Genomic DNA, 72,089 nt, shown 5'->3' with positions numbered 1-72,089 from the left:
AAATGGATAAATTTTAATATATGTGCAAATATACCATTGATTATTGAATATGTAATTCAAAATCCACACTAAAAATTTTCATTAGTATACAGACTGTTATGAGAAATGAGGGTCAGGTATGGGGGTAATTTAACTGAGTATTAAATTTTGAGTTGTTTTGTGAATATCTGTATATCAGGAAACATGAATATTCATAAAATATATGTATAAAAACATGTGAAAAGATATATAAAACTTTATATTCTAAAAAAGAGTAAGTTATCATGTGAGTCAAATAAATATACTTTTTAAAATTAAGGACGTATGGGATATATCATATAAATTTTAAATAATACATATGCAAATATATGTCATAATTGCATAAAATTTTCAAAATACACAAAGTTCACATTAGTATGCTTTTATGTAAAATGATGTTTAGGTATAGGGGTAAAGATAAGGTTAGTATTAAATCTGGGGTTGGTTTAGGGTTAGTGTTATAGAATTAACTACATCAAGAAACAAGAATGTAAGTTCATACATGTGAAAATATGAATGAAAACATATCTAGAAATATATGTTCTGAAATAGGGAAGAGTATAATGTGAGTAATGTGTGCACTATTTTTAAAATTGGAATTCGTGGATATATAAAATAAATGAATACATAATATTATGAATGTAAATATTCTATTGATAATTGAAAATATAAGTCAAAATACACATAAATGTGCATACTAAACTACATGATTTTATGTAAATTATTATTAGCTGTGAGTTAAGTTGAGTTACTTTTAGTTAAGGTTAGAGTCAAGGTTAGGTTTAGTGTATGAATTTGTGTATTGTGAGACATGAATATTATTAGAATGAATATTATTAGAATGTAATAACATAATGCATGTAATGCATGAAAATATGTATGAAAATATATGAACATATATATACATATTCTGAAAAAGAAAAGGGTATAATGTGAGTTATGTAAGTACACATTTTCTAACTTGACACACAGATATAGCATATGAATGAATATATCATAATATATATGCAAATATGCCATTAATTATTCAATATATAAATCAAAATACAGATAAATACACATATCACTATATGTGCTTGTATTATGAATGTCAGGAAGCACAGCTATTTGTAAGGATGTACCTGAAAATATAGCTATGAAATTGAATATAAACATATAGGTTCTGGAACAGGGAAGTGTATATTGTGAATCATATAAACACACTATTATTTTCTGTGTGGATGCATGAAAAGATCTTATAAAAGAATATATACTAATATATATGCAAATGTAGCATGGATAATTGAATATATGTTAAAATGCAGATAAATATACATGTGAATACTTATACTTTTTATAAAATTAGATTTTGGTATAGGACAATGTTTGGTTTAGCATTAAATTTTCAGTTGGGTTAAAATTAGGTTTAGGGTATGAATATGAATATCAGGAAACAGAAGAGTCATAGGACAGTGTGTGAATATATAAACAAAACATATACAAATATTTGTTATGAAAAAGAAAAGGGCATAAATGATTCATGTATTTACACATTTTTCATTAGGGGATGCATAGATATATCACAAATATAAATATAAAATATTACATATGCAAAATATGATTGCAAATTGAACATATGTCAAAATACACATAAATATTCATATTACTATAAAGGCTTTTATGTAAAATTAGGTTTAGTTATCAGGATAATAGGGTTAGTATTACCTGTTTGCTTGGGTTAGGATTAGAGTATATAGGGAAACATGAATATTCAAAAGATTATAATAATACACATTTTGTTAAGTTGAAGCTGAAATGGACATAACATATAACTGAATATGTAATGATGATATATGCAAGAAATATGAATATTCATAAGAATCATAATAATACACATTTTTTATGTGGAGGCAGCATGGATATAAGATATAACTGAATAGGTAACAATATATATGCAAATATGGCATTGATCACTTAATATTTAATATTTAAACCAAAATACCCATAAACATTCACATTAGCATATATGATTTTATATAAAATTATGTTTATTTATGGAGTTAAAATTACAGGTAGTGATAAATTTTGATGCCGGGTACAGTGGCACACACCTGTAATCTCAGCAGCTCAGAAGCCTGAGGCAAGAGGATCAAGATTTCAAAGCCTGCCTCAGCAAAAACAAGGCACTAAGCAATTCAGTGAGACTCTTTCTCTAAATAAAATGTGAAATAGTCCTGGGTATGTGGCACAGTGGTTGAGTCCCCCAAAGTTTGATCCCCAGTATGAAAAAAACAAGCAAAAAAATTAGTGTTAAATTTTGAGTTGAATGAATATGTATATAGTATAACATTAATATTTATAAGAATGTACATGTCAAAATATGTATAAAACCATATATAAACATATGTTCTGAAAATTGAAGTGTATACAGTGAGTCATATAATTTTTAAAATTGTGGTATGCCTGGTTATGTTATATAAATTAATATGAAATAGTATATATGTTAATATACCATTGATAAATGAATATACAAGTGGGAGAGTGAGGGCCTTTCAAGAGAGAACCCACCTTCAGCACCACACTCCTGTTCTTCCTAGGAGACTCTCTCTATATGGACTCTGAACTATGTTCTCAACATACTTGTTAAGAAGAGAGAAGAAGGGCTGGGGATTTAGCTTAGTTGGTAGAGCGCTTGCCTCCCATGAACAAGGCCCTGGGTTCAATCCCCAGCACCTCAAAGAGAGAGGAAGAGCAGAACTGAGGAGTTTTGTATAAGCAGATTCAACTTACTGGAACTCAGTTCTCTGTAAGCACATTGGGGTTTGTCACTGGTTGAACTAGTATGAAGAAGTACCACTTCTAAGCACGTGTAGGTAAGAGTTAAGATTGAAAACATCTGCATCTTTGGTAAGTGGCAGTCCCTTGCAAGCAGGATCTGGCACCTCAGTGAGTTTTCTGTGAAAGTTTTAGTTTGATTTCAATGAAACTCTCTCTCTTGGGGCACCTAGGTATAAGTGATCCCTCGGGTCCTCTATGTTTCTCTTCCAAATGCCTGAGGAGTGTGTTTAACAAATAGCAAGAGAACATCAAATTTCATCAGAGAGAATGTTTCAAGAGTGTTCTCACTCTTCAGTAGCACATTTTAATTTTTCCTAGAAGACTCTTGACATTGGGGCAAAATTGTGTTTTGAATGATCTTGGTGAAAATGGCTGGAAGGAGCGTAACTGAAAGAGATTTTACAATGAACTTTGGAAGAAAATAATGTTTTCAGTGAGCACATTTGGTTAGTCATGGTCAAACCAGCATGAAGCATTACCACTTCTCAGATCTTGCAGGCAAAATTTTACTTTTGAATCAAAGGTGCCGTTCATCAATGGCATTGGTAAACTAGGGTCACATAGGTACTAGTGCTTTCTGAAAACCTTCATCTTCATTTTCCAAAAGCTTTCCTGAGGCAAAGAAGCACATAGAAGTGCAGCTACTAAACAAGTGACAGAGGCATGTCCAGAGGTCATCCAGAAAGGACATTTCAATAGTGCACTCACACCTTAGCAACATAGTGAAATTATTCCTAACAACCTCTGGATACTGGGTCTGAACTGTGCTCCACACGTGTTTGCTGAGAACATTTAGGAAGGCAGAACTGAAGCAGTTTGTGGAAGCAGAAACTCATTTAATTGTGAGTGAGTACATTGGGGTTTATCTCAAGTTGACCCAGCATGAAAGAGTATTCCTTCTCAGGGGTTGCAGGCAAGGTTTCACTTTTGAAGTGTCTATGCCATAGGCAAATGTCGGTTCTTTGCAAAAGGGATCTGGTATTTTGGGGAGGGGGTTTGGGAAAGGTTTGTCAGTTCAATTTCAAGGAATCTTTCCAGTGCAGATTATTTTAGTAGTACCAGCTTTTCCCACTAACTTGGGGCACCTACCAGATTGGATACATGGTCTGAACTGTGTTCAGCATGCGTTTGCTTAGAAACAAGGAAGAACAGAAAAGAAGCACTTTGTGCAAGCAGTGTCAAGTTGAAAGAACTCAGTTCTCAGCACATTGGGGTTTGTCCAGGATTGAACAAGCCTGATGGATTACTGCTTTTCACAGCTTGGAGGTAAGGTTTCACTTTATAACTGTGTGTGTCATTAGTAAACAATAGTCCATTGTAAGTGGGATCTTCTCTTCAGGGGGATTATTTGAAAGAGTACATATTTTCATGTGTACATTCTTATGAATATTCATATTTCCTTATATCCATATACATTCCCTAACCCTATACCAAACCCAACCCTAAATATAATACTAATACTAAATGTATACCATAACTAAATTTATCTTTGCGTAAAAACATATATAGAAATTTGAATATTTGTGTGTACGTTTACTTCACTTTTTAATAATTAATAGTATATTTGTATATATATTTTATATTCATGTACATTATTTATCCATGCGTTCATAGTTTAAAAAGTGTATTTGTATGACTCACATTAAACCATTTGCTATTTCAATAGATTTTCAAGCATACTTTCTGATGAAAAATCATGTTTCCTTATATACAAATTCATTCCCTAACCCTAAACCAAACCCACACCCAAACCACAATTTAATTCTAACCTGAAATTTACCCCTATACCTATACTTAAATTTACATAAACGCACATATAGTAATAAGAATAATTTTGTGTATTTTGACTTGTGCCTTCAATTATCAATGGTATATTTATATACATTTAATTGTATATTCACATATATATTTATCCATGCATCTTCAAATTTAAAAAAATATGTATTTATATGTCTCACATTAAACCATTCCCTATTTCAAAACATACATACATTTTCACACATATTTCCACATGTAGATTTTTATGAATATTTATATTTTATGATATATATATTCCATCCATAAACATATATGGAAACCAATCAAAAATTTAATACTAATCCCAACATTCTGTGGATAGTTAAACCTATTTTTACATAAAAGCACGTGATAATGTGAAGCTTGATGTGTATTTTGACTGATAGGTTCAATTATAAATATTTGCATATGTATTATACATTCATGTATATAATTTATGAGTTTTTCCCTAAATTTACACAGTGAATTTATAAATTCACATTAAGCCATTCTCTATTTCAAAACTTTTGTTTATATATTTTCATACATATTTTCACAAGTATTCTTATTAATATTCTTTTCCAGATATACATATTTGTTCCCTAAACCCCAAAATGTATAACTAACTCTAATATTATCCCTATACCAAAATGTATTTTATGTAAAAGTTTGTATGGTGATATGATAATTTAAGTTACTTTGATTTACATGTTCAATTATTAAATGGTATATTTTCATATATATTATTATGGACTAATTTATATGATATATCCATGCATCTGCAATTTTGAAAATGTATATTCACATTTATCAGAAATATATCAGAAAAATATCTTCATATATGTTTTCAAAAATATTTTCACACATACATTTTTATGAAAATTCACATTTACTGATATACATATCAATTCCCTAACCCTAACCATAATCCAACCCAAAATTGAATTCTTACCCTAAGGGAACACAAAATTGAATTCTAACCCTAACCTCCCCTAATATCTAAACCTAATTTTACATAAAAGCACTTATACTATTTTGACATATATCTTAAAATACGAAATGTATATTAGTATATATTATTATATATTCATTGATAGTTTATATATAACATCCCTAAATTTAGAAAAGTATATTCGTTTGACTCACATTAAATCCCACTTGTTTCAAAAAACATGTTTATGTATGTCCTCATACACATTATCATCCAAAAATTCTTATGAATATTCTTTTGTTCTGATATTCGTATTCATTCCCTAACCCTAAACTTATTCCAACCCCTGATTAATATAAACAGTAACATCCCTATACATAACATAAATGTACATAAAAGTGATTATAATAACATGAATATTCATGTGTATTTTGATTTACATATTCCATTATATGGTATATTTGCATTGACATAATTACATATTCATTATGTGATATATTCATGCAACCCAAGCCAAATTTTAAAAAACTGTATTCATATAACTCACATGATACCATCCCCACTTTCAGAGCATATACTTTAGTGTTTTTACACATATTTTCACATGTACATACTTATGAATATTCATGATTCCTGATGTACATATTCATTTGCCAAAGCAACTTAAAATTTAATACTAACCTTAACCTTAATCCTATACCAATATCTAATTTTACATAAAAGCATGTATACTAATAGGAATATTTATGTGTATTTTTACTTGTATATTCAATTATCAGTGGTATATTCACATATATACTATGTCTTATATACCCATAAAATATAACCAGGCATACCACAATTTTAATCTAGAGAATCAGAACACATATGTTTATATATGGTTTTATACATATTTTCACATGTACATTAAATGAATATTCATGTTTCCCTATACACAAATTCATCCTCTAAACCTAACACTAACTCTAACTTTAAATATGTATCTCTAAACTTACTTTATAACTAACAATAATTTACATAAAATCATGTAGAGTAGTATGCATATTTATGTGCATATTGACTTCTATTTTCAATTACCAATGGTATATTTGCATACACATTAGTATATAATAATTTATTTGATATATTCATGCATTCCAGTTTTTAAAATACTGTACACATGACTCACATTATACTCTTCCCTATTACAGAACATATATTTTTATGTTTTCATTCATATTTTTACATGTACAATCTTATACTGATGTTTCTTCATGCACTTATTCATTCTCTAACACTAACCTTAAACTAACCCAAAATTTAATACTAACCTTATCCTCACCCCATACCTAAACATCAATTCACATAAAGGCATATTAACATAAATTTTATGTATCTTGAAAATTTCATGCAATTATGCATGATGTTTGCATATTATTATTTATAAATTTATATGGTATATCTCATATGTTCATCATTTTAAAATGTGTATTCATTTGACTCACATTATAACTTACTCTTTTTTAGAACAGTTTTATATATCTTTTCACATGTATATTCATATGTATATTCTAATGAATAATCATATTTTCTGTTATACAAATATTCCTCAAAAAACTAAAATTTAATAATAATCAATACTAAATTAAATTACACCCATAACTGAAACTCATTTCACATAACAGCCTGCATACTAATAAAGATATTTATGTGTATTCTGTATTATATATTCAATAATCAATGGTATATTTGCACATATAATATATTCATTTATATGGTAAGTCCATGCATATCCAAATTTTGAAAAATGTGTATTCAAAGGAATCACACTACAAAATTTCCTATTTCAGAAACCATATCTTGTCACATGTTTTTAAACACCTTTTCACAAGTATTTCTTGCAAATAGTTATGATTTCTGATATACATATTCATTCCCTAACCTTAATCCTAACCCAACTCAAAATTTAATACTAACCCTAACAAACCCCATAGCTAAAACTAATTTTACATAATAAGATGCATAATAATATAACTATTTATGTGGTTTTAATTATGTATTCAACTTGCCTGAATGTTCTTAAATATTCAGTTATATTTTATATACATGCACTCTCAAGTTAAAAAATGTGTATTCATTAATGCACAATATATTGTTACATGTTTACTACATATATATTTATATATGTTTCCATACATATTTTAATGTATATTTTTATGAATATTCATGTTTCCCAATGTACATATGCAATCCCTAACTCTAATCTTAACCCAACATAAAATTTAATACTAACTGTGGCGAGCCGCCTCGCCGCCATGATAAGATGGCGCTGGTTTCCTGAAGTGCTTTCTAGGTAAACAAGCCCATATTTGGTTGAGCCAACTGTTGCAAATGGGAGCACCTATGAACATAGGCCAAGTGGCAGGAGTAGATTGGTTATTGCAAGAGTATAAAAGTGTATGAATTCGGCTCAAGGAAAGAAGAAGAAAAACCATGGTTATATAATAATAAGGTCCTGATTAAACTGCTGAAGGAAGATTCCTGTGTCGTGCTTTCTTGCGGGCGAGGGACACGACACTAACCATATTATTATCCCACTAAATAAACCTAATTTTACCTAAAGGCATGTCTAATCCTCAAAATACTGATCCATGAAAAATAACTGACTTTAAAATCCTAGAAATGAGAAAAAACAAATATGAATACTTATATGAACTACTAAAGTCACAATTAAAACAAGAAATGTAATCTTAATGACAATTAGTGAATTGTTTCCATTGGCGTTCAAAAGATTCTCAGCTTCCCTTCTCATCAGTGTTTGGTGGTTTCATCTGGAGTAAGATGCTGCCTCAATCCTCAGGGTGTGGTTGCTGGAGTGAAAGAGGTCATCTCTAAGGAGGAACTCATAGAGGTTGGGTTTAGGCTTAGCTAGTTTCCAGGTTCTTGGCTGGATGCCAATTGTTCTGGCAGTTTTAAACCAGTGCTCCCCCAGGGCCCTGAAATGCAAGTCTGGAAGACTGCACATGAGGACTCTTCCCTTGATTTCATTCCTGCAGTGGAGGAGACAATTCTTAGTCCACTTTCTCACCTGTGGACCTCATGTTTCCTGATCTTGGGTTGGGTCTCCAAACTCCATCTGTCTCAGCCATGTCCTTTTGAACTCCTGGTCAGATGCATCTCTCCTATCCCATCCTGCAAGCATCTGAATCAGAGTGAGAAGTAGAGATCTGGGTAAGTTTCTATCACAAGTATTGGCCTGTGTGAACTCCTCTGCATGTTTGATTTTCTCCTCTTCATTAGGCATGGTCCCTGTAATCTATGTGGGTTTGCCAGACTTGTTTTCTGGTACAAAGTTGGGTTTCCAAGAATTAGCCTCCTAGGGGATGGAGCCTGCACCAGAGTTACAAAATGGTTCTTTCCTCTCCTCCACATCCAGCATGGAGAGATTGGGTTTTTTTCTGTACTAGAATATTGAGCAGCATGCCTTTCAGTTTATTTGGACAGTCTTTGATCTCTAAACTATCAGTACTCATAGTACTGTGCAACTGATGAATGGTGTTTCCTCACAAGTGAAATTCAGCACTGGTAGGAAATTATCTGATAAAGTGTGCCAGTTCAAATTCAATGAAGTTTTGGGGAACTGACTTTATTAAAATGCATGTTTCTTCCTCTAACTAAGGCACCTTGGCACAACTGCTCCCTTTCAACCTTCGTGTTCTTATTCAAAATGCCTGAGGAATAGAAGTGCACAGAAGTGCATTGGAACTTCTGAATGTCACCCAGAGAGAACATTTCAAGAGGGCACTCACACTTAAGAACAACACTGTAGTTCTTTCTAGAAGACTCTGGATACGAGTTCTGAACTGTGCTGCCAGTGTTGATTGCTGACAAGAGCTAGAAAGAGCAGAAGTGAAGCAATTTCTGAAGCAGCTTAAAGTGACAGGAACTCAGTTCTCAGTGTGCACATTGTGGATTCTCCTTAGTTGAACTAGCATAAAGATTTACTGCTTTTCAGAGCATTCTGGAATGTTTACAATTTTGAAGCCTCTGTACCATGGGTAAATAGCAGTTAATTGCAAGTGGGATCAAGCAATGCTAGGGGATTTCCTGAGAAAGTGTTCCTGTTAGGTTTCATGAGGATATGGAGAACTGACTATATAACAGTACCAGTTTCTTCCTCTTCTTTGGTGCAGTTAGGTACAAGTGCTCCCTATGAAACTTCCTGTTCCCGTTCTAAGCCAATTCAGAAATATGAAATTTCATATTCACAAAAAAAAAATATTTCCTGAGAAAAAGCAGCACACACGTAAGTGCAGTGTCTAAAGTTGCATTAGCACTTCCAACTGGGAGAGTGAGGGCCTTTACCCACACTTCAGCAGCACACTCCTATTCTTCCTAGCAGACTCTGTATATGGGCTCTGAACTGTGTTCTGAACGTGCTGGCTGAGAAGAGATAGGAAGAGCAGAACTGAAGCACTTTGTGGAAGCAGCTTCAACTTACAGGAAGGCAGTTCTCAGTGAACACATTGGGGTTTGTCCCCTGATGAATTAGTATGAAGTACTATCACTTCTAAGCATGTGCAGGTAAGGTTTAAGATTGAAAACATCTGAATCATTGGTAAGAGGCAGTCCCTTGTAAGCAGGAACTGGCACTTCAAGAAGTTTTCTGAGAAAGTTTTACAGTTTGATTTCAATGAAACTTTAGGGAATTGACCTTCTTTGCAATATTATTTTCTTCCTTTCTTGGGGTGCCTAGGTAAAATTTATCCCTCAGGACCTCTATGACTCTCTTCCAAATGCCTGAGGAAAAGCAGTTCAGAGAAGTGTGTGTAACAAATAGCAATAGAACATCCAAATTTTATCAGAGAGGATGTTTCAAGAGTGCACTCACTGCTCAGTAGCACATTCCAATTTTTCCTAGAAGATTCTTGGTATTGGGTCAGAACTGTATTTTAAATGATCTTGCTGAGAATGGCTAGGAGGAAAATAACTGAAAGAGAGTTTGCAAGCAACTTTGGCAGAAAATAATGGTTTCAGTGAGCACACTGGGGTTAGTCATGGACAAATGGACATGAAGCATTTCACATGTACGTTTTTATGAATATTCATATTACCCTAGATACATATTCATTCTCTATACAACACAAAATTTAACACTAACTTTAATTTTTTGTTTGTTTTTATGGTTCTGGGGATCAAATTCAGGGGCACTCAACCACCGAGGCACATCTCTTTATTTAGAGACAGTCTCACTGAAGGGCTTAGGGCCTCATTGTTGCTGAGCCTGGCTTTAAATTCTTGATCCTCCTGCCTCAGTCTCCTGAGCAAATGGGATTACAGGTGTGTGCCACTGCACCCGGCATCAAAATTTAACACTAACTGTAATTTTAACCCTAGAACTAAACCTAATTTTACATAAAATCATATATGCTAATGTGAATGTTTATGGTATATTGACTTAAATATTAAATTATCATTGCCATTTGCATATATATTGTTTTATATTGTTATATGTTGTATCCATGCAGACTCAACTTAAAAAAATATGTATTATTATGATTCTTAGGGATATTCATGTTTGCCAATATATATATTCATTTCCTAACTCTAATTCTAACCCAACTCAACTTTTAAAACTAACCCAATTATCCTTATAACTAAGCCAAATTTTTAAATAAAAATCTGTATATGGCATATGAATATTTATGGATATTTTGACATATTCAATTTTCAATAGTATATTTGCATATATATTATTTTATATTCACATATATGATATATCCATGCATCCCCTAATGAAAATGTGTAAATGCATGGCTCATTTTATGCCTTTCCTTTTACATAACCTATATATTCATATGCATTTTGTTTATATTTTCACACATACTTTCTATGACTCTTCAGGTTTCCTGATACACATATTAGTTCCCTAAACATAATTTTAATCCAACTGAAAATTTAATGCTAAACTCAATATTATCCCTATACCAAAACCTAATTTTACAAAAAGCATATGTTTATTTTCCTACATTTAACATGTACTCAATTATCCATGGTACCTTTGCATATATATTAGTATATGTTCATTTATATGATATATCCATGCATCTACAAAGAAAATAAAGTGTGTTCTTATGATTCACAATATACCCTTCCCTGTTCCAGAACCTATAATTTTATATAGATTTACATATCTCTTTTCTTAGGTACATCCATAGGAGAAGTTGTTTCCCGATATACATATTCAGTCCCTCACACTACCCTTAAAACAACCCAGAATTTAATACTAACACTAACCTTACCATGATACCTAAGCCTAACTTTATGAACAAGCATATACAGTGATATGTGTATTGATCTGTATTTTGATTTATATATTGAATTATTAAAGGTGTATTTTCATATATTATTACATATTCATTCATATGCTATATCCATGCTTCCTGAGTTTAAAAATGTGAAAAATGTGTACTTATTTTACATTATACCCTTTCCTTTTTCAGAATACATATATATGTTCATATATTTTATGCATACATTCTTATGAATATTCATGTTTCCCAATACACATATTCATACAATTACCCTAACCCTAAATATAACTCTAACTAAAAGTAACTCTAAACTTATCCCACAGCTAACAATAATTTACACAAAATCATGTAGTATAGTATGCATATTTATGTGTATTTTGACTTATGTTTTCATTTATCATTGCTATATTCATATAAATATTATTATACATTCATTTATTTGATATATTCTGCATTCCAATTTTAAAAATAGTGTACACATGGCTCACATTATGCTCTTCCCTGTTTCAGAGAATATATTTTTATATATGTTTTCATTCATATTTTCACATATACATTCTTCTTAATATTCATATTTCAAGATATACATACTTTTTCCTAAACAACTCAAAATTTATAACTAATTCTAATCTTACCCCTATACCTAAACCTAATTTTATGTAAAATTTTGTATAGTGATATGAATATGTATGTTACTTTGATTTACATATTGAATTATTAAGTGGTATATTTACATACATATTATTATAGATTAATTCATTTGATATATACATGCATCTGCAGTTTTTAAAAGTATATTCATATAACTCATTTTATAAACCTTCCTGTGTCAGAAAACGTATATTCATATATTTTTTCAAATGTATTTCCACACATACATTCTTATGAAAATTCACATTTACTGATATACATATTATTTTCCTACCCCTAACCCTAACCCAACCCAAAATTGAATTCTAACACCAACTCAATCCAAAATTGAATTATAACAAAAGAGGTGAAAGACCTCTACGATGAAAACTACACACAAATAAAGAACAAAACTGAAGAAGACCTTAGAAGTTGGAAAGATGTCCCATGCTCCTGGGTAGGCATATTTCATATTGTCAAAAAATGCCATAGTACCAAAAGCCTTATACAAATTTAATGCAATTCCTGTTAAAATATCAATGACTTTCCTCATAGAACTAGAAGAAGCAATCACAAAATTTATTTGGAAAATTAGGAGACCCAGAATAGACAAAGAGAACCTTAGCAAGAAAAGTGAACCTGGAGGCATTACAATATCAGAACTCAAACTCTGCTACAGGGCTATCATAATAAAAATGGCATTGGCACCAAAACAGACATGTAGACAAATGGTACATAATAGAAGATACAGAGACAAACCCATATAAATACAGGTATCTCATGCTAGACAAAGTGCCAAAAACATTCACTGGAGAAAAGATAGCCTATTCAACAAACGGTGCTGGGGAAAATGGAAAGGCACATGTAATAAAATGAAATTAAATCTTTATCTCTTATCCTAAAAACATATCACCTACCTGAATTGAACAAATTGAATGTAGAAAACCTAAAGAAATCAATATCAAGCTAAAATACTGAAGCAATAATACAGATTTTCAATGAAAAAAAGGTAAGTAATATCAGATTCTCAACTACATTCTACCAGATCTTTAAAGAGCTATTGCCAATCTTCTTTCTAATTATTACAGAAATAGAGAACAAATGCTCTCAAAGTCATTTTATGCAGTCAGTATTACTGTGCTTCCAAAAGCAGATGAAGACACATCAATGAAAGAAAATGATAGGACAATATTCCTGATGAACATAAATGTAAAAATAAAGCATTGGTGATGCAATTTCAAAGTCACATTACAAAGTTTGCACACTAGGATGAATTTGGATATATCCCCAAAATGCAAGGTTGGTCACTGTACACAAAGCAATAATGTAAGTCATAATATAATAAGTATTAAGAATAATGAACACAGGGCTGGGGATATAGCTCAGTTGGTAGAGTGTTTGCCTTGCAAGCACAAGGCCCTGGGTTCAATCTCCAGCACCACAAAAAAAAAAAAAAAAAAAAAAAAAAAAAAGAATAAAGAACACACGATCATTTTAAGAGATACAACAGCATTCAATGAAATCCAGCACCCATTTATGTTAAAAACACTGAAGAAATTAGAAATACAAGTAACTTAGCTGCACGTTTGGAGACTATATGCAGAAAACAAGAAAAATTTGTACTGAATGGAGAAAAACTGAAATCATTGTCCCAAAAATCAGGAACAAAAAAAGAATGATACTCTCACCACTCCTTTTCAATATAATACTTGAATTTCTTGCCAGAGTAATTAAGAAAGTGAAGGAAATTAAAGGTATGCAAATAGGAATGAATCTATGTTTAGAAGACCAAAAACACTCCACCAGAAGACCTGTTGATTTGATTTTAATAATTCAGCAAAAAGTAGCAGCATGCAAAATCAACATACAAAAATTGATGTCTTTCCTATACTCCAATAATAAATCTGGAGAAAGAAAGAAGTTGGAGTAGAGAAAGGGTAAGATTTCCAGTTGCTTCTTGGCTCGTGATTCAAACAGTAGGAATACTGCTTCCAAGTGAGGTGGGTGGCAGAGGGGATACACTGAAGTTCAATATCAATTCAAGAATCATAGACACAGATATTTGAGTACTTTGAACACAGAACAGGAAAGAATATCACAGGAATCAAGCTAATAACAACATAGCCCTCATTCACTCTGCAGGGACATGCAACCCAGGCAAAAACAGAGACGACAACTGCAAATAAAATTTGTCACAAAACCTTCCTTAAATGGGAGGGTGGTTAGTCTGAACTTGAGTGACCCAAAGACAGAGCAGCAAGGTGGAGTGTGAGGGGTGCTCTGTGCTTCTTAGAGAAACAAATATCTGAGGTTGAAAACATCCTTGAGGTGGCCATGCAGTGGCTTTCTGTTGTGGGATCCTAGAAGTTCTTAACAAGTGTTAGTCAACTGTCCCTGCATACACCTGAATTGAGATTGAGTCTTCCTGGAGGGTTGTAACTGAAGAGATTACACTCAGAGGAACTCAGGAAAAGAATACAAAGAAAAGTGTAACTAACTTTTCCCTTTGGTTTGACAGCTTGCAGGATTAACCAGAACCCAGAAACCGGAGAGGCAGGCACATTTGTGCTCAATTGTGATCCTGGGAAGACCATATTTGTGAGCAGTGGAGTGTGTGAGACCAGGATAAAGTTGATTGCTTTGCCCCAAAGTGGAGTTCTCAGGAAACCCCTCTCCTGACCAGCAGAGATCTAGATACCCAGCAGACATCAGCAACTGTCTAGCCACTGGGTGGGTGGATTTATTCTCTCTAGAGAAGATACTGATCACAGTTTGAAAGATTAGCAGAACTAAAAACCCGTTATCTGAACTTCAAATTTATATTTGCTGCATGTGCCCTTCTCTTGGAGTGCATGTATACACAGACAAAACTCCAATAGTCATAACTTCCCATTCTCTCCTAACCTAAAGTAGTGCTAAGGGAAGCTGAGAGACTTTAAACCAGTTTTAGTTCCAGGCCACATCTGCTGACACCCTAAGAAGCAACTGAAATAAGATGCTTAAAACATCCCCCATCCCTTGCTAACCCTAAGGAGTACACAGCCCGAGAAAAAACAGAAATACAGTGAGACACAGAAAGTGAACATGAATTCTTATTTACAATTTGATCACCTCAGCAAAGAAAAATCCTTTACATTTTATTAAGGTTTTTATTCCTTTCTCCTTTTTCCATTGAGCATGGGTGTGAATGAATTTGCATGTGGTTAACTTCATGTATGCCCCATGGGAACATTTATATATATGTGTGTGTGTGTGTGTGTGTGTGTATGAACAGGTATATATTACATATTATAGCTAACATGTATTATATGTATGTATATACTCTTCTCTTTACTTTTATAATTTCTCCTTATGTCTATTTATTTTTTTCTTCCCACCCACTTGTCATTTTTGCCTTTTTTTTTTTTTGACTACATAGGTATAAGGTTTTCTGTTTATTTGCTTTTGATGGACTTTTGTTTGTTTTTGCCCGTTTTTGTTTCTGTTGTTACATTTTCTCCCAATTTACCTCCTTAAATAGCCAAATTAAGTTGCACATTCAGACATTCAGAGCAATGTTCTGTCCTGATATCACATCTGATAGCAAGAGATCCCTTGTACCAAGATTCTACAAAATGATGAAGGAAAAGTGATAAAAATAAAGAGTAAAGGATATATAATCTTCCCATAGAGGAATCATGCAGTTAACCCCCATGAATATGCATTCACACTCATAAACTACAGATAATAAAATACTGTTGTGTTATTGGGTCTCCTTGAGCACACAAGGAGTTGCGGGTGGGGCACGTATTCTCCAGTAAAAAATCTAGATCTAGGGACAAGGATGGAAAATAGATGTCAAACAAGTTCTCTTTACCTTCAGAGTTTTATCAAGAGGAATTTGTGGACTCCTGCATTCTTTAATATTTGGTTCTGATTCAAAGGTTAACTCTCAAGTACACTTGAAAAGAAAATAAATCATCTGCTTTAAGTATTCATAAGCAGAAAAAATAAACAGTGCCACCACTGGTGGGAGTAGTAAGTAGGTAAGTGGAGGGTAAGTAGCCACTTGAAGCTTGCTTTTCAGTGTCTATCATGGCTGACAGCCAGTACTTCCAACATGCCTCAGAGAACAGGTCCTTCACATGTCTGAGTCACACCGTGAAAATCTGTGACAGGCTTTATTTTAACTTGCAAAAAGTTAAACATTTTTGTTTAATGTCACATATATGTGTGTGTATATATCTGATCATATAGGTCAAATATTGCTCATAAATTTTTTAAAAAGAGTGAATCCAAATGTCCGTCATGTCTTGTGACTTAAATCATTTAAACAGATATGAGTAAAGATTTCTTTAAGGTTACTAATGTGCCAGATTCAGTGGCAGCGCACCTATAATCCCAGTGGCTCAGGAGTCTGAGACACAAGGATTGCAACTTCAAAGCCTATCTTAGCAAATTAGTGATGTTCTAAGAAAATTAGTGAGACCATATCTCAAAACAAAAAATTAAAATGTGCTGGTGATGTGGCTCAGTGTTATGGTTTGGATATGGGTTGTCCCCAAACAGCTCACATGTGAGATACTACAAGATGTTTCAGAGGAGAAATGATTGGGTTCTGAGTGCCTTAAACTAATTACTTAATTAAATTTGGTGAGATTAACTCAGTGGTAACTGGAGGCAGGTGGGTATGGCTGGAGGAGGTGGTTAATTGGGGGCATGTCTTTAGGGTATATATCTTGTGTCTGGAGGGTGAAATCTACCTCCTCTGCTTCCCGATCACCATTTGAGCTGCACCCCTCTGTCACAGTCTTGGGTCATGATTTTTCTGCCTCTCCTGGAGCCCAGAGCAATGGGGTCAGCATTCTATGGATTAAGACCTCTAAAATTGTGAGCCCCCAAACAAACCTTCCTTCCCTTACAGTTGTTCTGGTTGGGTAAATTAGTCACAACAGCAAAAGCTCCGAAACATTCAATGAAACAAAAAAAGTAAAACACTCCCTGGGTTTGATCCCTGGAATAAAAAATATTGTTAACCCACAGGTTTTCTACATAGTCAGATAATCGAGAGAGGATAGGTTTCTATAAAATATTTAAAGTACAATGTCCATTGCTTTTAGGGATTTTCTCTGGCAGGAATTATTATCTTAAACTGTTGACTAGACTTTTCTGATATCTTCGTTTCCATGGGCAACCTAAGTAAAAAATGGGTTAATTTTTAAAATATATATCAGAGTAATCTTCATAAATGTGTTTGTTAGAAGTGACATCTAGCTAATTTGCAAAGTTAAAATATTAAAACATCAACTTCTAGATATAAATTCATGTATTCTGGCTTTCTGAATTTCATAAGGTAACATATTTGGTTCTATTAAATGTGTTTTATTCATTGAGAAATTAAAAGCACAATTTGAGTTCTTGCTTTTGGGTCATAAGCAAATAACAAGTTTACATAAAGAGTTAAAATTCTGACAACTGTAATTCAACTTGCAAAGAGTGCAAAACTTTTTAGTTTGTTTATATGAATGAACTATGGAAAAGGGTAAAGTTTTTCATCTTATGATAAAAGAGTAAGTATTAAATTAAGAGATTTCATAAGGAAGGTTTCAGAATATAAACTTAAGAAACAGCAACTAGAAAAAGATATAAAAAAGTTATAAGTATGGAAATATATTTTAGCATAAAAAATTAGAAGGAATTGGTGTTTTTGGATGATACACTATTTTGTATGGTGAGTGCTTTAGTAAGTAGTACAAGGCTAGTAGAGGTTCAATGTCAAAAAAATTGTATGTGATTAAGTTGATTAAAAGTAGCATAGTCAGCTAGTTAAGGTTTTTTCCTGAAGTGAAATATTAATGTATCAATATAAATCAGAATATAATTCTCTATGTGTTGAAGTAACAAGGGTTTCTGAAAACATGCGTCTGCTTATTTCAAGATAATTTCTTTTGCCTGTTAGGTTTATTTTTCCAGTGAACTAGTATTAAAGGAATTAGTTTTTGTACCTGTTTAAAAGTACTTTAAATGATTGCTTTATAATTCTGGTTAAGTAAACATAGTTATTTTAGGTTATTACAATATGTTTGATACCTAAATATATGGACTAGAGATATTTGTACATGTGAGAACTAAAATGTTTGTCTCAGCTCCGTACAAGTATTAGGCAAATGCTTCTAAAAGTGAAAGCTTTGTAGGTTTAACACATACAAGATAACCAAAAAATGTCCTTTTATAAATTGTATCTGACATAAAAGGGGTCATGCAGTCCTTTGAAAACCTACTTTATCCATCAGATAATAAATTTATTTCTAATCGACACCAGTTCTTAAAAATAGAAGAGATTCAATGCTGATATAAGAACATTGGTGTAATATGTAACATTTCTCATTCTTTAAACTGGGATGGAAATGGAAATGTATTTTTGGAAGACAATGAGGAGAACCTCATTCGGTTAAAGGTTGATAATTTTGAACACTGAAGGATTTTGTCACTTTTTCTACAAAAAAAAAAAAGGATCAGGAGCTCTCTTAGCAGTCATTTGATGCATGTTTCAAATGAAATGATTTCTTGTGTTAACTGACATTAATATTGACTCAGCAAACCATATATGAGAACTTTGTAAAATGACACTTAATAAAGAGGCAAATCAGCTGCAGAACCACTTCACTTCAGATGTGTCAAGAACCCAACCTCACCTGAGATAAGAGTCTGCCTCTTATTCCATATTAAGATGGCTCCAGTGTAGGCCAGAAAAAAACTCATATTCAGATATGTTTAAAAGATTGATAATTTGGAGTCAAGAGTACTGTGATCTCAAAGCAGTTTTCTTCCTTCATCACCATTCAACAAACTATTTTTGCTTTTGTTAATTTCTTTTTATGTTTTCCTTGCAAAACATTTTACCTGTTGCCTGTAAGTATTTTGTGGAAGAACTGCTACTAACAGAAAAACTGAGTTATTTTGAGACAATAATCCATCATTTATAGGACAGAGGAGATATAAATCTGTCTTCCAGCACTAATATTGACCCCAATTAAATGGAAGGAGTATCCATAAATATTAAAATTAAATTGCAATTGCAAGAATAAAATTAAAAGTAATACTCCTACTTCATGACTGTTGAAGCTGGCCTGGATGCTGTTTAAAAACCAAAACTTGAGGATCCAAGATGACGGACTAGAGGGTGACTGCATCTCCCGTCACTCCAGAACCCAGGATTCAAGAAGGGGAGGCATTGAGAGACTCGGACTAACATAGAGCTGCGGGGTGAGTCTCTCCCACTGGGTGAAGCTCGGCCTGGGCAGTAGCCCAGACAGGAGCAGCTTCTCAGAGCACAGCAGGGCGCTAGAGTCTTCCCCAAGCAGCCATGCTCCCTCCGGCGGCAGGCTCGTTCCATAGCCAGCTTCATGGAGCAAGTCGCCCAGTGAGAGCTTTTGTGCAAAGAGCCAACCCCCAAGCCCCGGACCTGGCAGTGGACCCTGGCCCGCAGGTGGCTTCTGGGACCAGGGCAGGGAAGCCAGAGACTTCCCCGAGCAGTCCTGCTCCCTCCAGCGACAGGCACGATCTACAGCCAGCTCCTCATAGCAGACCAGACCAGTAAGAGCTTTTCCCCACAGAGCCAGCCCCCAGCCCTGGAACCAGTAGGGGGCTAGGGCAGCTTTCTTCAGAAGCACTGCATTATCAAGTTCCTCCAAGACTTCAGGCTACTGAAGGCTGGGAGGTGATATACTGGAAATCTACAGGGACACTATAAGTCAATAGAGGAAATCTACAATATCTCAGAGTCCCACTGATATCTGACCAATATGAGAAAACAAGAGAAGAAAATGCCCCAAACAAACCCAGATACTATATCAATAAAACCCAATGACAGCATGGCAGAAGAAATGTCAGAAAGGGAGTTGAGAATGTACATAATTAAAACAATCAGGGAAACAAACGAGGAGATGAAAGAGTAAATGCAGGCATTGAAGGAGGAGATGAAAGAGCAAATGCAGGCATTAAATGATCACACCAATCAACAGTTAAAAGACCAAATATGGGAAGCAAGAGATCATTTCAATAAAGAGTTAGAAATACTGAAAAACAAAAAATGGAAATCCTTGAAATGAAGGAAACAATAAACCAAGTTCAAAACTCCATAGAAAGCATAACCAATAGGATAGAACACCTGGAAGACAGAACCTCAGACATTGAAGACAAAATACTTAATCTTGAAAACAAAGTTGACAGAACAGAGAAGACGGTAAGAAATCATGAACATAATCTACAAGAACTATGGGATATCATGAAAAGGCCAAATTTAAGAATTATTGGGATTGAGGAAGACTTAGAGAAACAAACTAAAGGAATGAACAATCTATTCAATGAAATAATATCAGAAAATTTCCCAAATCTGAAGAATGAAATGGAAAACCAGGTACAAGAGGTTTATAGGACTCCAAAAATACAAAATTACAACAGACCCACACCGAGGCACATTATAATGAAAATACCTAACACACAAAATGAAGACAGAATTTTAAAGGCTGCGAGAGAAAAGAATCAAATTACATTCAGGGGGAAAACAATAAGAATATCAGCAGATTTTTCAATCCAGACCCTAAAAGCTAGAAGGGCCTGGAACAACATTTACCAAGCCCTGAAAGAAAATGGATGCCAATCAAGAATCTTATACCCAGCAAAACTTACTTTCAGATTTGATGATGAAATAAACTCCCTCTATGATAAACAAAAGCTAAAAGAATTTACAAAAAGAAAGCCAGCATTACAGAATATTCTCAGCAAAATATTCCATGAGGAAGAGATGAAAAACAATGATGCAAATCAGCAACAGGAGGAACTAGCCTAAAGGAATAGCCAAATAAAGAAGAAACCAAATCATCTCAAAAAACAAAAATGAGTCAAATGACTGGGAATACAAATCATATCACAATAATAATATTAATGGCCTGAACTCATAATATTAATGAATATTAATGGCCTGAACTCATCAATCAAAAGACATATACTGGCAGATTGGATTAAAAAGAAAAATCCAACAATATGCTGCCTGCAAGAGATTCATCTCATAGAAAGAGATATCCATAGACTAAAGGTGAAAGGATGGGAAAAAACATACCATGCACATGGACACAGCAAAAAAGCTGAAGTATCCATTCTCAATTCAGATAATGTGAACTTCAAGTCAAAACTAGTCAGAAGAGATAAAGAAGGACATTACATACTGCTTAAGGGAAGCATAAATCTGCAAGACACAACAATCACAAATATCTATGCCCTGAACATTGGCTCATCCATGTACGTCAAACAAATCCTTCTCAATTCCAGAAATCAAATAGACCACAACACAATAATACTAAGTGATTTTAACATACCTCTCTCACCACTGGATAGATCTTCCAAACAAAAATTGAATAAAGAAGCCATAGATCTCAATAACACAATCAACAATTTAGACTTAACAGAGATATATAGAATATACCATCCAACAAAGAATGAATACACTTTCTTCTCAGCAGCACATGGATCCTTCTCTAAAATAGACCATATTTTATGCCACAAAGCTACTATTAGCAAATACAAGAAGATAGAGATACTACATTGTATTCTATCAGATCATAATGGATTGAAATTAGAAATAAATGACAGAATAAAAAACAGAAACTTCTCCAATACCTGGAGATTAAATAATACACTATTTTATGATGAATGGATAACAGAAGACATCAGGAGGGAAATAAAAAAATTCTTAGAAGTAAACGAGAACAAAGACACACCATTTCAAAATCTCTGGGACACTATGAAAGCCATATTTAGAGGAAGATTTATTTCATGGGGCACATTCAACAAAAGAAGTAAAAATCAACAAATAAATGACTTAACCCTACAACTCAAAGCCCTAGAAAAAGAAGAGCAGATCAATTCCAAAAGTAGTAGAAAACAGGAAATAGTTAAAATCAGAGCCGAAATCAATGAAATTGAAACAAAAGAAACAATCAGAAAAATTGACAAAACAAATAGTTGGTTCTTGGAAAAAATAAACAAAATTGATAAACCCTTAGCCACACCAACAAAGAGAAAGAGCGAGAAAACTGAAATTACTAAAATTCAGAATGAACAAAGAAATATCACAACAGACACGAGTGAAATACAAAACATAATTAGAACTTATTTTGAAAATCTATACTCTAACAAAACAGAAAACCTCGAAAACATCAACAAGTTTCTAGGGACATATGAATTACGTAAACTGAAAGAGGAGGACATACACAACTTAAATAAATCAATTTCAAGCAATGAAATAGAAGAAGTCATCAAAAGCCTACCAACAAAGAAAAGTCCGGGACCAGATGGGTTCTCAGCCGAGTTCTACAAAACCTTTAAAGAAGAGCTCATTCCAAAACTCCTCAAACTATTCCATGAAATAGAAGAGGAGGGAACCCTCCCAAACTCATTCTATGAAGCCCATATCACCCTGATACCTAAACCAGACAGACACACATTGAGGAAAGAAAATTTCAGACCAATATCCTTAATGAATATCGATGCAAAAATTCTCAATAAATTTTAGCAAATCATATACAAAAACATATTTAAAAGATAGTGCATCATGATCAAGTGGGTTTTATCCCAGGGATGCAAGGTTGGTTCAACATCAGGAAATCAATAAATGTCATTCACCATATCAACAGACTTAAAGTTAAGAATCACATGATTATTTTGATAGATTCAGAAAAAGCATTTGATAAAATACAGCATCCCTTCATGCTCAAAACACTAGAAAAAATAGGGATAGTGGGAACATTCCTTAACATTGTAAAGGCCATCTACGCTAAGTGCATGGCCAGTATCATTCTAAATGGTGAAAAACTGAAAGCATTCCCCCTAAAAACTGGAACAAGGCAGGGATGACCTCTTTCACCACTTCTATTCAAAATCGATTGTCCTTGAAACTCTAGCCAGAGCAATTAAACAAACCAAAGAAATTAAAGGGTTGCGAAGAGGAAGAGAAGAACTCAAACTATTCCTATTTCCTGATGACATGATTATGTATTTTGAGGAACCTGGAAACTCTACCAGAAAAGTTTTAGAACTCATAAGTGAATTCAGTAAAGTAGCAGGTTACAAGGTCAATGCTATAAATCCAATGCATTTTTATATATAATTGATTAATTTTCAGAAAGAGAAGTTAGGAAAACTGCCCCATTCACAATAGCCTCAAAAAAAATAAAATACTTGGGAATCAATCTAACAAAAGAGGTAAAGGACCTCTACAATGAGAACTACAGAACACTAAAGAAAGAAATTAAAGAAAACCTTAGAAGATGGAAAGATCTCCCATGTTCTTGGATAGGCAGAATTAATTTTGTCAAAATGGCCATACTACCAAAAGTGCTATACAGCTTCAATGCAATTCCAATTAAAATCCCAATGACGTACCTTACAGAAATAGAGCAAGCAATTATGAAATTCATCTGGAAGAATAAGAAACCCAGAATAGCTAAAGCAATCCTTAGCAGAAAGAGTGAAGCAGGGGTTATCACAATACCAGATCTTCAACTCTACTACAAAGCAATAGTAACAAAAACGGCATGGTATTGGTACCAAAATAGACAGGTAGATCAATAGTACAGATAGAGGACATGAACACAAACCCAAATAAATTCAATTTACTCATACTAGACAAAGGGGCCAAAAATATGCAATGGAGACAAGATAGCCTCTTCAACAAATGGTGCTGGGAAAACTGGAAAACCATATGCAACAGAATGAAACTAAACCCCTATCTCTCACCCTGCACAAAAATCAAATCACAATGGATCAAGGACCTTGAAATCAGACCAGAGACCCTGCATCTTATAGAGGAAAAACTAGGTCCAAATCTTCACCTTGTTGGCTTAGGATCAGACTTCCTTAACAGGACTCCCATAGCACATGAAATAAAAGCAAGAATCAATAACTGGGATAGATTCAAATTAAAAATCTTTCTCTCAGCAAAGGAAACTATCAGTAATGTGAAGAGAGAGCCTACAGAGTGGGAGAAAATCTTTGTCACTCATACTTCAGAGAGAGCGCTAATTTCCAGAATATATAAAGAACTCAAAAAACTCTACACCAAGAATACAAATAATCCAATCAACAAATGGGCTAAGGAAATGAACAGACACTTCACAGAAGAATATGTACAAGCAATCAACAGATATATGAAAAAATGTCCAACATCTCTGGTAATAAGAGAAATGCAAATCAAAACTACCCTAAGATTCCATCTCACCCCAATTACAATGGCTATTATCAAGAACACAAGCAACAATAGTTGTTGGCGAGGATGTGGGAAAAAAGGTACACTCATACATTGCTGGTGGGGCTGCAAATTAGTGCAGCCACTCTGGAAAGCAGTGTGGAGATTCCTCAGAAAGCTTGGAATGAAACCACCATTTGACCCAGTTATCCCACTCCTTGGCCTATACCCAAAGGACTTAAAATCAGCATATTACAGAGATACAGTCACATCAATGTTCATAGCTGCTCAATTCACAATAGCCAGATTGTGGAACCAACCTAGATGTCCTTCAGTTGATGAATGGATAAAGAAACTGTGGTATATATATAGAATGGAATATTACTCAGCTATAAAGAATAATAAAATTATGGCATTTGCAGGCAAATGGCTGAAATTGGAGAATATCATGCTAAGTGAGATAAACCAATCTCAAAAAACTGAAGGATAAACGATCTTGCTGTTAAGCGAATGACAACACATTATGGGGAGTGGGAGGGATTAGCGTTAAGGTTAGAGTTAGGTATAGGGTTAGGGTTAAGGAGGGTGGCAAGGATGGAGGAAGGAAGGACTGTATAGGGGGAAAAGAGGGGTGGGAGGGGTCAGGGGAAGGAAAAAAATAACAGAATGAATCAAACAACATTACCCTATGTAAATTTATGATTACACAAATGGTATGCCTTTACTCCACGTACAAACAGAGAAACAACATGTATCCCATTTGTTTACAATAAAAAAATAAAATAAAATGCAAATAGTAATCATATAAATAAATAAAGCACACACATTTAAAAATGCAAAAATGATTCAAATGGTTGTAAATTCCCTGAAGGAAAGAAATAGGGTACTTAATAATGAGTAGTTGAGGGAGAGGGGCTGCTCTGGAGGGACTTCTCTGAGTTACTTTCAAGATGAGATTTGGTGGATAAGGAAGACCGGTTATGAAAAAAATCAGGGGGAAGAATTGAGCAAGCACAGACCTTTTCATATTGCCATATCACACACTTTCTTGCACAGGACTTAGTGTGTACCCAGAGTTATTCCACATGCCATGTGTACATGTGTGTGTGTACATTTGGTATATGCCAACTGGGTTATACTGGAAGGAAGCATTAAGCATATCATGTTTAGAACGTCACCAACCTAACACATTTGACCTAAATCCTTCCCTGTCATACCTCAGTCATTATCCTCTGTTCAGATGCCACTCTAGTTTCTAATAGTCTTAAGAAAATCAAGCCTACCTGTTCTTCTTCCCTTTACTATATCTCCAATTCAAAATAGTTCAAAAACCAAAATATACTCTTCCTGATGACCAAGTCATGTCTTATATTCTACCGATTCAACCTCCTTTGTTTCTCACAAGATACAAAGTGAAGCACAACACATTACATAATATGTACGTCCACCTACAGAACCACCTAGAAAGTACTTTTGCCAAAATATTAGTCAACCTATCAGCAACTCTCTATTGCTGTACATTTTTCCCTCAGATCAGGGTCATCCATGCTTCCCACCTATTCCATGTCTTCCTAAATTTGCCTTCTAATAAGCTGAAAAAAACTGTATTTCTTACATTTTTTACTCGGGACCAATGTTATAATAAAAAGATGCTTACATCACAGTTAAAAAAATTAAAAAAATAAAATAAAAACCAAAACTTGGAAAACAAAATCAAGAAGGATAAATGGTTAAGCAAAAAGCAGCCAATGTTTTGCTCCTTTTATTAAAAATTTATTTTTATTGTAAACAAATGGGGCACATCTTGTTTCTTTGTTTGTACATGAAGTAGAGGCATACCATTTGTGTAATCATACATTTACATAGGGTAATGGTGTTTGATTCATTCTGTTATTTTTTCCCTCCCTCCCACTCCTCCCACCCCTCCCACCCCTCTTTTCCCTCTATATAGTCCCTCCTTCCTCCATTCTTGCCTCCCTCCAACCCCCCATTATGGGTCATCATCTGCTTATCAGCGAGATCATTCATCCTTTGGTTTTTTGAGATTGGCTTATCTCACTTAACATGATATTCTCCAATTTCATCCATTTGCCTGCAATGCCATAATTTTATCATTCTTTATGGCTGAGTAATATTCCATTGTATATATATATACCACAGTTTCTTTATCCATTCATCAATTGAAGGACATCTAGATTGGTTCCACAATCTGGCTATTGTGAATTGAGCAGCTATGAACATTGATGTGGCTGTATCTCTGTAGTATGCTGATTTTAAGTCCTTTGGGTATAGGACAAGGAGTGGGATAGCTGGGTCAAATGGTGGTGTCATTCCAAGCTTTCTGAGGAATCTCCACACTGCTTTCCAGAGTGGCTGCACTAATTTGCAACCCCACCAGCAATGTATGAGTGTACCTTTTTCCCCACATCCTTGCTAGCAACTATTGTTGCTTGTGTTCTTGATAATCGCCATTCTAATTGGGGTGAGATGGAATCTTAGGGTAGTTTTGATTTGCATTTCTCTTATTACCAGAGATGTTGAACATTTTTTCATATATCTGTTGATCGCTTGTAGATCTTCTGTGAAGCATCTGTTCATATCCTTAGCCCATTTGTTGATTGGATTATTTGCATTCTTGGTGTAGAGTTTTTTGAGTTCTTTATATATTCTGGAAATTAGTGCTCTATCTGAAGTATGAGCGGCAAAGATTTAATGTTTTGCTCCTTAACCTCTAAGGTCATTCAGAGTCTAGGGTATAATGGGATCTTTCTCAGGGCTTTGCAATTCAAGTGTGTCACCTGACCTCCTGATCAGGGGGATCCAGAATGTCCAGAAACCAAACAGTGCACATTTTCCAAAGTGGAGGGTCATTGGAGAGGAAATTGACTCTATGCATGCAAAGGAAGCCACATGTTGTTATCAAGACTCTGACCTTTTCTGGCACAAATGGTAGAGGAAAAACTAAGGGAACCAAGTTTGGAAACTCACAAGCTTCCAAGTGTAATCCCTGATAAATCTCAGCTGACTCTGTTGATAGAAATAAGGTGAATTTTGACCAGCTTGGTCTTGAACACCTTGCAGGAAAGCATAAACAGGGAACAACCATATATGGCCTTTAGAAGAAAAGACAATAATTATTTTGTTGTAACTTGAGATATACATTTGTGTCAGTCCTCTCAAAAGTAAGTAAAATTTGGAGGATATAAAAGAAGGAGTGCTTGCCAAATATTACAAAAATCTTTGTCAGAGTCAACAGTTTGTTCTAAGTCAATTTGGAAAAATATCTCCTGGCCATATCCTCAATTTATCATCCCTCAAAATAATGGGACTCCATACTCAAAATCCTCCTGGCAATTTGCATTTTAACTTTTTCATCCCAGCAACTTTATTTTAATCAATACCTGTACAGAAGGCGAACTCACCTTACCAAGTGAGTTCGTGCAAGTGTCACTTTGTCTCTCATCCACTACTGGGCTTGGGGTTGGTGGAACCTTCCATTTTAACTTTTTTTAAAAATTTATTTCTATTGTAAACAAATGGGATACATGTTGTTTCTGTTTGTACATGGAGTAACATCATACCATTTGCATATTCATACATTTACATAAAGTAATGATGTTTGATTTATTCCGTTACTTTTTCCTTCACCCCACCCCTCCCACCTCTCTTTTCCCTCTATACAGTCCCTCCTTCCTCCATTCTTGCCACCCTCCCACCCCCCATTACGTGTCATCATCCACTTATCAGTGAGATCATTTGTCTTTTGGATTTTTGAGATTGGCTTATCTCACTTAGCATGATATTCTCCAATTTCATCCATTTGCCTGAAAATGCCATAATTTTATCATTCTTTATAGCTGAATAACATTCCATTGTATATATATACCACGGTTTCTTTATCCATTCATCATTTGAAGGGCATCTAGGTTGGTTCCACAATCTGGCTATTGTGAATTGAGTAGCTATGAACATTGGTGTGGCTATATCTCTGTAGTATGCTGATTTTAAGTCCTTTGGGTATAGGCCAAGGAGTGGGATAGCTGGGTCAAATGGTAGGTCCATTCCAACTTTTCTAAGGAATCTGCAAACTGCTTTCCAGAGTGACGGCACTAATTTGCAACCCCACCAGCAATGTATGAGTGTACCTTTTTCCCCACATCCTCGCCAAAACCTACTGTTGCTTGTATTCTTGATAATCGTCATTCTAATTGGGGTGAGATGGAATCTTAGGGTAGTTTTGATTTGCATTTCTCTTATTACTAAAGATGGTAAACATTTTTTCATATGTTTGTTGATTGCTTGTAGATCTTCTTCTGTGAAGTGTCTGTTCATTTCCTTAGCCCATTTGTTGATTGGATTATTTGTATTCTTGGTGTTGAGTTTTTTGAGTTCTTTATCTATTCTGGAAATTAGTGCTCTATCTGAAGTATGAGTGACAAAGATTTTCTCCCACTCTGTAGGCTCTCTCTTCGCATTGCTGATAGTTTCCTTTGCTGAGAGAAAGATATTTAGTTTGAATCTGTCTCAGTTATTGATTCTTGCTTTTATTTCATGTGCTATGGGAGTCCTGTTAAGGAAGTCTGATCCTAAGCCAACAAGGTGAAGATTTGGACCTAGTTTTTCTTCTATAAGATGCAGGGTCTCTGGTCTGATTTCAAGGTCCTTGATCCATTGTGATTTGATTTTTGTGCAGGGTGAGAGATAGGGGTTTAGTTTCATTCTGTTGCATATGGTTTTCCAGTTTTCCCAGCACCATTTGTTGAAGAGGCTATCTTGTCTCCATTGCATATTTTTGGCACCTTTGTCTAGTATTAGAGAATTGTATTTATTTGAGTTTGTGTCAATGTCCTCTATTCTGTACCATTGATCTACCTGTCTATTTTCGTGCCAATACCATGCCGTTTTTGTTACTATTGCTTTGAAGTAGAGTTGAAGTTCTGGTATTGCGATACCCCCTGTTTCATTCTTCCTGCTAAGGATTGCTTTAGCTATTCTGGGTTTCTTACTCTTCCAGATGAATTTCATGATTGCTTGCTCTATTTCTGTAAGGTACGTCATTGGGATTTTAATTGGAATTGCATTGAATCTGTATAGCACTTTTGGTAGTATGACCGTTTTGACAAAATTAATTCTGCCTATCCAAGAACATGGGAGATCTTTCCATCTTCTAAGGTCTTCCTTAATTTCTTTCTTCAATGTTTTATAGTTTTCATTGTAGAGATATTTTACCTCTTTGGTTAGATTTATTCCCAAGTATTTTATTTTTTTTGAGGCTATTGCAAATGGAGTTGTTTTCCTCATTTCCCTTTCAGCTGTTTCGTCGCTTGCGTATAAAAATGCTTTAGATTTATGCGTGTTGATTTTATAGCCTGCTATTTTGCTGAATTCATTGATGAGGTCTAGAAGTTTTCTGGAGGAGGTTTTTGGATCCTCTAAATAAATAATCATGTCATCTGCAAATAGTGACAACTTAAGTTCCTCTTATCCTATTCATATCCCTTTAATTTCTTTAGACTGCCTAATTGCTCTGGCTAGAGTTTCAAGTACAATGTTGAATAGAAGTGGTGAAAGAGGACATCCCTGTCTTGTTCTGGGTTTTAAAGGGAATGGTTTCAGTTTTACTCCATTAAGAATAATGTTGGCCATGGACTTAGCATAAATAGCCTTTACAATGTTCAGGTATGTTCCTACTACCCCTATTTTTTCTAGTGTTTTGAGCATGAAGGGGTGTTGTATTTTGTCGAACACTTTTTCTGCATCAATTGAAATAACCATATGCTTCTTATCCTTAAGTCTATTGATATGATGGATTACGTTTATTGATTTATGAATGTTGAACCATCCTCGCATTCCAGGGATGAACCCCACTTGATCGTGGTGCACAATTTTCTTAATGTGTTTTTGGATATGGTTTGCCACTATTTTGTTAAGGATCTTTGCATCTATATTCATCAAGGATATTGGTCTAAAATTTTCTTTCCTTGATGTGTGTCTTCCTGGTTTGGGTATGAGGGTGATATTAGCTTCATAGAATGAGTTCGGTAGGGTACCCTCCTTTTCTATTTCCTGGAATACTTTGAGAAGTATTGGAATGAGATCTTCTTTGAAGGTCTTGTAGAACTCGCCTGAGAATCCATCTGGTCCTGGGCTTTTCTTGGATGGTAGATTTTTAATGGCTTCTTCTATTTCATTGCTTGCTATTGATCTGTTTAAATCATGTATGTTCTCCTGGTTCAGTTTGGGAGGAGCATATGTCTCTAGAAATTTGTCTATGTCTTCGGTAGTTTCTATTTTGTTGGAATAGATTTTCAAAGTAGCTTCTCATTATGTTCTGTATCTCAGTGGTGTCTGTCATGATATTTCCTTTTGCATCATGTATTTTAGTAATTTGAGTTTTCTCTCTCCTTCTCTTTGTTAGTGTGGCTAAGGGTTTGTCTATTTTGTTTACTTTCTCAAAGAACCCACTTTTTGTTTTGTCAATTTTTTGAATAGTTTCTTTTGTTTCAAATTCATTGATTTCAGCTCTGATTTTAATTATTTCCTGTCTTCTACTACTTTTGCTGTTATTCTGTTCTTCTTTTTCTAGGGCTTTGAGCTGTAAATGTTAGGTCATTTAGTTGTTGACTTTTCATTCTTTTCTGGAATGCGCTCCATGCAATGAATTTTCTTCTTAGTACCACTTTCATAGTGTCCCAGATATCTTGATCCATTTTATCTTATTCTTTTCTGTTCCCTGCTTCTTGTCACCCACTCTTTTAATCCCATAGATAAAATTGTCAGTTCCTTATGCAAGCACCCTTTCTTTTTCTCTCTTCAGATTCCCAGCAATGACCCATTCTTCTTTCTGTACTCAGATTTAATTCTCAATTTTATTAATCACCAACACAGTGAAAAGTAGAGCCCACATGTCTGTTTTATCTTGGATATTCACACGGTGGTGTAGCATGTGTGGGAAATAAATGGATGAAAAGAAAGCAAGAAAAAAAAACAGTGATTTGGAGAAACACTGCTAAGCCACAGGAATTCCACCTATTGACTAAGAAAGTTTGATCAATTAGCCCCTCAAGCTTTTGTTGCTTCTCCCACTCCGACTGCTTCTTCCACAGAGGTTCCAAAACTTCTGTGGGGGATGATTAATCCTCTCTCCAGTTGGAGAGTTTCAGAACTTGCCTTGGTTGGCACTTCCCAGATTTTCTGTTTAATTTCTGCTGCAGTTTTGGATATGTTATCTGCATCTTTTTTTCTTACATTCAGTGTGAGAATACATTTCGGCTTGTTAGAGGAGTTCTTTCCTTCCCTCAGTGAGGCACAATATTCCAACACTGCTGCCATCTGTTGCCCTTGTTAATTCTCCTTTTGTTCTAGTTAAAAATATATGTTATTTCCTTCTAGATACTTGCTCTTGTAGGTACTAGTTGATACCTCAACCCCATTTTCCTACCTCACTGCAGATCTGCTGATTTCGTTCACACTTGGGAAACTGTAGCAACCCTGTGGATTCCTCTGAATCAAGGTTTTTCTCCAGCCTATTCAATTATTGCATCTTTTTGTTGGATTGTTCCATTACTACTACTTAGTGACCCTTCTCTCTTCTGGCTAATTTTGGTTTGCAGTCTGCTTTGCTTGGTATGATAATCACAAACCTTGCCGGTTTGTGTTCCATTGCATTGAGTATAGTATTAAATTTGTTCCATTTCAATCTGTGAATATTTTTGCCAATAAGGTAAGTTTTCTGCAGGCAATAGAGTTGATCCTTATTTTTAACTCATTATCCGAGTCTGTGTCTTTCAATTCAGGAATTAAAAACCATCTTTGCTCTCAGGGTTATTTTAAAGAGGTATGTACCTTTTCCTGTCCTTTTGTTTTCTGTCCAGTGTATGCTTGGTTCTTTTTTTTTCTATTGTAAACAAATGGGATAAATGTTGTTTCTCTGTTTGTACATGGAGTAAAGGCATACCATTTGTGTAATCATAAATTTACATAGGGTAATGTTGTTTGATTCATTCTTTTATTTTTTTTCCTTCCCCTGCACCCCTCCCACCCCTCTTTTCCCTCTATACAGTCCTTCCTTCCTCCATTCTTGCCCCCCTCCCTAACCCTAACTCTAAACCCACCCCTAACCCTAACGCTAACCCCTCCCACCCCCCATAATGTGTTGTCATTCGCTTAACAGCGAGATCATTTGTCCTTTGGTTTTTTGAAGTTGGCTTATCTCACTTAGCATGATATTCTCCAATTTCATCCATTTGCCTGCAAATGCCATAATTTTATCATTCTTTATGGCTGAGTAATATTCCATTGTACATATATACCACAGTTTCTTTATCCATTCATCAATTGAAGGACATCTAGGTTGATTCCACAATCTGGCTATTGTGAATTGAGCAGCTATGAACATTGATGTGGCTATATCTCTGTAGTATGCTGATTTTAAGTCCTTTGGGTATAGGCCAAGGAGTGGGATAGCTGGGCCAAATGGTCGTTCCATTCCAAGTTTTCTGAGGAATCTCCATACTGCTTTCCAGAGTGGCTGCACTAATTTGCAACCCCACCAGCAATGTATGAGTGTACCTTTTCCCCCACATCCTCGCCAACACCTATTGTTGCTTGAATTCTTGATAATCGCCATTCTAATTGGGGTGAGATGGAATCTTAGGGTAGTTTTGATTTGCATTTCTCTTATTACTAGAGATGTTGAACATTTCATATATCTGTTGATTGCTTGTACATCATCTTCTGTGCACTGTCTGTTCATTTCCTTAGCCCATTTGTTGACTGGATTATTTGTATTCTTGGTGTAGAGTTTTTTGAGTTCTTTATCTATTCTGGAAATTAGTGCTCTATCTGAGGTATGAGTGGCAAAGATTTTCTCCCACTCTGTAGCTCTCTCTTCAAATTACTGATAGTTTCCTTTGATGATAGAATGCTTTTTAGTTTGAATCTATCCCGGTTGTTGATTCTTGCTTTAATTTCTTGTGCTATAGTAGTCCCTTTAAGGAAGTCTGATCCTAAGCCGACAAGTCGAAGACTTGGACCTACTTTTTCTTCTATAAGATGCAGGGTGTCTGGTCTGATTCCGAGGTCCTTGATCCATTTTGAGTTGAGTTTTGTGCAGGGTGGTTCTTAACTGTCATTTTCTTTTCTAATTTTCTAATAAAAATTCCCTGTGCTCTCTTGTTGGTTTTTATCTTCTTCTGTTGTGTATGACTCCTTTTATTTTTCTTCTTCATTGCTGGTTTAATGCTATGTATTTCTTTAGTTTATTTTCTGAGTGAAAGGTTTTGAGTTTCTACAGCTCTGAAGGATAACATTCCTGGTAATAGTGATTTAAGATTTATTTTTTTGGACTTGAAATCCAGTTTTTCAAGTCCTCCATGCCATCATTGTTTCTGCAGAGAAATAGACTGTTTTTCTGTTTTTTTGGCTTCAGAATTTATTGGTACCTTTTGCAGCTTTTACATTTTATTCTTCGTTGTCAATTTTTGACATTGTAACTGTAAGGTATCCTAAAGAAGTTCTTTTCTGCTCTCCATGCCACAACAATGTGAATATCCATACTGATACTAGTGTTTGGAAAATTTTCAGTCTTCTTTTGATGAACAAATTTTCTCTGTCTGTATGTCTTCTGCTACGTTAAGACCTGTTCGTGTTAAGTCAGGTATCTTTACAATGTCCCAGATTTCTTTATCTTCTGATTCTAATTTATTTTTATTGATTTAAGCATCTTGTCTTTAATTCCTGTGATTTTATACTCTGCTTCATCTATTTTGATGAAACTCTCCATAGAGTTGGTTATTTGGTTTGTTGTCTTTTATATTTCCAACATTTCTGTTTGGTTCTTTTTCAGAATCTAAATCTAATTTTTCATTCATTTCCCATGTTCTTTTCATTGATTCATTCAGTTTTTCATTGATAATTTTAATGAGCATATTTTGAATTCCTTAGGATTTCATTCACTCTGGTGTCTATGAGTATAGTAATTGTGCTGTATGGATATGGAAATTTGGTCATGTGTAGTTAGTCTGTTTCCTTTTATTCTATGTTCAGCTTTGCACTTCATTTGGGGTATATTTTTGAGGTTTTATTTTGTAGGCAGTTATCTCTTTACAATACGTCTTGGTGTGGCTGTATATATACACATCAAAGCAGTTTCTCATTGTGTTCTAGGAGCTGGGTTCACATAATGAAATGAGAAAATAACCTCCAGTAATGATGGCATTTTTAGATCAAGCCATGTGTAACATACAATAAAAATTATTTAAAGTTTATCTCTACAGCACTTCTGTACAAGGAGAAAAGAGGTTGAATAATAATATAGCATAAACATTGCAGATATATACTTAAAACTAAGGGGCTGATAGAATATAGACATTGAAAAGGAGAAATAAAGAGAGGTTGACAGGGAATAGAGGTGGGAGAATCAATGAGGAAAGAAGAAAAGCTAAGGAGGTACAAATGAAAACAGATATCAAAAAAATACAATTAACTGAATATACACAAATTTAGTGAAAAAGATGGAAAACATACAATGAAAGACACCAAAAAAGTAAATTACATAACAAGGAAAAACAAAACTGAAAAAAGAATTGATGATTCTTGGCCGTCACTGGTTGGTTGCAGTCACAGAGCCTGCCAGACCACCACCCCGAGGTTTGTTGCCATCGTGGAGTTAGCCAGAGGCTTCTTTATAGGCTGATGCAGGCATTTTGAATTACTTCTGAGGGCGTGGCCATCATCATTGGAAGGGCAGCTCCCTTCCTGAGACACCTACAGGAGGCTAGAGGACCTTTCACAAGACCTAGGAGAAAAGAAGAGGAAGTATTGAGAGCCTAACTCAGTGCCACAGGGTAATACACCCCACCTGAAGGCCACCACGCCTAGAAGGCCAGCTTCCTAGTGGAGCACTGCATTATCAAATTCCTTCAAGACTTCAGGCTACTGAAGGCTAAGAGATAAATTATTGGAAATCTACAGGGACAATATTAGTCAATAGAGGAAATCTGCAATATCACAGAGTTTCACTATTAGAGGGCTAGATACCAGAAAAATATGAGAAAAGAAGGGAAGAAAATGTCCCAAACAAACCTAGAAACTATATCAATAAAACCCAAAGACAGCACAGAAGAAGAAATGACAGAAAGGGAGTTCAGAATGTACATAATCAAAATGATCAGGGAAGCAAGTGCGGAGATGAAAGAGGAAATGCAGGCATTGAAGGATGGGATGAAAGGGCAAATTCAGGCATTGAATGATCACACCAATCCACAGTTAAAAGAGCAAATACAGGAAGCAAAAGATCATTTCAATAAAGAGTTAGAGATATTAAAAAAAACAGAAATCCTTGAATGAAAGAAACAATAAACAAATTAAAACTCCATAGAAAGCATAACAAATAGGATAGAACACCTGGAATGCAGAACCTCAGATATCAAAGACAAAATATTTAATCTTGAAAACAAAGTTGGCCAAACAGAGAAGACAGTAAGAAATCATGAACAGTATCTACAAGAACTATGGGATATCATGAAAAGGCCAAATTTAAGAATCATTGGGATTGAGGAAGGCTTAGAGAAACAAACCAAAGGAATGAACAATCTATTCAATGAAATAATATCAGAAAATTTCCAAAATCTGAAGAATGAAATGGAAAATCAAGTACAAGAGGCTTATAGGACTCCAAATACACAAAATTATAACATACCCACACCAAGGCATGCTATAATGAAAATACCTAACATACAAAATGAAGACAGAATTTTAAAGGTTGCAAGAGAAAAGAATCAAATTACATTCAGGGGGAAACCAATAAGAATATCAGAAGATTTTTCAATCCAGACCCTAAAAGCTAGAAGGGACTGAAACAATATTTTTCAAGCCCTGAAAGAAAATGGATGCCAACCAAGAATCTTATACTCAGCAAAACTAACCTTCAGATTTGATGATGAAATAAAATCATTCCATGATAAACAAAAGCTAAAAGAATTTACAGAAAGAAAGCCAGCATTACAGAACATTCTCAGCAAAATATTCCATGAAGAAGAGTTGAAAAACAATGATGTAAATCAACAAAGGGAGGAACTACCCTAAAGGAACAGTCAAATAAAGGAGAAATCAAGTCGTGTCAAAAAAAAAAAAAATGAGCCAAATGACCAGGAATACAAATCATATCTCGACAATAACCCTGAATGTTAATGACCTGAACTCATCAATCAAAAGACATAGACTGGCAGATTGGATTAAAAAGAAAGTTCCAACAATTTGCTGCCTGCAAGAGACTCATTTCATAAAAAGAGATACCCGCAGACTAAAGGTGAAAGGATGGGGAAAAAAATACCATGTACACGGACACAACAAAAAAGCTGGAGTATCCATCCTCATATCAGATAATGTGGACTTCAAGTCAAAGTTAGTCAGAAGGGATAAAGAAGAACATTTCATACTGCTTAAGGGAAGCATAAATCAGCAAGACATAACAATCATAAATATCTATGCCCCGAACATTGGCTCATCCATATACATCAAACAAATCCTTCTCAGTGACAGGAATCAAATAGACCACAACACAATAATACTAGGTGATTTTAACACACCTCTTTCACCACTGGACAGATCCTCCAAACAAAAATTAAACAAAGAAACCATAGATCTCAATAACACAATCAATAATTTAGACTTAACGGACATATATAGAACATACTATCCAACCAAGAGCGAATACACTTTCTTCTCAGCAGCTCATGGATCCTTTTCTAAAATAGACCATAAATTATGCCACAAAGCTAATGTTACCAAATACAAAAAGATAGAGATACTACCTTGTACTCTATCAGATCATAATGGATTGAAATTAGAAATAAATGACAGAGTAAAAAACAGAAACTACTCCAACACCTGAAGATTAAATGATACGCTATTGTATGATGAATGGATAACAGAAGATATCAGGAAGGAAATTTAAAAAATTCTTAGAGGTAAATGAGAACAAAGAGATAACATATTAAATATCTGGGACATTATGAAAGCAGTTCTTAGAGCAAAACTGATTTCATGCAGCGCATTCAATAAAAGAAGAAAAATTCAACAAATAAACGACCTAACACTATGACTGAAAGCCCTAGAAAAAGATGAACAGAGCAACACCAAAAGTAGTAGAAGACAGGAAATAGTTAAAATAAGAGCTGAAATCAACGAAATTGAAATAAAAGAAACAATCGGAAAAATTAACAAAATAAATAGTTGGTTCTTTGAAAAATTTACAAAATTGATAAACCTTTAGCCATACTAACAAAGAGAAGACGAGAGAAAACCCAAATTACTGAAATTTGGAATGAACAAGGAAATATCACAACAGACACGATTGAAATACAAAACATAATTAGAAGTTATTTTGAAAATCTATACTCCAACAAAATAGAAAATCTCAAAGACATCAACAGGTTTCTAGAGACATATGAATTACCTAAAGTGAACAAGGAGGACATACACAATTTAAATAAATAAATTTCAAGTAATGAAATAGAAGAAGTCGTCAAAAGCCTACCAACAAAGAAAAGTCCAGGACCTGATGTGTTCTCAGCCGAGTTCTACAAAACCTTTAAAGAAGAGCTCATTCCAATACTCCTCAAAGTATTTCATGAAATAGTAGAGGAGGAAACCCTTCCAAACTCATTCTATAAAGCCAATATCACCCTGATACCTAAACCAGACAGAGACACATCGAGGAAAGAAAATTTCAGACCGATATCCTTAATGAACATCGACGCAAAAATTCTCAACAAAATTTTAGCAAATCGCATACTAAAATATATTAAAAAGATAGTGCACCATGATCCAAGTGAGTTTTATCCCAGGGATGCAAGGTTGGTTCAACATCAGGAAATCAATAAATGTCATTCACCATATCAACAGACTTAAAGTTAAGAATCACATGATTATTTCGATAGATGCAGAAAAAGCACTCGATAAAATACAGCAACGCTTCATGCTCAAAACACTGGAAAAAATAGGGATAGTGGGAACATTCCTTAACATTGTAAGGGCCATCTACACTAAGCCCATGGCCAATATCATTCTAAATGGTGAAAAACTGAAAGCATTCCCCCTAAAAACTGGAACAAGGCAGGGATGCCCTCTTTCACCACTTCTATTCAACATCATCCTTGAAACTCTAGCCAGAGCAATTAGACAGACCAAGGAAATTAAAGGGATACAAATAGGAAAAGAAGAACTCAAACTAATTCCTATTCGCTGATGACATGATTATATATTTAAAGGAAACAGAAAATTCCACCAGAAAACCTTTAGAACTCATAAGTGAATTCAGTAAAGTAGCAGGATATAAGATTAAAGCTCATAAGTCCAATACATTTTTATACATAAGTGATAAATCTTCAGAAAGAGAAGTTAGAAAAACTACCCCATTCACAATAGCCTTGAAAAAAATACAATGCTTGGGAATCAATCTAACAAAAGAGGTGAAAGACCTCTACAATGAGAACTACAGAACACTAATGAAAGAAATTAAAGAAAACCTTAGAAGATGGAAAGATCTCCCATGTTCTTGGACAGGCAGAATTAATATCGTCAAAATGATCATACTACCTAAAGTGCTATACAGATTCAATGCAATTCCAATTAAAATCCCAATGATGTACCTTACAGAAATAGAGCAAACAAACATGAAATTCATCTGGAAGAATAAGAAACCCAGAATAGCTAAAGCAATCCTTAGCAGGAAGAGTGAAGCAGGGGGTATCGCAATACCAGACCTTCAACTATACTACAAAGCAATAGTAACAAAAACAGCATGGTATTGGCACCAAAATAGACAGGTAGATCAATGGTACAGAATAGAGGACATGAACACATACCCAAATAAATACAATTATCTCATATTAGACAAAGGTGCCAAAAATATGCAATGAAGACAAGATAGCTTCTTCAACAAATGGTGCTGGGAAAACTGGAAATCCATATGCAACAGAATGAAACTAAACCCCTATCTCTCACCCTGCACAAAAATCAACTCACAGTGGATCAAGGACCTTGAAATCAGACCAGAGACCCTTCTTCTTAAAGAAGAAAAAGTAGGTCCAAATCTTCAACCAGTCTGCTTAGGATCAAACTTCCTTAACAGGACTCTCATAGCTCAAGAAATAAAAGCAAGAATCAATAACTGAGACAGATTCAAACTAAATAGCTTTCTCTCAGCAAAGGAAACTATCAATAATGTGAAGAGAGAGCCTACAGAGTGGGAGAAAATCTTTGTCACTCATATTTCAGATAGAGCGCTATTTTCCAGAATAGATAAAGAACTCAAAAAACTCTACACCAAGAATACAAATAACCCACTCAACAAATGGGCTAAGGATATGAGCAGACACTTCACAGAAGAAGATCTATAAGCAATCAACAAACATATGTTCACCATCTTTAGTAATAAGAGAAATGCAAATCAAAATTACCCTAAGAATTCCATCTCACCCCAATTAGAATGGCGATTATCAAGAATTCAAGCAAAAATAGGTTTTGGCGAGGATGTGGGGGAAAAGGTACACTCATACATTGCTGGTGGGGCTGTTAGTGCAGCCACTCTGGAAAGCAGTGTGGAGATTCCTTAGAAAACTTGGAATGGAACCACCATTTGGCCCAGCTATCCCACTCCTTTGCCTATACCCAAAGGACTGAAAATCAGCATACTACATGGATACATCCGCAGCAGTGTTCATAGCTGCTCAGTTCACAATAGCCAGATTGTGGAACCAACCTAGATTCCCCTCAATTGATGAATGGATAAAGAAACTGTGGTATATATATATCATGGAATATTACTCAGTCATAAAGAATAATAAAATTATGGCATTGCAGGCAAATGGATGAAATTGGAGAATATCATGCTAAGTGAGATAAGCCAATCTCAAAAAACCAAAGGACGAATGATCTCACTGATAAGTAGATGAGGACACAAATAGGGTGGGAAGGAGGCAAGAATGGAGGAAGGAGGGACTCTATAGAGGGATAAGAGGGGTGGGAGAGGTGGGGGAGGAGAAAAATAACAGAATGAATCAAAAACTATTACCCTAGGTAAATGTATGATCATACAAAGGGTATGCCTCTACTTCATGTACAAACAGAGAAACAAGATGTATCCCATTTGTTTACAATAAAAATGAATTTTTAAAAAAATCCATGAACATGAGATGCATTTTTGTATTTTTGAATCCTCTTCAAATTCTTTCAAAATATTTCAGAATTTTCCTTATGGAGATCTTTCACACCTGTGGCAGATTATTTTAATTTTATCCCTGATCATTTTAATTTTGTACATTAAAAAACAATATTATTTTCTTAATTTCTATTTCAGAAACTTAGCTTTTGGAATATAGCAAAGGTACTAATTTTGTATGTTGAATTTTCATTCAGCATCTTTGCTGAATTCACTGTTTATTTTTGTGGAGCCTTTGGGTTTATCTAAATATAACATACTGTCAGATGCAAACAAGTATGATTTGACTCCTCTTTTCCCAACCTGGGTATTCTTTGTTTCTTCTGTATGATTGTTCTACCTAGGGCTTACAGCACTATGTTGAGTAAAAGTAGTAAAAAGGGCCATCTTTGTCTCTTTTCAGTCATTAGGGAAAAACTTTTCAGCTTTTGTACATTCAGTTAATGATAGCCTTTGGCTAAGTACATATGGTCTTTATTACAATTAACTACATTTCTTTTCATTTCTTTCAGTATTTTTATCTTGAAGTAATGTTGAATTTTATCAGATAAATTTTCTGCATAATTGACATTATCATATCTATTTTTTGTTCTATTGATGCAGTGTTTGCATTTATTGCCTTGACCAAGTTGAATCATCCTTGCATCTGGGGGATGAATCCCACTTGCTCATGGGATAATAATTGTTTTATATGTTTTTGGAGTTTGTTTGCCAGTATTTTTTTAAGAAATTTTGAACCTTAACTTTTGAGGATATTGACCTATAGTTTTTTTTTTTGTTGTTCTTGTGTCATTTTCTGGTTTTGGAATCAGAAGGAATACTTGTCTTGCGGTATGTGTTTAGTAGAATTCCTTTCTTTCAGTTTTTGGAATAATTTTGGGAGAATTGCAATATGTGTGCTATAACTGCTTAGTATAACTCAACAGTGAAGCCATCTAATGTGATTAATTCATCTAGTATTAGTACAGATAATTCTACTTCCTCCTGGTTTCTATGTGCATGAAATGTTTTATTCAATTTCCTCACATCATCCTTTGAGGACTAGTTTTTATTACTGATTTAATCTCATTGTTTTTGATAATCTCAGTTTTTCTATTTCTTCATGATTCCATCTTAGTAATGTGTATGTGTGTAGTAATTTTTCTGTTTATTCAAGACTGCGAATTTTTTTGGGGGGGATAGTGTTAAAGGATCTTCACCCAGAGATATGGGACCAGGAAAAAACAGTGTTTTCATTCATGCCAAAAAAAGGCTCAGTTGATTCCTATTTAAAGACTGAGCATTCAGTTAGGAAAGCATAGATTATATACTCTTATTAGTTTTCTTTTACATACTAGTTTTTTGTTTCCTATAAGAGACAATATATGTTTTGGATACACATTCTATTTCTATATTACATAGTAGCAACGATTTTGCAACTGAGTTGTGTAAGGCTCAATTAATATTGATGACATCATGTTATCTTTCTCTGAGCTCTGAGAAAATCTCTATCCCATTGCCCATTTTGATGTTCAGGTCTTTCCTGGGTCAGGGAGTATCATTCTGTTATAATGACTTATGTATTCATAACATCATGACATGAGCAGCCATTTTCCTTCCAACAATAGCCCTTATGAAACTAGATTTAGAATTGTAACCAGAGGTAACAGGCAAGACAGGAGAAGGCAGAGACCTAACATAAAAACCACAGTACTTGTGAAACTTTTTAATTCCCCTCAAAGTTGAAAGCTATCCTACAGATAATTTCCCAGGCTTCCAATCTTCCAGGACTATGCTGGGACATGGGTCGCCTTTTAATCCAACCTGCAGGTTCCTGAGATGGTTTCATGATAGGAGAAATGAGTATGAGAAAGTAGGGTTGTGGCAACACGTTGGTCTGATCAAGATATATGAAGGCATGGATCACAAAACGAGAGACTGAAGTCCATAAAATGGGAGCCAGATTAAATGCAAACCATAAAATGAAGCGTTCTGACAAAAGGAGGTGAAAGACTGTCAATATAAGCTTTTCAACAGAATACCAATGTGCTGGAACAGTTGCTGATTCTCCTAAAGTGAAAAGTAAGACTTAGACTGTGGTAACAAAGAGGGCTAAAAGAGTGGCATTGCCAAAGAATCACAGTAAATCGGCCAATGTAGATTATAAGAGTAGCCCAGTTATAGCAGCCAGCAATTGATTGCTCAAATTTCTGCCATGCACAGATCAGTCAGACTCCAGAGTTCCCAAAGCAAGACTGTTGTCCTTAGTCTTTCAGGTGAAACTTGTTTATTTTGGATTGTCAACTTGCATGGTCCCACTGATTGGGAATGCATTTACAATTATAAGATGCTGGTTTCATTCTGCTGTAATGAAACCAAGGGACCGCTTCAGCCATGTTTACTGAAGTGGCTTTGAATAAAATGTCAGTAAATGGACACTTCCAAAGAGTTTTTAGAGGTTGGACATTTTCTTCTTCTTCTTCTTCTTTTTTTTTTTTTTTTCACTCAGAAAGAAGGAGCCTTTAAGCAGCCTTGACTCCAGCCTCAGCCATTGTCCAGGGAGCTCTAGTGGTGGGACAGTGCTCACAGTGCACTGTGGATCACAGCAGGCCCGTGGCTGGGGAAACAGGCTGAAGGATATCACTCCAGGGTAGAGGGGCCAGGGGCAGAGGCTGCTCAGAGATGCCAGCAGAGTTGCTCTCAAGGCCAGGCAGGGGAAGAGTAGCAGCTACTGATTTTTGATGGAGTCGTCAAATGACAGGACAGCAGTAGGCAACGCCCAGGCTCCCCTGTCTGCCCACAGGCCTCCTGAGGGAAAGGGGTTTGTGTGGGGTGCCCCACGCAGGACCCTCAGCACTAGCAGGTTTTCGAAGAGTTCACTGGGCCCTCGGGTTTGCCCTCCTCCTCCTCCAGCTCTGCCAAGGCCAACTCATTGCTGGCACGTATCCGGAGACCATCCAGCTCCTTCCTGTGGGCCTGTAGCACCAGCTCCGTCAGACACGTGAAAGACTCCTTAATATTGAGGTTGGTGCAGGCACTTGTTTTGTAGAAGTCCATGCTGTACTCCTTAGCCAGCTGCTGCCCTTGCTCTCTCCCCACCTGCCGTATCTACTCTTATAGGGGATCCTTATAGGGGATTTTACTCCTAAAGGGGATCCTTATTATCTATAAGGATCTTCTGGACACCTTCTGGTGCACACTCATCCACGTCACTGACCCACCTCAGTGCTGGTAAGAGCGCTCACTGCTATTGTAGTAAACTACAAATATTCCCTGGGTCCGTCCATAGTACTGCTTTGTGATAGTTGGTATCTCTCCTGCCCCACTGTGTCCCAAATCTGTATCCGCACTTTGATGCCATCTACCTCTATGGTCTTCATCTTAAAGTCAACACCGATGGTGGAGATGTGCAAGGAGTGGAACTCGTTGTCGGTGAAGCAGCACAACAAGCAGGTCTTGCCCACCCCGGAGTCCCTGATCAGCAACATCCGTCGTACTGCTTTGCCATAGCTGGGATCCGAGGGGGCCGGGGGCTGCCGGCGGCAGCGGGCGGCAGCGGACTCAGCTGGTCCCGGCGCTGGCCTCACCCACTGGCTGGGCACGGAGAAGCGCGGCTGCTGCGGGAGCACCACAGCGCTTGCTGAGCTGGGCCGGGCTCTGCACCGGACATTTGATTCTTTAAGCCAGTTAACATCTCCTGGTTTAAAGGGGTGGACATCAGTGGTCAGGCTCACAGGTAACCATTCTCTAACCCAATAATGTATAGTGGTCATAGTTGAGCCAAAAGCCTTTATCTGCTGTCTCAGAGTAATGTTCCCAATTTTTGAGATCTTCTCCTATGCTTCTTTTTAATGAGAGCAGGGAATCTCATAAAAGAATAATCCTGTCTGTCTAGTAGGGCTAGACCTAATCATTAAAAAGCAACTGGCAACACTTGGTTCAGTGTTAGCGGTTTCCCTAACACAGTCTTGGTTGTGATTTCCTGATGATCTTCAACCCCATTGTCACCGATTGCATCATCTTAGCCTGAATGTTGGCCCACATACAAATGGTGCAATGGTTATAACTCTCTTGCCAGGTGATTAAAACCATGTTGGTCAGAATCGACCATGGTCCTATCTACTATTAACAGTCAGCTGAGATTCCTGTGTGGTCCTCTTGGGGATTAGTGAGAAGACTCTTAGCTCCTCTAATTTCCTCTGCCAGTTTTGCCATCTGCCAGGATGGGTCAGAGTCTTGTTGACTAGATGCGGCTTTCCTGTGAAACAGTTGTGACATTTTCCTCTCCTTTTTACAGCATGTGCACTAGCTAGTTACTGGTTCTCTAGAATCCTCTTGATCTCCCTGATCAGGAGTTCAGAGTGACTCACCAGAGGCGCAAGGCCTGTTGAGGGGTTCCATTATTCCCTAGGTTCTGGCTGCCCTTAAAAGGCAAGTGCCAAAATATTGACTGCCTTTTCCTTGGCTCTTTTATTTCCTTAAATTTTGTCTCCAAATTTTGGTTTTAAACATTCAGCAGGCCAAAGTTTACCATCCTTGAAGTAGGAGTAATGTATTTAACTTCAAGTTTTATAATTTTACAGTTATTTAATCATTCCATTTAATTGGGGCTAGTATTAGTGCTGAAAGTCAGTCTCATATCCCATCTCTCTTATAGGTGATAGCTTTTCATCTCATATTAACTCAGATTGTTATATTAGGAGTAGTATTTCTATAAACCAGTAACAGACAGCACTCATAAAGTTTACAAGTAAAATACAAAATGGAATTAATAAGAGCAAAACTTACTTACTTTGTATAATAGCTATGAACCAAGAAATATAATTTTTCTAATCATGAATCTTTACTTAATTATATATTATATCACCTATGTATTTTGAGATTACAGTACACTTTACAAAAAAAAAATCTATGTTTTGAAATTCACTTTAAATTAATTCAAATCTAGCCTAATTTGTAATCCATCCTAACATGGAGTAAGGTGAGAGACAGAGTCATAACACATGGGAAGTGGCCTCTTGACAAATCTTAGGTAAAGTGGTTTATTTCTGAAGCTGATCTCTGTCACATAAATATAATCTTATAAATTAATAGTTTATTTCCTGAGTTTATATAAATACCAATTAACACCATATATAATTTCATCTTTCATTGAAACATGAATCAAAAATAACTGAGTACTTTGAAGTTTCTTTTGTGGCATGGTGACAACAGATCTTAATTTCATATTTTCAAACTTTAAACAAACCTGTGTTTCATAATTATATTCTAAATACTTAATTAAATTCTATCCCAATGTAAGGAATAACAAAATGTGTATATATACATATGTATATATATATAAATATATACACATATATACACATGTGTGTATAAATATACACACACATACATTTCTCTATGAATCTGAAAGGTACTATTTTTATAGACAACTTTATTTTGTGCAACACAGATTTGTAATGTGCTCTAAAACGATGTGTATACTTGGAGGACATGGCTACAACTTATATATAAGAATGCAATAACAGAATCACAATTACACTGATGTCCTTATACTAAAGAAGTTTAATTTTAAAGAAAAACAGGATGTGTAACACAGTTTAAAAACCTAACAGACACAAGAAATTATCTTGATAGCTACAAACAGATCAATACTCAAGAAGCCCTTGTTATTTTAACACATAGAAAATTGAATTCTGTTTAGATCAGTACATTAATATTTAAGCTTAGGAGAAAATTCCTTAAAATAACTTTAACTAATGGTGTTAATTACAACCAACTCAATCACACACAGATTTTTAAATATTTATCATCTTAAAATCTTGTGCAACTTACTTAGACACTCTACAACTTGTTTATTTCACCATACAAAAAACTTTTTTCCAGAAATACATATTATTTTGTATTAGAGATTGAACCCAGAAGCACTTAACCACCTAGGAACATCTCCAGCTTTTTTTTTTTTTTTTGTATTTTATTACAGACAGGGTCTTGCTGAGTTGCTCAGGACCTCAATAATTTACTGAGCCTGGCTTTGAACTCCAGGTGCTCCTGCCTCAGCCTCCTGAGTTGCTGGGATTATATATCTGTGCCACTACACCCAGCTCAGAAATATTTTTATATTAAAATGTATTTACATGCCTATAACCTTTTGTATCTCTTTAGTTGCTGACTCTTAAATTTACATTTTGAAATAATTCCTAAAAAATTTCTGAATTTATACAAATTACTTCATTTAATAGGATGAAATATTTTATACTTATTGAAGTACTTTAATTAAAAACAGCTGAAAGTTTTTATACCCTTTCCATACAGAATCACACCTACTTGACTCTTAGACTTTAGCATCTTTGCTTTAGTGAAGACCTAGAAAGAAAGCAATCTTAAATTTCCCCCTTTTCATTTACCAATTAATAAAAACACAAATAATGAAAGTGCAAAAGGGATGGACACTGGGAAGTCAATTGTCCCTCTACCCAATGAGATGAGGGACTAAGCCCTCCCTCTTCCTCCTTCCTAACTAACCTCATAGGGTAGACTTCAGAGGATTGAAGGTGCCCAAGACACCAGGACATCACCCACCAGGAGCCCAGGGTAACTGCCACTGTTGAAGGTAGTTCAATTTCTTTCCTCATTGATACAGGAGCAACTTTTTCAGCTTTGCCAGAATTTTGGGGACAAACTTGGCCTTCCAACCTCTATATTTGGAATAGAGGGAATAACTTCCAACCCATGCATAACAAACCCTCTATATGCAGCAATGAGGGGACTCCTTTTACCCATTCCTTTTTAATTACACATCACTGTCCCACTCCCTTAATGGGAAGAGACCTCCTCTCAAAATTTCAAGCCCCTTCACCCTTCATTTCCCTTTCATAAGTCTTAATATGGAACAGTCCACCCTGGTGGCTACAAATCTCTCTTCCTCCTCTTTTTACCAGTCCCCTGTTTTTCCCCTGTACACACACCACCTTGCTCCTTTCTTTGACCCTGAATAACCCACCTCCTCCACCCCCTCTGCCTCCACACTTGGTTCACCCTCAAGTTTGGAATCTGACCCATTCAGCTATCACATCCCACCATAAGCCCATCCACATATCCCTGAAGGACCCCTCCTCTTTCCCGTGTCAGCCTCAATACCCGATCTCCCTGACTCATCTCAGATGGCTAAAACCCATCATAACAGATCTTCTTTAAAAAGAATTCTTTCACTCTGCACGTTCTCCTTTTAACACTCCCACCCTACCCATTAAAAAACCCAGTGGAGCTTATCATTTAGTCCCAGACCTCCACATCATCATGGCCGTCCTTCCAATTCATGCAGCGGTTCCCAGCCCATACACGCTATTGTCTCTCACCCCTAATGACACCTCTTATGTTACAGTCTTAGATCATAAGATGCCTCTTTCTCTAGCCCCATACATCCTGACACACAAGATATCTTTGCTGATACAAGGACTGACCCAGATACTCATCATTCCCCACAGCTCACCTGAACAGTCCTCCCCCAGGGATTTTGAGACAGACCCCATTTCTTTGGTCAAGCACTCACTAAGGACCTCTCTTCTCTTTCCCTATCACCCAGTCTTCTCCTGAAATATGTGGATGATCTCCTTCTCTGCAGTCCCACCTTTCAGGACTCTCAAAATCACACTAATATAGCCCCCTTCCACATTCTACTCCTCCAGGTCTCCTTCATTGAAGACCCCACACTGTCCTTATGTTCTTGCCCATCCCTAAACCCTGCTACCCTTCTTTCTAATCCTCAACTACCAGTTACACACTCCTACCAGGAGGTCCTGGATGAGTTTCTCCCTCATCCGTCCCATATACAGGAAGGACCCCTACTCAACCCCAGCCTCTCATGGTTCATTTACAGTAGCTCCTTCATCTATCAAACACTGCAACAAGCAGGTTAGGCTATTGTTTCCTCCACTGATATTACAGAGGCACAGTCTCTTCCCCTGGGCACAACCTCTTAAAAGGCTGAGTTTATTGCCCTCACCCGAGCCTTACAATTGGCCAAAGGAAAGTCTATCAGCATTTACACTGATTTGAAATATGCTTTTCACATTCTCCTATCACATTCTACCATATGGAAAGAAAGAGATTTTCTGTCAACCAACTGCACTCCCATAGTTAATAGGACACTAATCCTTGAACTGCTTAAAGTGGCTCACCTTCCTTCCAAAATAGGGATCATTCACTATAAAAGTCATCAAACTAACTCCTCTCCTATTACACAAGGGAACAATAAAGCTGACCAAGAAGCCAAAACAGTAGCACTTTGTAATTCACCAAACACCCAACTTCTTCTCACTCCTTCAATATCCCCTCATTACCTGCCAGAGGAACACAATTTATACAAACAACAGGGTGCCCCAACAGAAGGCCCCTGGTTAAAGATTAATGGAAAATATGTGCTCCTTCAGAAACAGCTTCTCACTATTCTCACTCAGATCTGTGACTCCCTTCACATGAGTTTCAAACCTCTCCTCTGCCTCCTCCAGCCCCTTTTCTCTCACCCCCAACTACTCTCAACTCTCTGTGAAGTCACTCAAAAATGTGCCATCATGTCACCACAAGGTGGCTCCTTACATCCCCCCTTTCCCACCCATCAGGCCCAAGGCCATACTCCTGGAGAGGACTGGCAACTTGATTTTACTCATATGCCCGCCCACAAAAGAACCAAATACCTCCTCACTTTAGTGTGTACTTTCTCAGGATGAATAGAGGCTTTCCCTACAACTAATAAAAATGTGGCCACTGTTACTAAAGTTCCTCTGGAAGGAATTATTTCCAGATTTGGCCTCCCCAACTCACTTCAGGCTGACAATGGTCACTTCCTTCATTTCTCAGATTTCCCAACATCATCTCAGATTTGCCCTTAACAACTACTGGAAGCTACATATTCCCTATCATTCTCAGTTCTCAGGAAAAGTAAAAAGAGCTAATTCTCTCCTTAAATCCCAGCTCACTGAACTGTCCCTAGAGTTAAACAACCCTGGACAGTCCTTCTACCTTTGACTCTAATGCGTTTGAGAGTCATTCTGCATTCCCTTTCCTTTATTAGCCCTTTTGAACTTATGTATGCTGCCCTTTCCTTCTGAGATCCGTCCCTGTTTCCCTGAGTCTTCTCAGTGACTACTTCCCCACTCTTTCCTGAATGAGGCATCTGCTCCATGAACATGTGGACAGGTTTCTACCCAACCACAACCCTCCTCTCAGTTGTCTACCTGTCACCCTCATCCTGGGGACTAGATGGATCTCAAAAATCCTCATCCCCTAAATGAACAGGACATTCCAAGTTCTCCTGACTACCCCAACAGCCATCAACTTTGCTGGAAGACCCTCGTGGTTTCATCACAGCAGAGTTAAAGATGGCCTGCCTCCTCTGCCTCCTCCTCCCCATCTGGATCCTAGGTACTCCTGCAGCTTAAAAAATCCCACTATAATCAGATTGACACAAATCCCAGAAGAACCATAGTCTGCTGGTCTTTTGTTCATACCCTGTACATGGAACAAGTGTAATCAAAATTGTTAAGGCCTACCTTCAACCGGTTGACAAGCCACTACACAATGTAGCTCAAATCATCACAAACACTACTAAACCCACACCTAGACCCCCTCTGCTCACATCTCAACACAACTTTACAACTCCTCAACAATTTTAACCCATCCTATACTTCTGACGGCTAGCTGTGCATCCCTCTTACCCATGGCTCCTTGATAGCAAACCCTATCCCTTCTCCAAGGACTTCCAATCTAACTTCTCTCTTCACCCTTCCTCCTATAATTCCTCAGTACCACTTTATTCCAATGTCTCCTACTTTGCTGCACCTTCCCCCATCCTATGTCTCTACTCCACCATTCTACCTTTCAGTTTCCTATGCAACACAACATACAATGTCACTCAGCCACTATAGAGCCAACTTGGCATCTTCTTCCTCTGTGGAAACTCCATTCTTCACTGCCTGACACTCCCTATTCCCACTTCTGCCTCCCTATATTCCTCACAGTCAATATAATCATATATTCTGAAGTTTGAGTTGGCCCTTTGCTCCTCCTCCCAGACTCCACTTCAATATCTCTAACACAAAAGAGCAATTGTTGCCCCAGTCCTTATTGGATCAGGCATTTTGGCGGCAGCTGGTACAGGGGTGGCAAGAATAGGTACAACCCCCCATCTTTACTGTAAACCCTCCCAAGAACTGAATGAGGACTTTGAATGGGTGGCAGATTCCCTAGTCTCTTCAAATCCAAGTTATCCACTTAACCAATGTGGTTCTCAAAAATAGGAGAGCCATTGACTTAGTAACAGGAGAGAAGGGAGGTACTTGTGTCCTTTTAGGAGAGGAATGCTGTTACTTTGTCAACAAATCCAGAAAAGTCCAAGGAAACATAGCTGAACTCCGGGAGAACATTGAGAAATGCCACTGGAACAGTAGCAGAACCTCAGGACCAGACTCTCCCCTGGCTGCTCCCGTTGATGGACCCTCTGCATACACTCATCATAATACTCTTAATAGGACACTGTCTCATAAATTGCCTGAAAACTTTTTTACAAGATCAAGTAAAGGCACTCATTAATCAGACTGTAAACCAGCTCTTTATGAACCAATATAGCTGCCGGGGTCCAGCCCTAGCAGGAGTCCATGGGTTCCACACCGGTAAACGGGGCACGGGGAGACAGCGTGGGCAATGGATGGAGAATGAAAGACACAGACTCTAGTTCTGGTGCAATCAATCCCACTTTATTCTGGGGAAGGCTGGGTTATATACATTTTTCTTCAGGCTATAATGGCAGTCTTGTGGTTAATATTAAAGAAGTTTCCAAAGCATAGGCAGAAATTGTTTTTAACAAGGAAAAGAAAGATTATGAGAAAACAGTAACCTTACAGATTATCCTTACCTAATCACAATTATTTTAAGAATATCTGACTACGTCAATGAGCTAATACAATGTTTATTTCCTTAATATCTAAACTCTATGTGACCTAAGACTATTCTTATTATTCTCGCGGTTAAAGTGATAGACAAGTAATCTCATGTGACCATCTCTACTAGGTCCATCTGATTAATATCTAATTTGCCGAGTTAAAGGCTACAGGAGGGCAGTGGTTGCAGTGGTTCTCGTGGCCAAGTTTTTTTACTGAATAAATTACCTTGTCTTATGTAGCTCTTTTTTTCCAGAACAGGGCATTGTGCACCAACATTTATTATAGGGGTGACATATTCTTTGTAGGAAGGAAGGAATGTTGTGAAACCTTATTCTTTTACCCCACCACCATCATTAGAATTTAACCAGCCTGTTGGAGACAAAGGCAGATCTATAACTATTTTCTCCAGAGGCTTTCAGGGACTCATTGCACGGTTGTAAAATTATTTTTAATTTTGTTAGTGGTAAAGACCCATTGTTTTTCAGATTGTAGGTAATATTTTCTGGAATTTTTGTTGTATTCCCCTTATCCCCTTAAGCAATCCGTTCAGACTGAAATGAGTAATATATTATCAGAAAAACACTATGCTCCGGAGCAAAACATCCGGCAATTCCTTTTAGGATGAGCCTTTGCAATCATCCTCCAGAGGATCTTTGTCAAGCACTGGATGGAATTCCAGACACCCCCGCATATAGCCCCATCCTGGAAGTTCTGGCCTAAACCATTCTTCACCCCTGTTCAGTTCAAAGAAGTCAGAACAAACATTGCTCCTTATCATTACAAGACAAAAGGCCAGAATGTTAGGTCTTTAGGCCGTAGTGACTCCATTTTGAAAATCAGCACTTGCCCACCCAGACATAACCTTCCCAGAAGGCTCACCCCAAAAGGGTCACTAACTACTGAAACCACAATGAAGACATCAAGTAACACTCACAGGGCCAGTACTTTTTAACTACTCCATTGTGCATGACTATGTAGTTCAGAAGATTTTTCCTGCAGGCTGCTGTGCCTTGCTGAGGGGGCAGCCTGGCAGACTCTGTCAATAAACCTTTCCTTGAACTTAGAGCTGTGTCTCTTGTGGATATTTGTGCCAGTTACCCTAACACCCCTAAATCCCCAATCTGCCTTGAATATCCAGTTTTAAATTACAATAAAACCCCCCTCCCATTTTTTGTTCACCTACCTTGCTTGGAAGCTCCCAATGTGCTTTCTTGGTTTCACACCACAGAGGAGCCAGGAAAATTACCCTCTCTATTCTGACATCTTGAAACTACTGATCTTTGATATCTTGACCTTTCTTGATGACTATAATTCTAACTGCCACAATGGAGAATCAGAATGTTCTTTTGATTTGCATAGGATTTGCATTACCGTTTGGCTAAAGACATTGACCATTTGTATTTTTCTTCTTTTGAGAAGTATTTGTTTTGTTAACCTGCCAATATATTGATTGGTATTTAGACTTTTAGTGTTGAGATACTGCATTCTTTATATTTTCTTTATATTAATCCTCAGTTGGAAGAGTAGCTGACAGAGATTTTCTCCCATTCTGTGGGTGGTTTCTTCACACTGGTCTTGCCTTTGCTCTGAAGAAGTTTTTTAGTTTGATGCCATCCCACTTATTGATTCTTTCTCTTATTTCTGGAGATTTTGGTGTCCTATTCAGGTAGTATTTTCTTGACTCTACATGTTGGAGTGTTTTCCTAATTATTTTTTCTTGATCTAATTTAGATCTGACTTTTATAAAAAATAGAGATAGGGATATATTTTAATTCTACATTTATCAAATTTTCCCAGCACCACTTCTTAAAGAGGCTGTCTTTTCTCCAGTGAATATTTCTGGCACCTTTGTTATGAATCAGACTAAAGCTTTGTGGGTTTCTTTCCTCACCCCTGGTATCTATTATATTATTCTATTGATCTATGTGTCTATTTCTATGCCAGTACCAAGTTTTTTCTTTAACTTAGCCACTGAAGTATGAATTGAAATCATGTTTAGTTCTACCTCTTGTATTCATTGCTCAAGATAGCTATTGCTACTTGCATTCATTTGTGCATCCATATATTGAATTATATGAATAATATATATGAATTATTGAACTACATTTTCTAGTTCTATGAAGAATATTATTTTTATTTTAATAGGGATTGAATTCAATGTGTAGACTGTATTTGGTAAAATGTTCTAAAAATATTAATTCTGTTGGTCCTTGAACAAGGAAGATATTTTCTAGTGTTCTAGAGTTTTTCTCAATTTTTTTAATGGTGTGTAGTAGAGGTCTCTACCTCCTAATTAAAATTTATTTCTAGGTATTGCATGTTTTTGAAGCAGTTGAGAGTGGAATTTTTTCATGTTTTTTCTCAGAGAATTTATTATCAGTATATAGAAAAGCATGTAAATTTTGAATATTGATTTGCTAGCTGAATACTTTGCAGAAATTGTTTTTCAGCTCTACAAATCATCTGGGAAACCTTGAGTGTCTTCCAATTACAGGAATATACCATCTGCTTATAGGGATAATCTCACTTCGTTTCATAATAATAGGAGTACAAGAACCCTATTTTTTGTTTTTTTTCCTAATTACTATGATTAAAATTTTAAGCATGATAGTGATTGTGACACCATATTATTTCTAATATTTAGGGTAAATGGTTTTGTTTTTTCACCACTCAGTATGATAATGGCTTTGGGTTTTTCATATATAGCCTTTATTATGTTGAGGAAAATACTTGATATCCTAGTTAATTTAGCATTTTATCATGAGCAGGTTTAAATTTTGGAATAGTCACTCCAGCAACCCTCACTCACCCTGAGGGTTGAGCAAGCATCTTACTCCAGATGAAAACACCTAACACTACTGAGAAAGGAAGCTGAGAATCTTTGGAACACCTGTACAAACAATTGGTTAACTTGTCATCAAGATTATTTTTCATGGTTTAATTGTGACTTTAATAGTTCATATATATATTCATATCATTTCTCATTTCTAGGATTTTAAAACCAGTTATTTTCCATGAGTCACTATTTGAAGATTAGACATGACTTTATGCAAAATTAGACTTAGTTATAGGGGTAATATTATGTTTAGTATTAAATTTTATGTTGGGTTAGGGTTAGAGTTAGGGATTGCATTGGGAAACATGTATATTCATAAGAATGTACATTAAAAATATGTGTCAAAACACATATAAATATATATGCACTAAAACATGCAATGCTATATTGTGCATTAATGGATACACATGTTTTTTAACTTGAGCATGCGTGGATATATTCTATAACTGAATATGTAAGAACATTCAGACATATTGAATATATAAGTAAAACCACATAAATACTTATATTATTATGCATTCTCTTATGTAAAATTAGGTTTAGATATGGGGTAAGGTTAGGGTTAGTATTAAATTTGAGTTGGATAAGAATTAGGGAAGAAAATGAATAATATATCAGGAATCATAAATATTCATAAAATTGGATATGTGAAAAGGTGTACAAAAACACATAAGAACATATTTTCTGAAATATGAAATTTTATAATGTGACCACTTTGTATATACATTTTTAAATTTGGATATGCATGGATTTATCATATAAATGAACATATTACAATATACATACAAATTTACCTTAGATTATTAAATATGTAATTCAAAATATATATAAACATTTTATTAGTGTACAGGCTGTTTTTTGAAATGAGGTTCATGTATGGGGTAATTTAATATTAAATTTAGTATTAAATTTTGAGTTGTTTGGGAAATATTTGTATATCAGGAAACATGAATATTCATAAGACTATATGTATAAAAATTTATGTGAAATACACCTAAACCTACATTTTCTAGGAAAGAGTATGTTATAATGTGAGTCAAATGAATATACTTTAAAATAATGGTTATATGGGAAATATCATAAAAATTTATGAGTAATATATATGCAAATACATTATTCTTGTATACATAAAATTTTCAAAATGCACAAATTTCACATTAGTGTGCTTTTATGTAAAATGATATTTAGGCATATGTTAAGGATAAATTTAGTATTACTTTAAGGGTTGGTTTAGTGTTAACATAGAATGAATACATGCATTAAGAAATATGAATATAAGATTATGTGAAAATATTAATAAAAACTTGCATAAAAATATATGTTCTGAAATAGGAGAGAGTATAATGAGAGTCATGTGTACACTGTTTTTAAAATTGGAATGCATGGATATATCCAATACATGAATATGTAATATGTATGCAAATATACCATTGATAATTGAAAATATAAGCCAAATACACATAAATATGCATACTATTCTACAGGATTTTATGTAAATTATTGTTTTCTATGGGGTAAGTTTAGAGTTACTTTTAGTTAGGGTTTGAGTTAGAGTTAAGTTTAGTGTATGAATATGTGTATTGGGAAACATGAATATTCATAAGAATGTATGCATGAAAATATGTATGAAAATATATGGGCATACATATATTCTGAAAAAGTAAATGGTATAATTTGAGTACTATAAGTACACATTTTTTAACATGGGATGCCTGGATATAGTATATGAATGACTGTCATGGTATATATGCAAATACACCATTGATAATTCAAAATATAAATCAAAATAAAGATCAATACACATACCACTATATATGCTTGTTTGTAAAATTAGGTTTTGGTACCAGTGTAAGGTTAGAGTTCTGAAACAGGTGGTTTAATGTGAAGCATTAAACACATTTTTAAATTTAGGGATGTTATATATGACCTATACATGAATATATAATAATATATGCTAATATGCATTTGATATTTTAGTATATAAATCAAATGCACATAAATATGCATGTTAGTACATGTGCCTTTATGTAAAATTAGGTTTATACATTAGGGAAGGTTAGGATTAGAATTCATTTTTGGGTTGGGTTAGGGTTACAGTTAGGGAATTAATATGTATATCAGTAAAAGTGAATTTTCATAAGATTGTGTGAAATGTGTTTGAAAACATATGAACATATGTTTTCTGATACATGAATGTTTATAATATTTGTCACATAAACATACTTTTTCCACATTGCAGATGCATGGATATATCATATAAATTAATCTATAATAATATATATACAAATATACCATTTAATAATTTAATATGTACAGCAAAGTGACATATATATTCATATCACCATACAAATTTTACATAAATTTGTGTTTAGTTATAGGGGTAAATTTAGAGTTAGTTATAAATTTTGAGTTTTTTAGGGCACAAATATGTATATATTGAAGTGGAAATATTAATAAGAATGTACATTTGAAAAATATGTATGAAAATGTAAATAAAAGTTTTGAAATAGAGAAGGATTTAATGTGAATTTTATAAAGACATTTTTTAATTTTAGGAAAACACTAAAAAATTACATAAATGAGTGTATAATACAAATACAAATATTTATAATTGATCATATGAATCAAAATACACATCAATGTTCATGTATTCCATGTGCTTTTATGTAAAATTAGGTTTAGTTATCCACACAATATTAGGATTAGTATTAAATTTTTGACTGGTTTCCATATATGGTTAGGGATTGAATAGATATATCATGAAACATGAATATTCATAACATCTGCATATGAAAATATGTGTGAAAATGTATATAGGTTTTGAAATAGAAAATGGTTTAATGTTAGACACAAAAATACATTTTTTTAAAATGTGGGGATGCATGGATAAAATATATGTGAATATATGATCATATGTTTGCAAATATATCATTGAAAATTGGAGATATAAATCAAAATACACATAACTATTCTTATTACTATATGTGCATTTATGTAAATTTAAGTTTAGTTATAGCAGTAAATTTCAGGTCAAAATTATGTTTTGACTTAGTTTAGGTTCAGGTTAGGTAATGAATGTATTTATCAGGAAACATGATTTTTACCAGAAAGTATGCTTGAAAGTATATTGAAACAGCAAATGATTTAATATGAGTCATACAAATATGCTTTTTAAAATATGGATGCATGGATAAATTACATATATGAATATATAATATATATGCAAATATGTCATTGATTATCAAATATAGAAGTCAAATTACAACAAAAATTCATATTTTATATGTTTTCATGCAGTTACATTTAGTTATGGTGTAAACTTAGGATTAGTATTAAATTTAGTGCTGGGTTTGGGTTAGGGTTAGGGAAAGAATATGGATATCAGAAAACATGAATATTCATGAAAATGTACACATGAAAATATGTACTCTTTGAGTTAACTTCCTTGAAGAGAAGATCCCACTTGCAAGGAACTATTGTTTAGCAATGGCACACACAGTTCCAAAGTCAAACCTTATCTCCAAGATGTGAAAAGCAGATGAACACTAGATGAACCCTGGTCAAACCCCAATATGCTCATTGAGAACTGAGTTCTTTAAACTTGAAGCTGCTTGCACGAAGGGCTACTTTTCTGTTCTTCCTTGCTTCTTAGTAACCTCAGACTGAACACAGTTCAGACCATGTATCCAGTCTGGTAGATACCCCAAGTTAGCGGGAAAAGTTGTTATTGCTAAAAGGGTCAACTTCACAAAGATTCATTGTAATTGAAAGGAAGTACCAGAACCCTCTTGCAGAGAGCTGCCATTTACCAATGGTACAGACATTTCAAAAGTGAAACCTTGCCTGCAACCCCTGAGAGGGGTTTGGTTTCATGTTGGGTCAACTTGAGATAAACCCAATGTGCTCACTGACAATTATATAAAATATGCTTCTTCAGGCTGTTTCACTTCTACCTTCCTAGATGTTCTCAGCAAACAGGTATGGACACAGTGGAGACCAAGTATCCAGAGGTTGTTAGTAGTAATTTCACTGTTACTAAAGGGTGACGGCACTATTGAAATGTCCTTTCTGAATGATCTCTGGACATGCATCTGCTGCTTGTTTGGCAGCTGCACTTATATGTGCTGCTTTTCCCTGAGAAAGTGCTTGGAATATGACGATGAAGGTTTTTAGAAAGCACTTGTACCTATGAGACCCTAGTTTACCAATGCCGTTAATGAATGGCACAGTTGATTCAAAAATGAAACCTTGCCTGCAAACTCTGAATAGTGGTAACGCTTCGTGCTCTTTTGACTACCACTAATCCCAATGTGCTCACTGAAAAAATATTTTCTGCCAAAGTTGCTTGCAAATTCTTTCAGTTCTGCTCCACCTAACCATTCTCAGCAAGATCCTTCAAAACAGAGTTGTGACCCAATATCAAGAGTCTTCTATGAAAAAATAGAATGTGGTACTGAAGAGTGAGTGCACTCTTGAAACATCTTCTCTGATGAAATTTGGATGTTCTACTACTATTTGTTAAACATTTACACTTCTATGAGATGCTTTCCCTCAGGAATTTGGAAGAGGAACATATCGATTCTGAGGCATTAGTTGTATCTAGGAGCCCCAACAGAGGAAGAAACTGCAATTACAAAGAACATCAATTCCCCAACGTTTCATTGAAATTCAACTGTAAACCTTTCCCAGAAAACTCCCCAAAGTGCCAGATCCTGCTTGCAAGTGACTGCCACTTGCCAATGGTCCCAATGTTTTCAAAATTAAACCTTACATGCACATGCTTAGAAGTGATAATGCTTCATACTAGTTCAACTGGGTCAAACCCCAATGTGCTTACTAAGAACTGAGCTCATGTAAGATTAAGCTGCTTGCATAAAGGGCTTCAGTTCTTCTCTTGCTATCTCTTCTCAGTCAGCATGTTCAAAACAGTTCAGAGTCCAGACACAAAGTCTCCTAGGAAGAATAGGAGTGTGCTTCTGCAGTGTGGGTGCTCTCTTGAAAGGCCCTCAATCACCCAAATGGAAGTGCTAATGCAACCTACTACCTACTTCGAAGAACACAAAGAAGCTGCTATTGTTATAAAGTCAATTCTCCAAATCCTCATGAAATCTAACAGGAAAACTGTCCCAGGAAATGCCCTAGCATTGCTTGATTCCACTTGCAATGAAATGTCATTTACCAATGGCACAGAGGCTTCAAAATTGAAAACTTGCCAGAATGCTCTGAAAAGCAGTAAAGCTAAATGCTAGTTCCACCCAGGGGAAATCACAATGTTCATACCAAAAATGGAGTCCCTGCAACTTGAAGATGCTTCAGAAATGTGCCTCACTTCTGCACTTTCTAGCTCTTCTCAGCAATCACATCTGTAGCACAGTCAGTCCTCATATCCAGAGTCTGCTAGTAAGAATTGCAGTGTGCTGTGGTTAAGTGTGAGTGCACTCTTGAATTGTTCTCCTTGGGTGACATTCAGAAGTGCCAATGCACTTCTGTGTGCTACTATTCCTCAGACATTTTGAATAAGATCATGAATATTCTAAGAGAGCACTTGTACCTAGGTGCTCTAGTTAGAGTCAGAGATTTGTATTTGAAGAATATCAATTTCCATAAATCTTCTTTGAATTAGAATAGGCACACTTTATCAGAATATTTCCTACCAGTGCTGGATTTCACTTGAGAGGAACCACTCTTGACCAATTGCCCAGAAGCCATGGGTACTGAGAGTTTAGAGATCAATGACTGCCCAAATAAACTGAAAGGCATGCTGCTCAATATTCTAGTGCAGGAAAGAGACCCAATCTTCCATGCTAGATGTGGAGGACAGAAAGAACCATTTTGCATCCGTGGTGTAGGTGCCAGACCATAGAGGACCAATTCCAGAAAAAAAACAAATTTGGCCCAGAATATAGGCCCGGCAAACCCCTACATGGAGCATGGCGGCTGACCAGGAGAAAATCAACCATGCATAGGAGTTCACACAGGTCAACACTGGTGGTAGAAACACCCTGGGATCTCCCCTTCTCACTCCAATTCAGATGCTTGCAGGTCAGGATAGGAGAGATGCATCTGACCATGAATTCAAAAGAACAGAGAAGGGAGAGATTGAGTTTGGAGATAGATTCTGAGACCATGAACCATGGAGTCCACAGGTGACAAAGTGGACTAAGAATTGTCTCCTCCTCTGCAGGAATGAAATCAAGGGGAGCACCCTCAAGTGGAGTCTTATGTGTGAACTGGCAATTCTGGGCCCTGGGGGTGCACTGGTTTAAAACTGCCAGAACAATTGGCATCCTGCCAAGCACCTGGAACCTAGCTAAACCTAAACCCCACCTCCATGAATTACCTCTCTCACTCCAGCCAGCACACCCTGAGGGTTGACCAAGCATCTTACTCCAGATGAAACCCTCTAATACTACTGAGAAGGGAAGCTGAGAATCTTTGGCAGGCCAATGGAAACAATTGGTTAACTTGTCATCAAGATTATTTTTCTTGGTTTCATTGTGACTTTAGTTGTTCACATATGTATTATTGTTCTTCTCATTTCTAGAATTTTAAAGCCAGTTATTTTTCATGGATCAGTATTTTGAGGATTAGACATGACTTTATGTAAAGTTAGGTAAAGTTAGAAGGGTAATATTCTGGGTAATATGAAATTTTATGTTAGATTAGGGTTAGAGTTAGGAATTGCCTATGTACATTGGGAGACATGAATACTCATAAAAATGTACATTAAAATATATGGAAACATATACATATATATGTACTGAAACATGCAATGATATATTTTATGATGAATACCCAGGTTTGAGCTTGAGAATGCATGAATATGTCATACAATTGAATTTATAAGAACTCTCAGGAAAATTGAAGATATAAGTAAAACCACATAAATACTAATAATATTATGCATCCTATTATGTAAAATTAGTTTTAGGTATAGGGTAATGTTAGTGTTAGTATTAAAGTTTGAGTTGGATTAGGATTAGGGTTATGGAATGAATATGTATATCCGGAATCATAAATATTCAGAAGAATATTTGTGAAAAAGATGTATAAAACACACAAGAACATAGGAAATTTTATAATGTGACTCCTTTGAATACACATGTTTTTCAATTTGAATATGCATGAGTTCATCACTTAAATGAATATATTATAATATATGTGCAAATATACCATTGATTATTGAATATACATAAACATTTTATTAGTATACAGGCTGTTATGTGAAATGAGTTTCAGGTTAAATGAGTTTCAGTGTTAAATTTTGAGTTGTTTGGGGAATATTTGTATATTGGGAAACATGAATATTCATAAGAATATATGTATAAAAATACATGTGAAAAGATATATAAAACTATATGTTCTGATAAAGAGTAAGTTATGAGTTAAATGAATATGGGATATATCATGTATGTTTATAAATAATATGTATGCAAATGTATCATTCATAATTGCATAAAATTTTCAAACTACACAAAATTCATGTTAGTATGCTTTTATGTAAAATGATGTTTAGATTTAGGAGTTAGGATAAGGCTAGTATTAAATTTTGGGTTGATTTAGGATTAGTGTTATACAATGAATAATTACACCAAGAAACATGAACATAAGATTGTATATGTGAAAATATGAATGAAAACATATATAAAAATATATGTTCTGTAATAGGGAAGAGTATAATGTGGTTCATGTGTGCACTACTTTTAACATTGGAATGCATGGATATAGCAAATAAATGAATATATAATAATATGTATACAAATACACCATTGATAATTGAAAATATAAGTCAAATGCATATAAATATATATACCACCCTACAGGATTTTATGTAAATTATTGTTAGTTTTGGATAAGTTTAGAGTTACTTTTAGTTAGGGTTAGAGTTAGGGTTAAAGTTAGTTTATGAATATGTGTATTGGTAAAAATGAATATTCATAAGAATATATGCATGAAAATATGTTTGAAAATATATGACCATATATATTCTGAAAAAGGAAAGGATATAATGTGAGAAATATAAGTACACATTTTTTAACTTGAGATGCATGGATATAGTATATGAATGAATATGTAATGATATATATATATTGATAATTCAATATATAAATCAAAATACAGATCAATACACATACCACTATATAAGCTTGCATGTAAAATTAGGTTTAGGTATCAGGGTAAGTTTATCATTAGTATTAAATTCTAGGTTGTTTTAAGGTTATGGTGAGGAACTGCACATGTATGTCAGGAATCGCAGCTAATTCATAAAAATGTACCTGAGAAAATAGGTATGAAAACCTATATAAACATTAGGTTCTGGAACAGGGAAGGGTATATTGTGAGTCATACAAATACACTTTTATTTTCTTTGTGGATGCATGGATATATAATATGAATGAACATATACTAACATAGGCAAATGTAGCATGGATAATTGAATATATGTTAAAATGCAGATAAATAAACATGATAAATAAACATACACTTTTTGTAAAATTAGGTTTTGGTATAGGGATAATGTATGGTTTGGTATTAAAGTTTCAATTGGGTTAAAAATAGGTTTAGGGGACATCCAGTCCACAGAGACAGCGGCGCAGTTCCACATTGCTGTGGGTCCGCCTCTTTGGGGTCTGGTATCCTCGGCCCCACAGGGTGTCCAGGGGCACCCGCCCGCTAGGCACAGGGAGACTGAGACTCGCAGCATGGTGGGTGGGCAGGTTGGCTGCACGCTGCAGGACACCACGCAGGTGTCTGTGACCTTTAAGGATGTGGCTGTGACCTTCACGCAGGAGTGGAGGCAACTCAACCTGACCCAGAGGACCTTATACTGGGCTGTGATGCTGGAGACCTATGGTCTTCTGGTTTCTCTGGGCTGCCCTTTGTCTAAATCCGAGCTGATATGCCTGATGGAGCACAGCCAGGAATTACAGAAGGTGAAGAGGGACCTTTCCCAAGGCTCCTGTGCAGGTAGCAACACAAAACCTAAAACCACAGAGCCCACCCCTGCTTGCTTGGCCTGACTGAGTGAACCTCACACCAGGAGCAACTAATGCAGAGGGCCTTGGGGAACTCCCAGTTGGGGCAGCTCAGGGGTCAGGTTAGGACATCTGAAATGCACGCAGGACTTAAGAGACCAGGGATAGAGACGCTCCCTGAACACATGATCCCTGGACATGGTGGCATTGGAATGGCTGATGTGTGTTCAAGGACTATCCATGTCTCTCTAGATGATGCTCTGTATGTCTGTGACTCAGGTAGACCAGGTACAGGTTGCATGCAGGAGAAAATCCCTATGAATGCAAGGAATGTGGGAAAGTGTTTAGCAAGAATTGCCTCCTCATTCAACATGAGTGGATCCACTCTGGAGTGAAGCCCTATGAGTGCACAGAGTGTGGGAAGACCTTCAGCATGAGTATGCATCTCCTCCAGCACCAAATAATCCACACGGGGGAGAGGCCCTACGAGTGCTTGGAGTGTGGGAAGGCCTTCAACCGCAGGTCTCACCTAACACGCCACCAGCGCATCCACAGTGGGGAGAAGCCTTATAAGTTCAGCGAATGTGGAAAGGCCTTCACCCACTGCTCCACTTTTGTCTTGTGTAACAGGAGCCACACTGGAGAGAAGCCTTTTGTGTGCGAAGAATGTGGCAAGGCCTTCCGTGATAGGCTGGGTTTCAGTGGACACTACATCTTTCACACTGGGAAGAAGCCCTATGTGTGCATAGAATGTGGGAAGACCTTCAGCCAAAGGTTATACCACAAGTGGCACCAGCAGACTCACACTGGAGTGTGACCCTTTGAGTGCAGTGAGTGTGGGAAGGCCTTCTGTGAAAGTGCTGACCTCATTCAGCACCACATCTTCCACACTGGGGAAAAGCCTTACATGTGCAGTGAACATGGGAAAGCCTTTACCCACTACTCCACTTTTATCTTGCATAACAGGACCCATACTGGAGAAAAACCCTCTAGATGCAAAAAATGTAGGAAAGCCTTTAGTGACAGAGGAGACCTCATTCGCCACTTCAGTGTCCACACTGGAGGGAAGCATTATGAGTGCATAGAGTGTAGGAAGACCTTCAACCAATGATCACACCTCACAAGACACCAGCAGATTCACAGTGGGGAGAAGCCCTATGAATGTATGGAGTGTGGGAAATCTTTTTGTCGGAGTGCAAACCTCATCCAACACTCCATCATCCACACTAGAGAGAAGCCCTGAGTGCAGTGAGTGTGGAAAGGCCTTCAGCCACAGCTCATCCCTCACTTAGCATCAAAGGAAGCATACTGGGAGAAACCCTTTAGGTGGCAGAGGAAGGACCACCTTTCACAAGTGGGAAAGCGTCTGTCAAACATCTCAGGACTCACGTTAAGGAGATTTTTTTTTTAATGTATCCACTGAAGAATATCAGTGGTCGAAGCCAACTTCTAAGTCAGCCTCTGGCCATTCATGCCAAGAGGAGCTCCTTTAGTGCCATCTCTATGAAAAATATGTCATAAATCATCATTTGTCATCTGAGGAGTCATGTTTGAAGTGGACCCAGCCTAGGGACTTTTACATCTGGGAATTCCTCCATGAGAGAGGCCCAGGGATTACTGTGCTCTTAGAAAAACCTTCAGCCACATCTTTCTTCTTAGTTTAAATTAAAATGTTATCTCAAGTATAGTTTTTTAAAGGAGGAGGGTAGGGCTCAGGGTATAGCTCAGCTCTACATGTGCAACGTCCTGGGTTCAGTCCTCAGAGACAAACAAAAGCACAATCAAGAGGAGATATAAGAGGAGGAAATGCCAGCACACCATTGTTCAGGCTTTGACCAGCAGTGTGCTGTTCTTTTATGATTATACTTGGGAAAAGGGGAGTGTTGTTTCAGAAATGAAAAAGCCCTGTTTTTCCTGTGTGCACACTCACTGCTGTCCAGCATCAGGACAGTTAGACTGTGAGGGTGGAAGACCTGGAAAGCTGCCTCTGTCCGCTGACATTGCCTCTGTCTGAGGAGCAGGAACCGTCTGCCGGGAGACCAGAGGTTGTGTGGTGAAGGGCTTCTGTTTAAGGAGATGAGACTGCACACACAACCACACACCTTCACTGTGCATTCAAAGTCGATTCTTTTCAAACAACCATTTCTTCTTGTACCTTCACCTACCCTCTCTCATACTTTCCCGATCCCAGTCTGTGTAGACTCTATTTTTCTGTGGGAGGAGATGATAGTGTTCCTGACACAGTTAACTCAGGTAGGTCCCAGTTCTTCCTCAGATTCAGCTTTCTCCTTTCTTTCCCTTCCTTAGGCTTCTCCACGTACCCCTCAGCAATTTTCTAAGAGGTCAAATTAAAGCCAAAACAAAAATGCAAGACTAAATTAGATTAAAGGAACAGGATAAACTCTGAAGAAAAATAACACACAGAGAAGGAATCTCATTTTCAATGTTATAAAAGATTGAAGATTCACTGTGAAGTGTCTGTAATATCCAACAGGTGAGCCTGCAGTTATGTGCGAGTTGCCCTTGTCATCAGGAACTCAGTCCTTATTGGCTGACTCCTCCTCCTCCTTTCAGAGCCTAGTTTTTTTTAGCTACATGAAGTAGTATTCTTACATTAAAAAGTATGTTGTACATAAAGATAAAAATAATAATGTGTTTACTTTGAACTCCCTGCCGAGCCTTTGAGGTGACCACATGTAACTTCACATTGGTATTATAGGGAGTATCATTTTGTGTTGCGTTAATCTGTGTCATTATTGTGATGGCAGTTCTTTGTCCCTTTCACATCTTGTCTCAGAACTCTTCACCAAGTTGTAGTGCCTGCATATTTTTCCTTTGTTCCTTCCTTCCTTCCTTCTGTCCTTCCTTCCTTTTCTTTCTTTCTTGTAGATCTTGCATATACTTCCTTTTCTTTTCCCTTCCCTTCCCTTTCCCCTCCCTTCCTCCCTCCATCCCTTCTTGTCTCCCTTCCTTCCTTCCTTCCTCCCTCCCTCACCCTCCTTCCCTCCTTCCCTTTATTCCTTCCTTCCCTTCTCCCCCCTCCTCTTTCCTCTCTCATCCCCTCCCTCCTTTCCTTCATTCCTTCCCTCTTCTTTCTTCCCTCCTTCCTCTTTCTTCCCCTCTCTCCTCCCTCCCTCCTTCCCTCCCTCCTTCCTTCCTTCCCTCCTTTCCTTTCTTCCTTCCTTCCTTCCTTCCTTCCTTCCCTCCCTGCTTTCCTTTCCTTTCCCCTTCCTTCCTTCCTTCCTTCCTTCCTTCCTTCCTTCCTTCCTTCCTTCCTTCCTTCCTTCCTTCCTTCCAGTATAGCTTTCCCACTGAGCTCCCTTTTATTTTTTGAGACAGGTTCTCACTAAGTTTCTTGGGGCCTCCTTAAGTTGCTGAAGTTGGCATTGAACTTTCGATCCTCCTGCCTCTGCTTCCGTAGTTGCTGGGATTATAGGCATGTCCTCCAGCACCTGGTTCTCATATTTTCTTTTAACATTTTTACTTTTTACCTTTTATGTTCGAATCTCTGGTCCATACTGTTGATTTTTTATGAAGGTTTAGGTTGAGTTTCTGTTGCTGTTGCCTATGAATGTTCAGTTGTTCCAGTACCATATTTTTTTTCCTAAATACTATCCTACCTATATTGAATTGCTTTTGTGTCTTAGTCAAATATCATTTGGGTTTCTTCATGTTGGTCTCTTTCTGGGTTCTCTATTTTACCAGTCTAGTTCTCTGTGTTATTGGCAGAGGCCAAAACTTGTCACCATACTATCTTCTTTTACTATGTTGAGTCTTCCAGTTCATAAATGTGATGTCTCTGTTTATTTTAGATCTTCTTCATTTACTTCATGTTTTGTAATTTTCAGCTTGTAAGTCATAGACATATTTTGTTATAGACTTTTTGCAGATTATTTTATAGGATCATTTTATATGATATTGAGGGTTTTATTGATTTGGTTTTGGGGTGCTGAGGATTGAACCCAAGGGCACTTTACCACTAAGCTATATTCTCAGTCGATTTATTTTGAGACGAAGCCTCACTGAGTTGTTGAAGGTCCTCTTGCCTCAACTTCCTGAATCACTGAAATTACAGGTGTGTGCCTCTGTGTCCAGTGGTTTGTCTTTGTTTTGGTCTTTGTTGTCCAGACTGGCCTCAAACTCCTGAACTCAAGCAGTCCTTCCTCAACCTACAGTTTCAGCAGGTGCTGACCACTCCAGACTTGAAATTGAGATCACACATGATCTTTGCTGTTAGAGGGAAATATAATTAATTTTTACATATTGATCTTGTAAGTTCTGACTTTGGTGATCTTACTTATTAGGTCTAACTGTATGTTTCTATAGATTCCTCAGGATTTTCTTAATAAAGTATAGCATTATTAACAAGTAAAGAACCAATTTCCTGAAAAAAAAATTAGGTTTAGGGAATGAATATGTATGTTAGGAAACATGAAGAGTCATAAGAAAGTATATGGGAAAATATAAACAAAATGCATATAAACATATGTTATGAAAAAGGAAAGGGCATAAAATGAGCCATGCATTTATACATTTTTCACTTGGGGATGCATGAATACATTACATATATGAATATAAAATAACATGCAAATATACTATTCATAATTGAATATATGTAAAAATACACATAAATACACAAAATACACATAAATATTTACATTACTTGAGTTGGGGTAGGATTAGAGTTAGGGAATGAATATGTACATTGGGAAACATGAATATTCATAATAATAATAATAATACACATTTTTTAAGTTGAGGCTGTATGGATATAACTGAATATACAAAAATATATATGCAAGAAACATGAATATTCATAAGAATCATAATAATAAAGTCTTTTTAAAATTTGAGACTGCATGGATATAATATATAACTGAATATATAATAATATATATGCAAATATGGCATTGATCATTTAATATTCAAGTGAAAATACCCATAAACTTTCACATTAGCATACATGCTTTTATGTAAAATTAGCTTTATTTATAGCATTAAAATTAGAATTAGTGTTAAATTCTGATGCCAGGTGCAGTGCCACACACCTATTGTCCCAGCAGCTCAGGAGGCTGAGAAAGGAGGATGAAGAAATCAAAGCCAGCCTCAGCAACAATGAGGCTTAAACAAATCAGTGTCTCTGTCTGTATATAAAATACAAAATAGCACTGGGAATGTGACTTGGTGGTTGAGTGCCCCTGAGTTTGATCCCCAGAACAAAAAAAAAGTTAAAAAAAATTACAGTTAGTGTTATATTTGGAGTTGTATAGGGAATGAATATGTATATAGGGTAACATGAGTATTCATAAATATGTACATGTGAAATAATACATAAAAACATATATAAGCATATATGTTCTGAAACTCAAAGTGTATACAAAGAATCCTATGTATACACTTTTTAAAAATTGTACTATGCCTGGTTATGTTATATAAATAAATATGAAATTGTATATATGTGAATATACCATTAATAATTGAATATTCAAGTAAAAAATACACATAAATATTTCTATTAGTATACATGCTTTTATGTAAAATTAGATTTAGGTATAGGAATGAGAGTAAAGTGAGTATTAAATTTTAAGTTGGTTTAGTGAATGAATATATATGAGAAAACATGAATAGTCTTAAGTATGTTGTGTGAAAATATGTGTAAAACCATTAAAATACATGCTCTGAAACAGGGGATAGTATCTTGTGAGTTGTATGAATACATCTTTTGTAAAATTTGGGTTGGGATATATGCATATATCATATAATTATTATGTCATTATGTGAATGCAAATGTACCATAGATAACTGAATATGTAAGTCAAAATGCACAAAAATATTCATATTAGTATACAGCTTTTATGTAAAATTAGGATAGGTAGAGGGATAAGCTAGTGTTTGTATTAAATTTGGAGTAGGGATAAGTTTAGGGTTAGAGAATGAATATGGATATTAGAACACAAGCATATTCATAAGAATTTTTGCATGAAAATGTGTATGATGACATATATAAGCAAGGTACATCATTGGGATTTTAATTGGAATTGCATTGAATCTGTATAGCACTTTAGGTAGTATGGCCATTTTGACAATATTAATTCTGCCTATCCAGGAACATGGGAGACCTTTCCATCTTCTAAGGTTTTCTTTAATTTCTTTCTTTAGTGTTCTGTAGTTCTCATTGTAGAGGTCTTTCACCTCTTTTGTGAGATTGATTCCCAAGTATTTTATTTTTTTCGATGCTATTGTGAATGGGGTAGTTTTCCTAATTTCTCTTTCTGAAGATTCATCACTTATGTATAAAAATGCATTGGATTTATGAGCATTGATCTTGTAACCTGCTACTTTACTGAATTCACTTATGAGTTCTAAAAGTTTTCTGGTGGAATTTCCAGGTTCCTCTAAATATAAAATCATGTCATCAGCGAACAGGGATAGTTTGAGTTCTTCTTTTCCAATTTGTATCCCTTTAATTTCTTTGGTTTGTCTGATTGCTCTGGCTAGAGTTTCAAGGACGATGTTGAATAGAAGCGGTGAAAGAGGGCATCCCTGCCTTGTTCCAGTTTTTAGGGGGAACACTTTCAGTTTTTCACCATTTAGAATGATATTGGCCATGAGCTTAGCATAGATGGCCTTTATAATGTTAAGGAATGTTCCCACTATCCCAATTTTTTCTAGTGTTTTGAGCATGAAGGGATACTGTATTTTATCGAATGCTTGTTCTGCATCTATTGAAATAATCATGTGATTCTTAACTTTAAGTCTGTTGATATGGTGAATGACATTTATTGATTTCCGGATGTTGAACCAACATTGCATCCCTGGGATAAAACCCATTTGATCGTGGTGCACTATCTTTTTGATATATATTTGTATGCGATTTGCTAAAATTTTGTTGAGAATTTTTGCGTCGAAGTTCATTAAGGATGTTGGTCTGAAATTTTCTTTCCTCGATGTGTCTCTGTCTGGTTTAGGTATCAGGGTGATATTGGCTTCATAGAAGGAGTTTGGGAGGGTTCCCTCCTCTTCTATTTCATGGAATAGTTTGAGGAGTATTGGAATGAGCTCTTCTTTAAAGCTTTTGTAGAACTCGGCTGAGAACCCATCTGGTTTTCTTTGTTGGTAGGCTTTTGATGACCTCTTCCATTTCATTGCTTGAAATTGGTTTATTTAAGTTGTGTATGTCCTCCTCGTTCAGTTTAGGTAATTCATATGTCTCTAGAAATTTGTTGATGTCTTCAAGGTTTTCTGTTTTGTTGGAGTATAGATTTTCAAAATAGCTTCTAATTATGTTTTGTATTTCACTCGTGTCTGTTGTGATGTTTCCTTGTTCATTCCAAATGTTAGTAATTTGAGTTTTCTCCCTCTTTCTCTTTGTGAGTGTGGCTAAGGGTTTATCAATTTTATTTATTTTTTCAAAGAACCAACTATTTATTTTGTTAATTTTTCCAATTGTTTCTTTTGTTTCAATTTCGTTGATTTCAGCTCTGATTTTAAATATTTCCTGTCTTCTACTACTTTTGGTATTGGTCTGCTCTTCTTTTTCTAGGGCTTTGAGCTGTAGTGTTAAGTCGTTTATTTGTTGATTTCTACTTCTTTTTTTGAATGCGCCCCATGAAATAAATCTTCCTCTAAGTACTGCTTTCATAGTGTCCCAGAGATTTTGATATGATGTGTCTTTGTTCTCGTTTACTTCTAAGAATTTTTTTATTTCCCTCCTGATGTCTTCTGTTATCCATTCATCATATAATAGTGTATTATTTAATCTCCAGGTATTGGAGAAGTTTCTGTTTTTTATTCTGTCATTTATTTCTAATTTCAATCCATTATGATCTGATAGAGTACAAGGTAGTATCTCTATCTTCTTGTATTTGCTAACAGTAGCTTTGTGGCATAAAATATGGTCTATTTTAGAGAAGGATCCATGTGCTGCTGAGAAGAAAGTGTATTCGTTGTTGTTGGATGGTATATTCTATATATGTCCATTAAGTCTAAATTGTTGATTGTGTTGTTGAGATCTATGGTTTCTTTATTCAATTTTTGTTTGGACGATCTATCCAGTGGTGAGAGAGGTGTGTTAAAATCGCCTAGTATTATTGTGTTGTGGTCTAGTTGATTTCTGGAATTGAGAAGGATTTCTTTGACGTACGTGGATGAGCCAATGTTCGGGGCATAGATATTTATGATTGTTATGTCTTGCTGATTTATGCTTCCCTTAAGCAGCATGTAATGTCCTTCTTTATCCCTTCTGACTAGTTTTGGTTTGAAGTCCACATTATCTGAAATGAGGATGGATACTCCAGCTTTTTTGCTGTGTCCGTGTGCATGGTATGTTTTTCCCCATCCTTTCACCTTTAGTCTATGGGTGTCTCTTTCTATGAGATGAGTCTCTTGCAGGCAGCATATTGTTGGATTTTTCTTTTTAATCCAATCTGCCAGTCTGTGTCTTTTG

At 35.8% G+C, this 72,089-nt stretch overlaps 2 pseudogenes; one reads left to right on the top strand and one right to left on the bottom strand.

Moving 5' to 3' along the window:
• Positions 1–43,748: 43,748 nt before the first annotated feature.
• LOC124991986 (ras-related protein Rab-15-like) lies at positions 43,749–44,287 on the bottom strand (annotated as a pseudogene).
• A 1-nt stretch (position 44,288) lies between these two features.
• Positions 44,289–65,164, top strand: LOC124991396 (zinc finger protein 543-like; annotated as a pseudogene).
• The last annotated feature ends 6,925 nt before the right edge of the window (positions 65,165–72,089 follow it).

The sequence above is a fragment of the Sciurus carolinensis genome, chromosome 8, assembly GCF_902686445.1.
Source record: "Sciurus carolinensis chromosome 8, mSciCar1.2, whole genome shotgun sequence".
NCBI classification, from domain to species: Eukaryota; Metazoa; Chordata; class Mammalia; order Rodentia; family Sciuridae; genus Sciurus; species Sciurus carolinensis.
This window is presented reverse-complemented; position numbering and strand designations above follow the sequence as displayed.